The sequence below is a fragment of the Vigna angularis genome, chromosome 11 (genome assembly GCF_016808095.1).
Source record: "Vigna angularis cultivar LongXiaoDou No.4 chromosome 11, ASM1680809v1, whole genome shotgun sequence".
NCBI lineage: Eukaryota > Viridiplantae > Streptophyta > Magnoliopsida > Fabales > Fabaceae > Vigna > Vigna angularis.
The window spans coordinates 8,370,570-8,439,718 of NC_068980.1; the positions used below are offsets into that span (position 1 = coordinate 8,370,570).

At 31.3% G+C, this 69,149-nt stretch overlaps 6 protein-coding genes across 8 annotated transcripts; 4 read left to right on the forward strand and 2 right to left on the reverse strand.

The window, feature by feature from the left end:
* Positions 1-6,876: 6,876 nt before the first annotated feature.
* On the forward strand, positions 6,877-9,068 carry LOC108333352 (ethylene-responsive transcription factor ERF053). The gene has a single exon (XM_017568767.2). It carries the CDS (start codon positions 7,301-7,303, stop codon positions 8,543-8,545), a length of 1,245 nt encoding a protein of 414 aa, XP_017424256.1. The 5' UTR covers positions 6,877-7,300; the 3' UTR covers positions 8,546-9,068.
* A 10,134-nt stretch (positions 9,069-19,202) lies between these two features.
* LOC108333459 (probable polyol transporter 4) lies at positions 19,203-21,458 on the forward strand. Its single transcript, XM_017568911.2, has 2 exons — positions 19,203-19,569; positions 19,868-21,458. The coding sequence occupies exons 1-2, from the start codon at positions 19,365-19,367 to the stop codon at positions 21,250-21,252; spliced, it is 1,590 nt and encodes a 529-aa protein (XP_017424400.1). The 5' UTR covers positions 19,203-19,364; the 3' UTR covers positions 21,253-21,458.
* A 2,174-nt stretch (positions 21,459-23,632) lies between these two features.
* LOC108333945 (protein STABILIZED1) lies at positions 23,633-30,112 on the reverse strand. 3 transcript variants are annotated; one of them, XR_001832633.2, is made up of 3 exons: positions 26,860-30,112; positions 24,072-24,211; positions 23,633-23,972 (listed from the first exon to the last, which is right to left on the reverse strand). XR_001832633.2 is itself a non-coding variant. In XM_052870897.1 (2 exons), the coding sequence occupies exon 1, from the start codon at positions 30,024-30,026 to the stop codon at positions 26,907-26,909; it is 3,120 nt and encodes a 1,039-aa protein (XP_052726857.1). In that variant the 5' UTR covers positions 30,027-30,112; the 3' UTR covers positions 23,633-24,208; positions 26,860-26,906. The 3 variants fall into 3 exon arrangements, 2 of the variants coding, with proteins under 2 accessions (XP_052726857.1, XP_017424961.1); XM_052870897.1 differs by having other exon boundaries at positions 23,633-24,208; XM_017569472.2 differs by having other exon boundaries at positions 23,633-24,211.
* Positions 30,113-39,573: 9,461 nt separating this feature from the next.
* On the forward strand, positions 39,574-41,338 carry LOC108333472 (clathrin light chain 1). The gene is made up of 3 exons (XM_052870898.1): positions 39,574-40,009; positions 40,239-40,392; positions 40,573-41,338. The coding sequence occupies exons 1-3, from the start codon at positions 39,669-39,671 to the stop codon at positions 41,059-41,061; spliced, it is 984 nt and encodes a 327-aa protein (XP_052726858.1). The 5' UTR covers positions 39,574-39,668; the 3' UTR covers positions 41,062-41,338.
* A 1,097-nt stretch (positions 41,339-42,435) lies between these two features.
* Positions 42,436-43,788, forward strand: LOC108333310 (60S acidic ribosomal protein P1-3). Its single transcript, XM_017568716.2, has 4 exons — positions 42,436-42,595; positions 42,708-42,783; positions 43,245-43,460; positions 43,553-43,788. Exons 2-4 carry the CDS (start codon positions 42,715-42,717, stop codon positions 43,604-43,606), a joined length of 339 nt encoding a protein of 112 aa, XP_017424205.1. The 5' UTR covers positions 42,436-42,595; positions 42,708-42,714; the 3' UTR covers positions 43,607-43,788.
* A 6,726-nt stretch (positions 43,789-50,514) lies between these two features.
* Positions 50,515-53,550, reverse strand: LOC108333497 (expansin-B3). The gene is made up of 4 exons (XM_017568962.2): positions 53,256-53,550; positions 52,788-53,088; positions 51,998-52,127; positions 50,515-51,111 (listed from the first exon to the last, which is right to left on the reverse strand). Exons 1-4 carry the CDS (start codon positions 53,404-53,406, stop codon positions 50,917-50,919), a joined length of 777 nt encoding a protein of 258 aa, XP_017424451.1. The 5' UTR covers positions 53,407-53,550; the 3' UTR covers positions 50,515-50,916.
* Positions 53,551-69,149: the final 15,599 nt, after the last annotated feature.

Sequence of the window (69,149 nt, forward strand, 5' to 3'; positions counted from 1 at the left end):
TAGCTTCAATCAAAATCATTTAATGTGAAATGACGTTTTGCATCCTAGAGCAATAATCATTGCGATGTTTTAGATAAACCCATCATTAATGTTCTTCAGTTACCAATAATGTTATCACTAACTCGAAAAGATGATCGAGCATCAGAGTTTGCTCAAGTCAGCAACACAAAACAAACAAGTTGATAACAATAGTGAAGCTTGCCTAAGCTAGTAGCACCAACCCCCCTAAGTCGGCACCAGAACCTATCTAAGTCGGCAGTACAAACAAGGTCTGTCTAAACCAACATATACTCATACAGTAAAACCCATTAAGATAAGGTGACGACAAAGTCCACCTACATGGTCAAAGACGACCACATACGACCTACCCAAACAGTCAGTCAATACAAATGTTAAAGCCAATTATGACTCAGCCAAAAGGCCAATCCCAATTGCAACGAATGTTCCTCAAGCGTTAATTAAACTTCTGAGTTTTGGGGCTTGTGTACATACCCGACCCAATAAATATGCTAAGTAATGTGACCCTACCAAGCCTATTAAATTATGAGTCTATTTATTGGTGCAAATATTCATATATTAACAGTATATGTGACCAAATCTCGATAGTGTGATTACATCATGATATTCTTTAATACCATATATTCGCAAGATATTTATATATCTAGTAAGGTGTCACATTATTGTGATTATTCTTTTAATTATCATATATATACTAAGTTGTTATTTTATTGATATTATCTGTTTTTATCACATGAGTCATATGATCCATAAGTCTTATAAGTACATATGGTATTTCACAGAAAATACACACACTCACTCATACTCATTTTGTCTTACTGAAAAGTTCTAAACTTTCTTACTGACTTGAGCGTCGAAGAATCTTTCATAGGTGGATCTCCTTCTGCATTCCAACCCTTAAGAGTACATATTAGTATTCTTCAATCCACTCAAATCTTGTCACTTATTTGAAGGTTCATGTTCAGATCTCAATAAAAACAATTATATTTTAAGAAATAGACTTTAAACTTAATTTCACGTTTCGATGTGTGATTATTCATAATTATTGTATTATATTTTTTTTTATTTTTTTATTTTTTTAGTGTGTATTCAAAATTTTTAATCTTTCTATTTAAAATCCCTGTAATTATTTAGTGGACCACCATTAGATAGAGGGTGTCTAATTATGATTGTCAATATATATCCTTGAGAGTGGAAATCAATTGGTATTGGAACTATTATACCTAAAATAATGGGGGCAGCAATGATTATTATGTCAATGCTTTTGATATACTCGCACGTATGCTTCATCCAATTATAAGAGCTATTATCTCAACATAGACAAACTTTCAAAATTATAATCGTGTAGTACTAATATTTTACACTTATGTGGTTCTTCGACGATAACTATAAATATCTTACATGCCATTGGCAGATCAACACCTTGCAGTAGCCAAGTTTTGGGTCACTCCCTTGCTTTACTCATTAAGTAATTAATCAGAGCAATTAGTTCATTAATAATATTTTCACTCCCATCAGAAACCTCTACCCATGTTGGAGTTGCATCGGTCAAAATGGGATAATCTTTAATTTGGCAATGACAATGTCTTGATTATAATTTTATACAGTCAATAATGGTGCTCCAAAATGGCCCATTTTCTATGTTTTCTGTCCGACAGTGCCAGCCATTCAGTTTTTATATTACATGATAAACAATATCTTAGCAGAAAGGAAGGGGCCGAAATGTGAAGTAGATGGATAATTTTAAATATTTGTGATAAATTAATGTAGAATATTGTACTTTTTAATTATATAACTTTTGTTCATGTATTCGGGAAGTTTATTTTTTTATATTTTGAATATGCGCAATGTTTGGAGCACTTCCAATCCATAAACGAGTTGACTTTGGTTGAACATTATTTTGCATATTGTATGTATTGCCACTAGTGGCGATGACTTTCTCTAAATTCAAATGCTTCAACAAAGTAGGATGCGACTTCCAACAACACCTCAAACAAAGTCCACTCTATTGTTTTTCCCAGCTACCCTTATAATTATGGAAACTCATCATAACATTGCATGTTTACCCAGATATTTATCAGATCATAAATGATGACTATATTTTATATATTTAAGATACTAATATATTTTGATATCTTAGAGGTCAAGCTTTTTATAACGTATTTAAATAATTAAGTTATATGTTTACCATCTTATTATTATATTTTGATAAGAAATCTTGGTATTGGACATAATAATTCAACCTAATCCGTTGATATAATATAATTAAGATTAATTATTATATCTGCGTTATTGACTATTATAAAATTCGAAGCTCAATTACATGTTTGTATTTAAAAGTTGTTTTAAAAGTTATGAAAGATAAAAATACATTTAAATTGTCTTTTATCTCTATTTTTAAGTCATGTGACTATTTGATATATCTATATATGATATTATATCACAAATCATATATTAAAAGTACGAACTCATATGTATTCCATTTATGAATTTATGTTTGGTAGATTTATGTACTTACATATATGTTAAGATATACATATATGAAAAAATAATATAAATTCAATTTAAATCTGATAAAATCCAATCAAATCATTTTGCAACGACTTAACTTGAATATTCATAAGCATATATGGTAATAATTTATCATAGAAGGAAATATTCAATAATTAAATCATATCTCTTAGTCGTTAAAAATATTTTTTGAGTAATTCAAACATTGATTCGATGGAGAGTACTCACTCTTATACTTGTAGTTTCTTGTACTTCTAGTTTAAGCATTAGATAATATTTTATAAGTGAATATCTCTTTCTGGTTTTCATCAACAATTAGACGAAATGTTGTTTTTTTCACCTCAAGAGATTTACACTCTTTCTGGTAAGATCAATTGACATTATTATTATTATTATTATTATTATTATTATTATTATATATATATATATGGTAAACAAAATATTTATAATAGTGTGTTCGAAAAGGCTAGTATTTCTAAAAATAGTAAAACAAAAAGAGAAAATGAAATAAGTTTTTTCATAAATAAAGTTAGTTTATATATAAAAATAACAAGTTAGAAAATTTATGAGAAACTTTTATAAATTAATTTACAGAAAAAATATGTCATATTTTTCATGTTGTTTTATTAATTTGTGATGGTTTGGGAAACAAACCCTGGGTATATTAGAGTAGTGATCACTTGTATATATTCGCAGGTTCTGAAACTTATACATCCAAAATGAATAAGTTGTAGGGTTGCTTTTGCCATCTAACTAATTCATATTTAGAAGTTCTAAACAACGAAAAAAAAAATCAGTCTTCCGTTTATATATTTCAATTAAAGTTTTAAGTATATCAATAAACAGATTTAATCATTTAATCGCTATATTTTATTTTAATAAGAATGTAAACAATGTTAAAGTTGATTTTTTTTTCAGGTGGGAATCCATATAATTAAAATAAATAAAAAATACTTCAAATATAGAAAATAAAATACAAATTCAAACTTTTGAGTAACTGATGTTTGATAGTATAATTTATGCGAAGGTCGCACATTTTCCATTTGCGAAAAGTGTTGAAACATATGCAAGTAAGTTAAAACACATTCATCGTACATATACATACGTGTCATAGATTCGTGCTGAAACAGAGAAGTAGGTGAATTGTATGGTGTTACCCGGTCAAAGAATAAGACCCCAAAAAATGTTCTTGTGATTCCTTCAGTGGTACCAACATAAAAAAAAGATGGAAAACGCATCTTCCATGTTTCCACATAGATATTTTCTTGAAAATTCACCCCACACACACGAAATGGAGCCACGTGTTAATCCAAAGAAAATTTTCTCATATTGCTGCATGATGTCGATGTTTCCAGCAACATATGTTTCATGTATTGGAACCTCTGTTAACTTACGATGTTGCCTTTTCAAAATTTCCTTAGCTTTCACTGAATCTGGAAAAACTAGCTGTCATGTTTTATTATGAAATTATGAATGTGCGTAGCAAATATAAAGTCAAATCTATTTCAACACTGCAATTGAAATTAATGTAATCATCAAGCTAATACACTGCATTTGCTTCTAAAGTTGGATACCTAAATTACTGTATAACTGTTAATGAAATTTATTAGAAGAAATGTAAGCTTTGAAGAATGTGTTTCAGATCGAGTTCGGTTGGCTAACTACGATAAATCAATAAACTCTCATAAACTGTCATCTCCTAACAAAATAAAAAACTATTATATATTTTTTAAAAATTCTGAAATAATTTAAGAGAAAGTGATTACTTTTACATTGATAAGATAATAATTATAATTGTGAGAAAACAATCTTAATTATAAATGAAAATAAGTTATCAAATATTGATAAGGTTTGGGTTGATATTTTGGTGTGATACGAGTTTGACCGAAAAGAAAATGAATAAAAGTATAATAGAAGGAGAAGAAAATGATGAAAGTTTATAATGGAGCACCGACACGTGCCGATCTAACCGACCTATGAAAAAAAAATGTAATGGTGTTGACTTTGTAACGACAAGCATATCCAAGAGTGGTTTGAAATGTTTGAATCATTTGCATTGTTCCACCGAAAGTGAAAGTGAAAGTGAGGGTAGAATACGTGGATGCTGTACCTCAACCAATTTCCTCTGCTTTTCTTTACCCACATGCAACGCAACGTTACCCTCTTCACTAAATTAATTTAACCAACCTTCTCAAATTTACCCCAACTTATTTAAGTCTCATCAAATTCATTACAGTTGTAAATCTATGCTTTTAATATTTTTAATTACAATTAATATCGTATAAAAATTTGTAAAACATCTCGTTTCTCATAATTTTGTTTGAAAATTCACATCAAAAGTTGTGTAAAAATATGAAAATTTGTTATGATGGATAACAATAAAAACTTTAATATAGTTTTTGTTTGGATATTACTTCTCCTTTTTTTTACCTTCTCTATACACACATTCTTAATTTCCTTCTGAACATTGACATAGGATGAAAAAAAAATGTATATTTTATTTGTTCTTGAATTTTTGGACTAAACTCATACTTTACAATATAATAAATGTTGTGAAAAAGAGGAGTTTTTATGAGAACTCGATGTTTATAATGTTCAATTTGAGGTATAATATATATAATCAGATGCATGCATGGTGGCTTAGTTTTCTTACCGTGCTGATAGTAGTTGTAAAAGTACATTACTGTTTCCACATTTTCAAAGTTTTAAAGAGGCATTAGATTAGATGGTTTACATTGTTGTTTTTGGAAAAAACGTCATTTGTGCTTAACTAAAGTACAAATGTGCATTACTCACCATGTTCTTACGTACTCTCCTTGGAGGATTGTATCTTTGATCAAAGAAAGTTAGAATGTGAAGTCCACCTTATTCCCAATTTAAATTATGATTGTGCAATCCATTTTATGCATTTTTAATATTAACAATTTGGTTAGCATAATGATTAAGATGTTAATATAAATTATTCTAAGATGTAACCTTTTTTACATAAACTAAAATTAATTTATGCACAAATTAAACATAAATTATTTACAAAATATATAAATACAAATTAACAAATTCGTCATGGTGAAAAGAAACCGTATAACAATTTCAATCATCCCACAAATTCCATTAGTGAATTGTAGCTTTTTATATCTACTTATGGTTAAGCTTATATACACGTTAAAGATTATTTAACAAATACAGAAAAAAAAAAAGAATTATTGTATTTGGATTAAAATATTTATTTTAATGCTTGTGATAGGTTACTGCTGTAATAATTGTTAAACATGAGTGGAGGTAAATGTAAATTTGTAAAAAAACATCAATAATTAGAAAAGGGACTAAATTGGAGAGATAATGATAATAAGCATACTTCAAGCAAGCTGTTTCAGTCAGTGAATTAAACTTTCAAAAGGAACTAACACTAGTCAGCTTTTCATATATTTATAGTATTTCTTCTCTTTCATTCTCATCTATATTCTTCTATACTTCTCAGAAAAAGACGTTTACTTTCTCTTCTTTGTATAAAAGATGAATGGAGTAAGTAAACAATATTTTTGTTTTGTTTTACGCTAGAAAACTAACACGATGCTGTCTAATCGACCACATTGTTCAGAGCAACCTCCATGAATGTAACAAAATTTCATAAATCTTTATCTCCAGAAACTATATATATACAAATCACTGGTTATAATTTTTTCTATTCCTGTTTAATGTTTGGACAATGATGGAAAATTTAAAAGAAACTGATAGCATGGTAATGTATATATTATTATATTTTAAAACAAGAGATCAATTAGTTTAATAGAATTTGGTAAGATCAGTTAATTATTCTATATTATTAGAAGAAACCATGATGTCAGAAGAAATTTTTGTCTCGTGTTGTTAGAATCGGCTTGAGCTGAAATGGAAGAATTCTTCGGCAGATACTACTTTACTTGAAAGTATAAATATCTTCAACCCAAAATATCTATTACTTTTTTTTATCTTTTTTTCTCTTTTGTCATGAATCACCCACCTTCACAACATTCACAACATAACAAGTCTTAATAACTTTTTTCAAGTAAAAGAAATTATATAAAAGTAGTGTAAGAATGAAATTTGTGTAGAAAAAATATCTGAGCAATGATGATAACACCAATCCCCTTGGAACACATGAGGTGGAGGGACAATAGCAGAGTTATGTAACTGTTTGGTTCCAACTTGCTTTTGTTGCAACGTGTGGAATCTCAGAGTTCGTGGCTGAAAGGTGATGGAAGGTGGTAGAGAATGAAATTAAAGAAAGAGATTGGTGTTGAAGCAAAGACAGAACCGTGTGGGCTCCACTCTAGCCAACTACATCTACTATCATTTTTCCTTAAAATAAAAGTTCAACTTAAACCTCTTTCTGCCTCTCATATAAACCTCTCTCCCAAGCCTATTTTTTCCCACACAACACAATCTCCCCTGCTTTCACCATCCCGCTTTCTCTTTCTCATCTCACAACTTGCCGCATAAAAATCTCATCACAGCTTTCATCTCTGCTCGCTCTCTCTTCTTTGATTTTGCTTTTTCCACATAAAGATTGAAGATGGATAGCTCTAAAGGCAATAACTTTGGCGTCGAATTCTGTTTTTTATTTTAACAGTGTTAAAACAGAAGAAACCCAGATTCTGAAACTCCATCTTTGTTTTCTTACACTGAGCTTAGATAAATCTTTCTTTCCTGAAAACGTCCATCTCGTGTTAACTTCGTCGAAACAGGTTATACTTTTGAGAGAGCGAGCAGTGCTGTGTATTTATAAACAGTCATGGCTGCAACGAACGGTGGGAAATTCGATGTGGGAGATGAAACTCACAATTTTTCCCAGAAGGGAAGTGAAAGCGTTGATTGGGAGATTGAAAAGGGAAACAGCGTGGGTTCAAGCTCTCAGAGGCGTCAATGGAAGCCAGTTTTTGATGATACTTCCATTTCACACGATAGACCTCTGAAGAAAATCCGCAGCCCCGATCGCCGTAACACAAACCAATCTTCCTCCTCTTCTTCTTCTTCTGTTACTTTTCAACCTTCTCCTCTCTCTATCCCTCCTTCATCCTCTTCAAGAATCGTGTTCCCTTTCGCCTTCAACGGTTCCCAATACCCAATGCAATTCCCGCACCAATTCGGAGCCATAAATTCACCCTTCCCTCACTCCTCTTTCCAAAACCCCCAACAGATGATATCATTCGGGTCCCAGCAACAAAACCTTCCCTTTCCACCAAACATGGCCCGAGATTCTTCTCTTCCACACCACCATCATCATCAACAGCATCCGCAGCAACTTCTTCAGCATTGGAGAGACGCTCTGAATCTAAGTCCCAGAGGAATGTTTACCCACTTGGGGCCAGATGGAAGGCCATTGTTTAGGCCTCCAACGCAGCCCATAAACACCACCAAGCTCTACAGAGGAGTGAGGCAACGCCATTGGGGAAAATGGGTCGCTGAAATTCGTCTTCCTCGAAACAGAACGCGTCTCTGGTTGGGCACATTTGACACGGCGGAGGACGCCGCCATGGCCTACGACCGCGAAGCCTTCAAACTCCGAGGAGAAAATGCCAGACTCAATTTCCCCGAAATGTTCCTCAACAAAGACAAAAACGAACAAGTTGAAGAAGAACCTTCTTCACCTGTTCAAGACCAGCATGAACAAAAACCTGTTCCTGTAGGCCGTGACATGCCAAGAGAAGAGTCTAACGAGAATGACTCAGGAATTGGATCGAGCGACGCTACTGTGAGTGATGAGGTTCATGCTGCTGCTGCTTCTGCAGAAGGAGGTGACGGGGTTTCTCAGGAACTTGTTTGGGGAGAAATGTCTGCATGGTTCAATGCTATTCCTGCAGCTTGGGGACCTGGTAGCCCTATGTGGGATGATTTGGATCCCACCAATAATCTTCTTTACCAATCACACGTTCCTTTTTCAAATTCCAATCAGCAAGAGATGAATGATGCCTCTGATGATGCTCAGAGACATGAACACAACACGGGATCAGGTTACTTATGGAAGGATCAGGATTGATTCAAGTTAATTTTATCTCCAAGTCGCTTCTTTCTCTGGCTGCATACTCATGATTATCCATTATACAGCTTAGGACAGTTTGATGATTTCTCACTTACTTCTTCTCACTGGTTGCTGATATTTTTTACCAGTACCTGTGAACCAACCCTGCCTACTATAGTCCAATATTCATTCTTAGACCATCTCTGCTGTACCAAGGCTCATTGTATTTCAGGGCCTTTCAGCACCCCTTCACTGTGTTCTGTTTTTCAACCTTGTTTTTAAGGTTTTTACTTGACTCTTCTGCACTATAATTATTTAGTATTGAATGTAGCAAAGGTAGTTGGTTTGACGAGAGAAGAAGGAGACAGTTTTTGTGATTTCCTTCTCTGTTGTTCCATCCGTTATGAGCTATGTTTTTCTGCTCCAAGGATGGATTTACATTATTATTATTACTACATTTGTAGTTTGTATGCCATCATGTTATGTATTTTTTTTCTTGGTTTATTAAATATCTATCAGCATTTTGCAGTATTGCAGTTTATATGTATCCAATGAGCATGTTATTTTTTGAATTTGGTAATTTTAGAAGAACTAAAACAGAGAAAATAAGAAGGAAATTATGAAGAAGATACTGTAGTTGCCTTGTGGTATAAGTTGAAGAGACTGGTCCTAACTTAATATTGAAAGCAGATAATGTTGACTAACACCGATCGATCTATATGAAGAAAGGATTCCTAGTTCCTATAACTTTGACCACGTAATGATTTTTTTTCATAAAGGAATTAATGTTTTCGATTTATTTTTCTTTCAAAATTTTGATAACTTTTTTTTCTCAAACTTTAAAATTAAATAAATATAATTTATTTTTATTTACCATATTAAACAACATTTTAAACTACCATTGAAATTAAAATGTCAAATAATATAGATACATTAAATATTAATTTAAAATATTGTTTTACATTTAAAAATAATTTAATCAATTAATTTAAAAAATATATTTATTTATTTTTAAAATTTAAGAATCAAGTTTATTAAAATTTAAAATAAAGTTAAATTTCAATTTTACGTTTAAATTCAAAAAATAAAAATATAATTATTAACCATTTTATAAACTCACTTATTTGATTTTAGGCAATTCATTGAATCAACAAGCTTACTTAATTTTCAAAATAGGAAAGTAAATTTGTGAGAAAGGAAAAACATAATACATCAGAATTATTTGTAAGTATATATTAAAATATTTTGTAACAGTATAGCCAAACTAAAATGAATTGGCACGATTCTAGTCTCTTTGAAATTATACAAATATTTCAAGTTCCATCGTTTTCTTCTTCACACTGTTGTCAACTTGTGTATAACCAAAAGAAAGACCATATATCACTCTCATCTTCTCCAAAACAATTAAGAAGTTTCTTAGAAAATTTAAATAACATTTTTGGGTGAATATAATAATACGAATGATTAAGTACAAAGTCTGAAAATATCAAACTCGTTCATCATTTAGCATGCGAGAAGTAGATATTATAACTGCAATATTTTAAAAGAAATAATTATAATATTTTATCTTTTTAATAAGTCATTTGTTTTACATTTTGTTTGGTTCTCTTGATAATATGAAAAGTCGTTAGTAAAAGGAAAAATGGTGTTTAACTCTGTGGCCTGTGAATGGAATCAAAAATTGTCTCTTGTAGCTTTGAGCAAAGAAGATGCAAATGAGGACAAAAGTAAACGCAGACTTTCCACGTTAATTATTGCAACTAATATTTTATTTTCAAAGGATAATTAAGTATGGTTAGCAGAAGTGGGCCCAATCACCGGCCCATGAGATCATAACATTTCTTACTTGCGACGGCACGATAACGATGAGCTTTAACATGATTAATAATGATTTTAATCCAAATCATGTGGTTGATTACACACCATGATCACGATTATATCCATGTACAAGGTAATGATACAAAACGATAAACAAAATATCTTGGAGCAGGAAGCTAGTTATGCTAGTGACGTAGCTATACTTAATTAAGCTCACTGTTCATCCCATCTAAACCAAACCTAATCTTTTAATGCTCTTCTCATTAGGGGACCTTTCATCAACATTTCCTCATTATAAATAAATTATATAATTAATAAACCTTTCGGAAAGAAAAAGGATTTTTTAACATTTTTTTATGTACACCTGTCTCTGGCCTTTAATTTTTAATACTTTTATAAACATGATTTTTTTAATTTAAGAATATAATTAAAATGTGTATAAAACTAAATGTGATAATATTATGTGGTGTAAATTTTATGTAGGAGTTAATTTTGTTAGGATGTTAGCTTTCCAAATGTTTGATTGGAAATTAATTTTATACTTTTATATAATATTATTTTTTTCTCAAATTTTTTTTTTTTTGTCTTTCTCAAAAAAAAACATTTTCATATTTTAAGGAAGGAAAATTGAAGAAGTTGGCTTCTTTATAATTAAAAAAAAAATTAAAAAGCTAAATATAAAAATGAAATTACTAATTTAGCCATTAGAAAAAAAGTGATACACGTAGTAGGTTGTGACTAGCCTCACCTCATATGTCCTATAGCTAGATCGAAATCCAAGTGACGAAAGAGTTTAAGAAAGACGTAGTAGCCAGAGTTCTTAGGGAGGTAGTCTTGAAAATGATGTTTCCATTATATCCGATAAACTTCCCCTCATATATGATTAAACTATGTTCTGTATCTATCTAGTTACGTATCTTCTTTTTCCGTAGCAATTTGATAAGTTATATCATGTATTGCTTCTGCATAATTTGCCAGGATATCAAAAACGTATGAAGTCTACAAAATTTCATCAATGCTCAAATTAAATTATTAAGTGAGATAAGGTTAGCTATTTGTAGTGTTCCCACTAGCCAATTAAAGCACAGTTGCATACATTATTTGAGAGGACATATTTTGATCACACAAAAATGAACCCAAACTGTTTGATGAAATGTAATGCAAAAGTGAGAAATTAAAAGCAGAGAAAAGAAGTTGAGAGGTAGGTGGGGTTCAAATTTAGTTGGTTTTTCTTCAAGTTGCCTTGCCAACAAGCATATAACAAAAATCATATATTTGAAACTGTATCCATCACCAATTTGTTTGGATTCTATATTAATAATACCTTATCCTCGTCATAACCCAAACTTCAAGTAACAAGCAATGTCATGTTCAACATTAACAAGTAATTGAATCCTTATCAACCAAGAATGAAGCTTACATGACTTAGAACCACACAAAATTAAATACAACCACAAAACAACTTTGCCAGTTTTTTCAAACCTATATTGCTTATTTATATCACAAAAAACGTTAACGATTTCATTAAACCATTGTCACAATCATTCATAAACACCCAAAATAATAAATATGCTATTATAGATATTTTGGAAGAAGATTAGTTAAACGTGAAAATAAGGATAAAGGAATGCGTATTTCCAAATATTTTAATATGATGTTTAGTTTTTTAAACAGAGCATTTAAAGTCGAGTGTTTTCGTGTCAAATGTGCATTACATAACTTTTGACTAATTTTATTCAATTACCTTCAGATTCTTTGTAAAGGGTACTTTATGAGGTTTTTAAGATTCTTTGTAATTTCATATACAATATATCATTTTATTTCAAAAGGGTTGATAATTTATACTTTATAAAGCAACATCAAATTTTTGAAAATGCACTTAATTGATTGGAGAAACATAGTTGCATACTTCGTCGTATATACCGTGCAATAGAAGTTTGCACTTTGGAGTTAAAGCTTACAATAGTCATGTACTGTGATTATGAGCAAAACCAATATATTACAAAGCAAATAAATTAGAGTAATTCTTATTGCACCTCATTCATTTCATATTTTCAAATCCTATACTCCCATTTCATTTCTCCTCTCTGAGTGTTTCTCCTTTCCTCTCTTCTCTTCCTTCATTTGTTTTTCGCAGTCTCGTTTGTCCTTCCTTCTCACATAGCTTTTTTCATTATTCTATAATAGTGTCGTCTTGGTGGTGTCATGGTGGTGAGTGTCTTTCAAAAGTGGTGGTTCTTCTTTTTTTCCATTTGCTTGGACGTCTAGATTGGTTTTTGGTATCCTTAAGTTTTGTATGTGATATTTATATATGCTGAATATGGTTGTTAACTACACTTGGAAGTGTGGTTGAAAGCACACTGGAAGTGTGATACTTAAGAAGTTTGATTCATAGCTCGCCGCAGTTGAAAATGCGGTTACTACACTTAGAAGTGTGGTTCATTATTGTCGCAACTAGAATTACGCTTAAGTAATTTTTATTGTTTTTTTATTTGCTTTATTATAATTAATTGAATTTTGAATTTGATTTGTTTTTTATATTTATTTTCAATAGTTTATTTAAATATTAAATATTTTGCTGTTAATATTTTTTAATTTCTATTTTATTTTTATATTTGATATTTATTTAAATATTATTTTTAATGTAATTATTTTTTTCTTAATTTAGAAGTATAAATTTTTTTTGTTAATTTTTTGAATCTATAATTATTTATTGATATTTTATTTTTCAATATGAATTATCATTTAATTATTTTTTGTAATATTTTTAGTTTTTGATTTATTTATTAATTTAAATTTAATTTGTTATGTTTTTGTGGTTTTTTTAAACCTTTTTTATCGATTTGTTGACATTTTTTTAATTTTTAATTTATAATGTAATTAATTTGAAATTTATATTTGTTGTTAATTTGTAATGTTTTTGAAATTATTTATTTATTTAAATAATAATAATTATTATGCGTAAATTTTTAATTTTTGACTTATTATTTTGTTTCTTAATTTATTTTTTAATTTTTAATTTTTTTGTTATAATTTGTAGTTATTTAAGTATTATTTATTACTAATTATTATAAATATTTAATTTTTTTATTATTTATTATTTGTTTCAATATTTATTATTATGTAACTATTTGTTTATTTTTTGTATTTTTTTTGTTATTATATTTTTAGTATTACAATTAAAAAAACATGCCTCATAAATATTACAATTTAAATAAACAAATATAAAAACTTTAAAATATTAAACAAATGAAAAAACGGTATAATATATATAAAAAATCATAGCACAATTAATTAATGACATCAGAATATGTAAAAGATCATAACAATTATTGAAAAAGAATAACACATAAAAATCATCTAATAAATAAAACAAAAAGAATAAAATACAACTAAAATTATTATAATTTAAATAATGACATAAAACATTAACATATTATAATTTAAATACAGAATATTTTAAACATATTTATTGTAAAAATATATATAACGAAATAAAAAACAGTATAAAACTAAAACACTTAAATAAAAGCATAAAACTAAAACAACATACCACTAAAACAACATAAAATTAAATTTAAAAAACAATATATAACATATTATATATATATATATATATATATATATATATATATATATATATATATATATATATATATATATATATTAGTTTAAAACTAAAACAGATAAAACAAAAGCACCGAAAAGTTGAAATGCGGTGCAAAACATAACAAATAAAAAAGAACATATAAAAACATGTTATGATCGAAATGTGTTTATCTTCAATCCAATTTCGAACTTCGATTGAGGGCTGCCGAAATTTGAATTGCGGCAGAAAATTTGAATGTTGGTGCACTCTTAACCGTAACTCCAACACCAGTTAAGAGTGTTCACGTATTACATGAACTAATCTGGATGTATTTAGACACATCTTCGTCTTTCACCTTCCCTTTTAATAACCACTGTATGGCCACCAAGAATAGCAATCATCACTGTATCACCACTTTACACAACACAAGCTCTCAACTCAGGAAACCATCAAATAATAAAAGTGAAGAAAATACTACCGAGTGAAGAGAGTGAAAAAAACTACAATAAAAGTAAATATTAGTTTTATTTTATAATTTATAATAGCATATATGAAAGTAAAATATGGATATTTTCATAATATTTGAAATAATTTATTACACGTTCTAAAGATCAACAACAGTGAATAATATTTTCATAATATTTAATTTTTTATAAAATGAAGAAAATCACACAACAATATATTTTAATAATGAATATCTTAATATCAAAAGTAATAAAAATATGTACACATATTTCAATCATTAAACAAATTTAAACTTCTAAGAAAACCAAATAAATATTAATTTTAAATTCTAATGTTATTACAATTTTTTTAATAATAATTTTAAATATGCTAATGTGAATTAATATTAATTTAAATTTAAATTTAATTTTAATATTAAATTTACTAATGTTAATTCTAATTATTTAGTTAAAATCAAATTTAAATCATAAATTTAATATTATTCTAACGATATTCTAATCTTAATATATAATTTTGTTCTAGTTTTAATGAAAACTATACCTGCTTCATACATAAACAAGTTAAAAAAATATAAACAGATGAAATTTTACACTAATTTTTATTAATTTTAAATTATAGTAATTTTTATTGTTAATTAATTTATTATGATTATATTATTTGCTTCAGATTATTTTTTCCATTGTATATTTTATTACTAATCTTGTGCAATCTCTTAAATATTTCAAGTAAAATCTAAAATAAAATAATATAGTTAAGTATGTGTCATATATTTTTATGATATTGTTTTTTATAAATACAAAAACAAATCTTTCTTATTTAAGAGAAAAGGTGAAGCATTAATTTAAAAAGTATTATAAAAAATGAAATTTATATAAATAGTTATAATTTTAAGCTTTAAAAATACTAATAAAAGTAATATTTCAAAATACGTTATAAACTGCTAAAAGTAATTATTTACTAAATATTTCTTATAATAACGTAGAAAAATTCCCATTTACATCTTAATTTTTTGGCAAGTATACCAAATCTTTATAAGTAATATAGAGTAAGTTCAGTTCTTCCAAAGGACTTGTCCAACACATGACAATTCTTTCTTTTATAACTCAATTAGACATCAAAATGCACAAAACAAGAAACTATTTTTGGTATTTTATCAAAGATTTGGTGTGCAAGGAATTATATTTAAAAGAATTGGGTTTCATGAATCATATGAAAATAAGACTTTGTACAATATATCATTATTTCATTCAAACATTCACATCAAGGCATACTAATCCTAATCCCTTAGCAACTAGTTCTAAATTTATATATCAAAATGATAATCCCTTAGTCAATTTAACATACAATTTGCATTAAGTCTGATGCTGAAAATGACCAAGTTATTGAGTTTATTCCTAGATCCCAAATCACTTAGGTGCTCTATCTATGTTCATGTTAAAAGTTACTTTTCAGTAATCAAAGACATTCAAATAACATTATACTTTCATACAATGTTACTAAATTCAAGGAAGAGCATATGAACGAAGAACGATATATTAAACAGTAAAATTACATCAGAGTGAGTTCATTACATCCCATTCCAACAAAAGAAAAATTTAACTACGCATAGACATCTAGAACGTACACATTTGAAACAATCCCTTGCAACAATGGTGTCTTGATGCCTTGAAGTAGTCTCCGAAAGTTTTTGAGATGTTTTTGTTTCTTTCCTTTGTCCGGAACTTCTGTCTGGAGTTCTTTCTATCTATTTCCCACTTTAAAAGCCAATTAAAAAAATAACTAATAACTAATTTGCTAAGCCCACAACTCTTTATGCGCTAAGCGAATATTCAACTTCAACATATCTTTAATGGTCCTTTATTCGCTCATTGGTGCACTGAGCGAATAAAACTCTATTTAGCTGAGCGATTTAATGCTGACTTAGCGAGAAATATCTTATAACACTCCACTTATAAATTCTTTGTACAATTTATTACATACTTTCTTATTTCTAATTACAACTTTTCAATGACAAAAACACATTATTTTATGAATAAATACAAATTTTGAGTTAATTAATAAATCTAAAAACATGTATGAAAATACTTATCATTAATTAAGAAACTAAACTCGCAAATTTTATGTTTCTTCACTTTTTTTTCATGTTACCTACTCATCTATACATGTTCGTACATGTATATATATATATATATAAGTGTAATAATGATAAGAATATCAATCTTTTAGCCAAATTAGATCAATGGTTGCCATTTTTGAAGTAACAATTTCTTTTCTTTTTTTTCTAATAAATACTTTTTTTGTTGGATTAGTATTTTACAAAACATTTATGCTTAATAACTCAAATTTTTATATAAAAACAAATTTGAATTGGTAGGAAGTTATTAAAAATTTGTTAATGATATATTTAGGTGAATGATATTTTATGTTTGATTAATCATAAATCTAATTTAAAATACGTCTTTCTCAATTAAAAGTTTTTTATGTTTGATTTTTTAAATAATTTAGTATAATCTAAACCAAAATATTTAAAAAAAATTGTTAATTTGTCATGTGGTGGCTAGTTATAAAAGTAAATAATTGAGTAAATATTTAAATCGATTTTTGGAAGATTGGAAGTTTAATAAATATATATTGAATTATAATTTTATTTTCATGTTAGTTCCTTTTTCTAATCAAATTTTTAATAACAATTAAATAATAGATGATACTTGATAATTTATTCTTACTTAAATAAAAATATATAATATTTTTATCACGTTCAAAAATTATAAAGAAAAAAGTTATTGGAAAGAGAAAATGATTATGATAGAAGAAATTTGTGCTCTGCCGAGGAATGAAGACAGAATTTCATTGTGAAGTTAAGTGTAAGTATGTTTTTTTTTTTTTTTATTGTACTAATTGTGTCTCTGTTTTGGGTGAAACACACATCTGTCTTTGTTTTAGGTATATGTTTAATGGTGAGTTGGTTTGTTGTATATTGTTGTAGATAGTCGATTGTGGGTGACATTATTTATAAATTATTCATTTATTTGTCTATATTTATATATAATGAGAAATTGAAACTTCATAAATTGTTGAGAGTTTGATTAGGAGTATATTAATGTAATTTAATGTGTAGTTTATTCGTATGTTGATTTCATAATGGTTTTCAAACTAAATTTTGTGTTGTATCACAGGAGGAAGGTTTGTAAGCAACAATGCAGGGCGATAAAGCATATAAAACAAACGTAAGTCTAAAAAAAATTGTAATAATATTCTTTTATTAAATTAATTATAAAATTATATTTATAAAAAAGTCTAAAGGAAACTTTTTAGTATTAATATACTTTTATTAAATTAATTATAAAATTCTGTTTTAAAAAAAGGAAGTTGATTTTTTTATAGGTCAAAAGAGAAAGCAAGTCTTCTATTTATAGGTCTCTTGAGTCAAACAGTGGTGAGACTTATTTATCTTCTATAGCATGTTAGAGTTGGTATAATCTTTTAGCCGACAAAATCTCCACTAAACTCAACTTGTTGTTCTTTATAGTATATTTGATGTTAAACATAATTTCCTTAAACATATAATAAAAAATGTATGTTTCTTGCATCAAATCTTTTTTTAGAATGCATGAATCAGCACTTTGTTAGCTTTATTTTATAAGATGATATGATAGATTTGAATGTAATTTCTATAAGAAGAATGTATTCAACTTATAGAAATAAGGCAATCCAATGACATTGCATAGTCTAAACTTTTAAAAGATATAGTGTTATAAACTTTTCTCACAAACATGCTTGAAAAATAGATATATTACTTCACAATAACTAGATATTAAATTTCATTTCAATTTCCTACCAAAAGAACACGAAAAACTCATTAAATTCATTGGAGTTACCTATAATGCTTTCTCACATCCTAAAATTAGACTTTTTACTGTCAGTTCTCATGTTACACAAATTATAATTTCGTTATAGAAATAAAATTAGGGTAGCTAAAAAGAGTAAATATTAGGCAGAAGGTAACATAAAACAAGAAATAATATATATTGGAGTAGTTTTTAGAACAATTACAAACGCTAATTTTGAACCATAAAGAGTTTCATTACTTTGAACAACTTCTTCCATGGTGGAAAAAAAAATTAAACTCTAAAACTGAAAGAAAAACAACTATGGAGAAAAACATTCACTTTAAAATCTTCTTATTTAACCCCTAATACGTCATATAAAAGTGAAAAATATATTTACGAGACAATTAACTGTTGAATTGAACTTCTGTTAAGAGTTTCACCATTTCATTTATGCAAGACGATAAATTTTTCAAAAACCCATCTACATGAAAAAAATAATAATATTGGAAAACCTGTCAGCTCACACTTTAACCTTCCATGGAGCAAATTGGATATTTAATAAAGAAAACAGAGTGATGAACATTGACCCTAATGTGTGACTGATTATGTAAGTATTTTAATAGATTTAGTATGGGTTTTGATACTATGTTTCAATTTTAAAGTAGATCATACGGAATCTTGCAAAATGAGATGACAATTCTCATCCTTTTTTACATCATGGTCTTTGTCTAAATTCACTGCAACTTCCGTTGCTGTTGCTGTTGTTTTTCTTATAATTCAATTACGAATATTATATTTTATTTACATTAATTGAATATAGCATGTCGATGTAGTTTATGGCCAAAATTCAGTAATTGGTCATCTTTATTAATGATTTTAAGATTTTGCATTGAAAGAACCACTTAAACTATGATAAATGTGGAAGGTCTCACGTGGAAGCAAATAAAATATGGAATTAGGCAGAGGGGTTTTTTTTCTTCCATGACATAAAAAGTGCCCCCACTTGGTGCTCGCTCTTGTCCTTTGCATACTTTAAGGTCAATCTTCATTTCCATGCCATGGTTTTGGTAATCTCATAATTCAGATCCAACAGCAATTTCAGATTTCTGCAAGTTGCAAAGAATCAAGAGATAGTATGGGGTTCCAACAACATGGGAATAGTGAACTGGGGTTGTCTGCAATTGCTTTGGGATCAAAGAACGAGTACAAGAGGATGCACTCCGACCTTCCAGAGGGAGACGATGATGTTTTGCAACAGGAAGCAAGGAGGAACAGTACCAGGAAATATGTTATAGCATGTGCCACCTTTGCTTCTCTCAATAATGTCCTTCTCGGCTATGGTATGCTTGATTCGCGTAGTCTCTTACTTTTTCTGCGATTCATGAAAGAACTTCCTACATTTTCAGCTTAGGATTTGAGAGTACTGATTTTTGGTGCTGTTTTAAAACCATACCCAAATGAAAAATGTTAGTTTTTTTGCACTATCCACCGATCAGAATATCATCAGTATTGTTTTCTTAAGATTAAGCATTAACAAAGTTATCGTACATAGCAATTTAAGATTAAATAACAGTAAATTTGCAGTACAGAAAGATTTGTTAAGAAATATTTTTATGAATTACTCTTGTCAACTGTCAGATGTTGGTGTGATGAGTGGAGCAGTTATATTTATAAAAGAAGATCTGAAGATATCAGAGGTGAAGGAGGAGTTTTTAGTTGGTATATTGAGCGTTATTTCTCTACTTGGAAGTTTAGGTGGTGGAAGAACTTCCGATATTATTGGTAGGAAATGGACAATGGCGATAGCTGCAGTGATTTTTCAAATGGGTTCACTGATAATGACTCTTGCTCCTTCATTTTCAATACTAATGGTTGGAAGATTTTTAGCTGGCGTTGGAATAGGATTTGGAGGCTTGATTGCCCCTATATACATTGCAGAGATATCACCAAACACCACCAGAGGCTTTCTCACTACCTTCCCAGAGATTTTCATCAATCTAGGAATTTTGCTTGGCTATGTATCAAATTATGCTTTTTCAGGCTTCTCAGTTCACATAAACTGGAGGATAATGCTTGCTGTGGGGATTTTGCCCTCAGTTTTCATTGGCTTTGCACTTTTCATCATTCCCGAGTCACCAAGGTGGTTGGTAATGCAGAACCGGATTGAAGAAGCAAGATCAGTGCTTCTGAAAACTAATGAAAGTGACAGAGAAGTGGAGGAGAGGCTTGCAGAAATACAGCAGGCAGCTGGTTTGGACAATGGTGAACACTATGAAGAGAAACCTGTGTGGTATGAACTGTTGTTTCCTTCTCCTTCCCTTCGCAGAATGATGATCACAGGAATTGGGATTCAATGTTTTCAACAGATTTCTGGAATTGATGCAACTGTGTATTACAGTCCTGAGATTTTCAAAGCAGCTGGGATTGAGGATAATGCAAAACTCCTAGCTGCCACTGTTGCTGTAGGTGTGACAAAGACAGTTTTTATATTGGTAGCAATTCTTCTTATTGACAAAAAAGGAAGGAGGCCACTACTCTTTGTAAGCACAATTGGGATGACAGTTTGTTTGTTTAGCATAGGGGTTAGTCTTTCTTTGTTTCCAAAAGGATCATTTGTAATTGCATTGGCAATTGTACTTGTTTGTGGGAATGTGGCTTTCTTTTCTGTTGGATTAGGCCCTGTGTGTTGGGTTTTGACATCTGAAATATTCCCTTTAAGGGTGCGTGCTCAAGCATCTTCACTTGGGGCTGTGGGCAATAGGGTCTGTAGTGGTTTTGTGGCTATGTCTTTCCTTTCTGTTTCGCGTGCAATTACAGTGGGTGGAGCATTCTTTCTGTTTGCTGCTATTTCTTCTCTTGCCATTGTGTTTGTCTACGTGCTAGTTCCTGAGACCAAAGGGAAGTCATTGGAGCAGATAGAGCTCATGTTTAAGAATGAACACAAGAGGCAAGGAAGTGAAATAGAGTTAGGAGATGTTGAAGTTCAGAAGCTTGTGCAGGACAAAACAATTTTGACAGATTAATTTATTAGCTCATGTTTCATATGCATCATCTTTCTACAACCACACATTTCGGATCTATCAGTAAGGGACACAAGATAATATGATACGAAATTCCACTCTAACTATCCTTTCTCAGTTGTACCACCGTTAATCTTTTTTCTTGTTAACATGGAAAGAGAATTTTGATCAATGCAGTTCCAAACCATCATTATTTATTATTTGAATGAATCTGATTGAGATGGAAAATCTGGTATTTCAAAATGTAATTCTTCTTCATAATGTGCCCAAGATGGAACATTTTTGTTGTTTTTTGTTTGGAAAACCGTATGCCTTGATGTATGAATTTCTGATGGTGGAATTTACTGGTCGATTGTCGGAATGATCAAAGCCATAACCCGTAGACACAAGATCAGAACAATAAGAAATGGTATAAATTAGTTGTCACACCAATACCATACAATTTGCACATATCCACTTCTGATTTAAAAAATGTAAAAGAAAAAGAATTTTGTATATTCTTTAAATTTTCGCCAAATTTAAGTTTTTAAGTATGGTTAACGAAGAGGTCCATGTGATGTAGGACTTTTTATAAGTCTCTCGATTTAATGGTTAGACAGACTTCTTTGTTGGTCTACAAAAGAAACTTAGGTGAAGATTTAAAGCATGCCTCAATCTTTTTTTTTTCTAAGCAGAAAATACAGTTTTTGTTGTAAAGTTATCCTAGTGCTTGTAGTCTCTCGTTAAGAGAGGGTGTTATTGTACCTTGAAAGGGGTCTTGTAATTCGGACACTGGTAGGTGCTAGTTATTGAGTGGGATGTTAATTTATCAGTTTACATCAATTGTTTCTTCTTGATTCATGATGAGATTTGAGAAACTCGAGTTCATAGAGTATAAAATACTTTTGATCCGATATACTATCAGGTCACCCCTCCGCATTTCCCAGAAACTTGTGTTTGAACGAAGAATTTTAACAATTTCAAAAAATTGAAATACATTGTATTTAAATTTGAATTTTCTTTATTTTTTAAATAGTTTATTTGGATGTACTGATTGAAACATCTTAAATTTTAATTTTTCTTATTTGAATAAAACAATTTAATTTCTATTTTAAGACAACTTCAACTTTATTCTTAAGTTTTAGTTGAGCTAGTTCGACATTCGATCTCAGACGATTCGTCTTGACTTTCAATTTGGGCTGACTCCAGAAAATTTGACCTTTATTGACTAGGCTTAACCTTTAGTCTAGGTTAACTCGTCTCAACTTTCAACTATGGTCGATTGATTTTAACCTTCAGTCCAGGCCGACTTAGCTCGACCTTTAACACGAGCAAACATGACTCGAACTCCAGTTTGGGATTACTAGGCTCGATCTCCAACCTGGGTCAACCTTACTCGACTTTCTGTTTGAGTCGACCATGCTCAAGCTTCAGCCTCGTTGATTCATTCTAACATTCACACCCAACCGACTCGTCTTGACCTTGGGTTTAGTTAACTTAACTCGATTTTCAGTTTACGCCAAATTAGCTTAACCTTCTATTTATGCAAATTAGTTTGACCTTTAGCATGTGGCAAATTAATTTGACTTTTGTTCTGTGTCAATTTAGCTCGACATACAATCCAATCAACCTAACTCAACATTTGACCTGGAGAAACCCGACTTAACTTTTGACTTAGGTTAATTTATCTCAAACTTTATTTCAAGACAAATCAATTCAACTTTTAACCTAAGTCGACTCGATTAACTCTTTAGTTAAGTTAATTAAATTGAACCTTTAACTGAAGTTAACTCGATTGAGCCAACTCGACTTGACATTCATGAACGGGTGATTATAAATTAAAAATGAATAGAATTTCAAATTTCTTATACTTTTGAATATATTTGAAAATTTTCTTTTTTACTCATGTGATTTTTTTCTTTTTAATTACTTTATCTCAAGTCACTTTATTATAAAGAAATTTAAATTCTTTAAATAATTAAATTACCTTATCCGAACACACCTACTAGTTTTGAGGATGTAATGTGTATTCGATCTCACGAAAGAGACACTTTTAAACGAGAGTAATGTGTTATAATAAAAAGTTGAATATGTATAAATGATGGACATTGCAAGAATACTTTAAATACTTAGTTATACTTTTATGATTTTCTATTTAAAATAAAAAATTATACCAGAATGATTGGTATAATACCATAGTAATTACATAAATTGAGAATTTTATTAATTTGTAATAACTCGATTGCAAAAACATGAATTCTTTGTCGTAATTTTAAATTTTAATATTTTTCTTAAATTTATACCAGTTTTATACGTTGAATTCTTAACTTGTGTTTTATATTTACCTCATGAGGCGTTATCACGCTGGCTAGCGAGCGTAAATGAGGCCATAATAACCAGCAAGTTTAATCAATTGCTCTGCAAGCTTATAATAAACATGTATTACATGAACATCAGTTCTAAGTGTGCTTTATCAAATGTCATAGAAGAATATCCATTTGAAAAAACATTGGCACTCAAAAATAGTATCAGAATATTCATTTTCATTTGTTTGTATCTGCGCATACAGACATAGGTAAGGTTCATCTTTTGTCGGACACCATTTTCTCACATAAATCCCTCGCCCTTTTCTCACTCTGCGGTGAAACAGCCTGCTCCTAACACCTGATAAGATGGAGAGCAAACAGCAGTCTCGTAGAAGTGAAGGGACTAAAGCTCCATGTTGTTTAGATTGAAAGTTATTCCTTGAACACATCAGAATATTGTTGAATGATCAGTTTCGTCAAACTTCACTTTTAGTGACAATCCAATTGGTGCAGTTCAAAAGGCAGTGGTTTTCTTACATATGGATTCTCAGAAATACGTACAACAAATGCGGCAAATGCAGGCTACCGGACTATTGCCTTTGATTTCAGAGGCTTTCTGAGCATCCAGCGGAGCAGAAAAGGCAAACTTACTTGACCATGATGATGTCGTGGGTCTTCTATAGATTCATTAAGCAATAGTTAGCAAGGTATGCAACATGTACTACACAATACAGAAACAATATCTCTCAAACAGCATAGTTTTATGATACACAGAATAAAAATAACACAATATACAATTCTGAAACTAAATTTTATCACCAAAATTTCCATTATGATGCTAGGTAAGTTATAAGGAACATCTACACAATCTTTCGGGAAGTGATACCATTAGCGGTTAATTATCAAGGAAATCATGGACTTGTATAACCCATCTACGCCCATATTGGCAACCTATGCATCACTATATGAACAATCTGGTTTCAGATTTGCAGCTTCTCAGTCCCACTACCTCTTTCAAAAATCTGGTAAAAGTGGATATATTTTCCTTGTAATTTGAGTATCTTCATGTTATTCTCAAGGAGTGAAATCTAAATATCTAAATATTTGTATACAACCAATGTTCTTTCACATTTTAGGTTACTTATATAATTTATCAAGTACAGTTAATGATTCACGCATGACTCTTGGAGTGGAAAGTAGCATAAGAGATCCTAAAGTCACGGTTCCAGCAATGCTGATCATGGATGAGAAAGACTATGTCTTAAAAGTCTTCTGGCATGAAGGACTACATCCGAAGTGGGACAGTGAAACATTTTGTGCCAGAATTGGGCATATATATATATATATTCCATAAGGAAGCCATTTTGTGAATGAACAATTCCCACAGGGGAACCTTACACTGTTGAATTCCTTAACAAACAAAGCATATGATGGTCTGATGCACTACTGCACAACAAGGGATTCTCTTGTGCTGGGATCATTTCTAAACCTCCTATTTCTAAGTAACTTGAGCATGTACTTATTTTATCAGAGCTTTAATCTACAGTCAAAAATAAGCTAGATTGCTTTTTGATAAATACTATTTAATTCTTGCACAATTTCTTGCTGCCTTAATAAGCCAAACACTTCGGAATCTAAGTTACTGCAGAATGCTCAATATCTTATATTTTTCTTGTTATTAAGTGTCCAGCAGTAATTAAAATCTGAAAAGAGCACCAAGAAGTTTTATTAAACTTTTCCGAGAACAGTCCTCATTTCATTTTGCTCCAGTTTGACCTATTCGCCCAATGTTTCATTATTACCAACTATGTCCCACTTACACATGATTGGATTTAAATATCATGACTTACCTTCAAGGATGGCATCAATTCTAATGTTGGTATTTTAGATGATGCGATTAGAATTGATAGAAACGGCCCTGAATGACCTGTGATCATAATTGCTACTTGACACAATAATTAGGCATTACTACCTTATGAATTGTGATCATATTTAGTTTCAGATGTTCAAGTCATCCTAATTTCACTATTTTAAACTATCATGGTTGACAGAACCAATCCTAGACACTAACCAGTAATTTTGTTTACAAATAGTATATGTTCCATCCTCAACATTAATAAATCTCAATGATGACCTGCTACAGAGACTAAACAAGTCAAACAGCTAGATTTCGAGCGAATCCCTTTGCCTTAGTGTCCAATCATACATGAATCCATGATTGCTAAAGTTGTTCTTACCCTGCATCATCCTACATCACGTTGACCTTATACCTATCCGCAGAAATTGTTTATCCATCCTAATCTGATAACCTAAGTCAGTTGGTCACTATATACTGACCATTATTTGCTACTATCAACAATCCTGATGAAGCTAGAGATCTATAATAGTACAACTCGTCTTCAAAGTAGGCAGCTTGTTCATTTTCAATGAACAAAAACTTAAACAGCTACACAGTTCGGATCATGAAACTTGTTATAGAGGAGCATGGTTACTATGCAACTCGGTTCTCTGTTGCCACAAAGTTTCAGTAACAGATGTGGCAGCTCAGAAAATAACAGATTGCCTCTACGGAAAAGCTAGAGGGTAAAATGTATAGAAAATACACTAAATTGTGCTCAAAATCATGTTTGGCTAAGAAACCAAATGGAGAGGGTGAGAAAATAGTAATGTTCAAATAAAAAGTCATCTCATGAGAAGACAATATAGTAGCCCAGGGTTACTCAACGTCTGCAGTGCCCCTATACCATTATAGCGCACTGAATCATCAACGTTACATTTGAGAGAGATAAATATAAAGCAAAATACAAGAGGGAAATTAAGAGCATATAGGAACTCGGGCTATCTTTTTTGTCAGAAAAGCTGCACCAGTTTCACTACAGCTTAAATTGTAACAAACAAATAACGAATGTCATGAAATTAGCATCAGAAAACTAAAATGAAAAATGACTTGACATAACTTGCTTGGAGGTTCGTTTTTGTAACCAAATACCCTGATGTTTTCCTTTGTGTATCCAAGTACAGCTAAATTAGTTTGATTGTTATAAGCATGCCAACAGAACACTCAAAACAGAAACTGGACAAAATACAGATTTTCCAGATTGATAGGAGAGGTCAAGTTGAAGATTGTATGATACCAAAGAAATAAACTACAAAATCAGGTAGATGACAAAAGAGTAATACACAAAAATACAGAGTTACGGATGAAGGAAAAAAAGTCAGGAAAAAGAAAATGGATCAAACAAATATAAAAACTCCTTCAATATTCTATGAGACATATTCAAGTATAAATTATTGATGAATATTCAAAATTCTCTTCGAAACTAACCATTTATGCCACAGCTCAAGGGCATGTGATGTTACAACCTCGGCAAATCAATGTTTATTCTCGGCTGCATTCTCTTCCTTCCCAAGTGCAACAACTACTTTCTTCAAGATGGATTCTGTTGGTTGATGAGAGTTCTCAACTGCCTTTGAGATTACTTGCCATTTCTCTCCATGTTTTGGTTCAGCAGCAATACATCTCTTCAATACATCCTTCTGGTTCTCCTCAGTTCCATGCTGTAGTTCAAATTTGTAGCACAATGCCCAGAAATCCCCAATGTCAGGAGCTAGCGTCACAGCCCGATTCAACCAAGTCCTAGCTTTGTCCACCTTCCTATCATGCCAGAATAATTTGGCGACAGCAGCAATAACATGGGCATCATGGTCACATTTCTTGATGGCATCCACACTCTTCGTTTTACGTTGTGGACGTGGAACCATCTCAATTGATGCTGCCCACAGAATACCACTGTTAGGACACTCCTGCAACGCTTTTGCCATCAAAATATCAGCTTCTTTCTTATATCCATGCTTCAATTCCGCTCTAACAGCAGCTAGCCAGAGTTCAGGGTTTTGAGGATTCTTCTTTCTAGCCATTGTGAGAACTGCACGAGCTTTACTCAGTCCATTCATCTCCTCTTCAAGATTAGCAAGAGAAAGCCAAAGAGGTACACAATTAGGACAGTTTTTCAGTCCAGATTCGTAGACCTTCTTTGCTTCCCTCATGTGATCAAGCCGTTTTTCAGTCTGATCAAGTCGCTTTGCATTCTCGGCAAGCTGTTCCTCTAGTTGGCCAAGCATCAGCCACAATTTAAAGAATGAAGGGAATTGCTTCAGACCTTCGTCTAACAATCTCCTTTCTTCTTCAATGTTCCCCAGCTCTCTCTCCACAATAGCTGATTTCATCCAGACTCTTTCTGTACCTCCTCTCTCTCTAGCTTTAGCCAACAACATCCTAGCTCTCTCAGGTTCATGGTTTTCAAATTCTAACTTGAAAGCAGCAAGCCATATTTCCTCAGAATTGGGAATGGCAGCATAAGCTTCTTGGAGGATAGCACGAGCTGCAGGCACATCTCCAGCAAGCCACTTCTCTTTGGCACCCATAAGCCAAAGAACTTCAGCCTGTGGTCTGTATGTAACTGCTTTGCGAAGTAATGCATCCAGAGATTCCCTGGTACCATGACTCTTTTCCAGCTGCGCTGCTTTGAGCCATATGCTCTTTTTAGTTAAGAAGACAGTCAAAGCATGAGCATAAATAGCTCTGGCAGTCTCAATAGAACCCCTTTTCTTGCATTCCTCTGCATCAGCAACCCATGTCCTCTTCCTATCTTCTTCTTCAACTCCAATCCCAATAGTATTATGTACTATTGCTTGGCAAGTTGCAACCGACCCAGCTCGCTCCGCTGCCTCTGCTTCCTTCATCCAAGCTTCCCTATCAATCACTAAACCTTCCCTCTGCAAAGCCCTTATACCCCTTTCAATGATCTTCCCAACCATGGAAGTATTGCCATTAGCTTCTTCCAACTTCGCAGCTGTTATCCATATAGATGGTTCCTTGGATAGCCTCTCCCTCGCCCTATTCAGAACCTTCTTAGCATTGTCATAAGTCTCCAACCTCGCAAGCGCAAGCCAGAGTTCGACATGCAAAGGACAACACTCCACGGCCCTGTGAAGCAAAAGCCTAGCATCCTCCTCATTAGCAAGCTCCACAACGGCCTTCCACAGCCTAACCGAATCAGGAATGTGCTCCAACCCCTTCCTCAAAACCCTACTCCTGTTTGCATCATCATGCTCCAATTTCGCAGCCTGCATCCACAACTTCACCGAATTGGGAATCGACTTAACACCCCTTGCAATCACCGCCTTTGCCTCATCCGGAGTAGCCAGCCTACAAGCCTCCAACCACACATCCTCGTTCTTGGGACACTCCTCACACCCTTTCTGTATCAACTGCCTAGCTGCCTGAAGCTTCCCTGCCAATTCCTCCAGCCTTGCAGCAGCAATCCAGCCTGGAGGGTGCTTCGGATTTGTCTGAGTGACACTTTTTAGTAGCAACCTAGCCTTCTTGAAATCCGAAATTTCAGCATCACTGGTAATCTTCATACTATTAAGCACGGTCAAATACCCCTTGGGGTCAACATTCGTCATCCCAGAAACCGAATCTGACAGCCTATCCAACTTCAAAGATAACACAGTACCTCTACCCTCACCCACGGCAGTCAAATCCGTAACTGGGGTTTGTGCCCATGGAGTCTCCGTTCCATTAGCTGCCCTAGTCTTAGGATCCAACGCTGTGACATGCTCTTGTTCCTGCCTTGCCTTCTCAAGAAGAGTATCAGGCACAGGCACAAAACTCTCGAACCTCTTCTTCTTGTTTCTGGACGAATAACCCCCACTCTCGAACTTCTCAAGACTCTGCCAATCATCAGAAGAAAGAGTATACAATTTCCTCTTCAAATCAGCAAACTGTTCGGTGATCTTAGGGTTTGAGGCACGATATTTCTCAATCTCTTGCTTCAACCTGGCCTCCCTCCTATCCTTCCTCCGTGAATCCATCCTCTTGTCAATGGCTTCCCAAACTGCGTCTGCTTCTTTGTCATCCTCATCGTATTCCGCAGAGGCAAATAACCCAACATCATTCCCTTCAAACTCGTCGAACTTTTGATTCTCGTCATAGCCTTTGTCCTCGCCCTCGTCGTCATCCTCCTCCTCACCGGGCTTCCCTCGCCCCCGCCCGGCGCCGGCGGTTCCGCCAATAGTTGTGGCGGAGCGGTCGGGGAGGTCAGGGGCGGCCCTTGCGGGACCAATATCGGAACGAGTGGTGAAGCCAGTGGCACCACGGCCAAGTCCGGCGACATAGTTCGGAGGGGGCTTGGAGTTGAGGAAATCGAAGCGGGGTTTGGGGACAGCCGGAGGATTGGTGCCGCCTAGGAGGGGAATGTGAAGGGTTAGGGTCGAGTAGGGTCCGACGCCGAGATCGGAGATGAGAACCGAATCATCGCCGTCATTAGCGGCTGATAATCGGTGACTCTGAGAGAGGAAGAGGCGCTGTTGAGAAATTGGGAGGGTTAGGGTTTGTTGGATCGCAAGTTTGAGGTGATGGAGAGTGGTGGTGTTAGGGTTTACGTATATGGCTAGGGTTTTGTGGTTGGGTGATGCGATAAACACCATGGTTATGGCTATGGTGTAGCTCAAGGAGAAATTCGTAACTATCGTTCAAGTAGAACACGAAACAAATAAAGAACTACGGCTGCAGAAACATACATATATGATAACTAACACCGACAATAAAAGTCCATGAAATTAACGGACCGTGTCCTTAACTTCATTTGGGTCATGGTTATTTCTATTTTCATTTGTATTAAATAATTATAATTATATATAAATATATTTAATAAGCTTAAATATTTTTTGTAAAACAAATGTGAAGGCTCAATAAAAAATTATTAAATATGAAATATAATTTAAAATATGTACCTTATTTAAACCTAAGAATACTCACTAATTTTGTATGAATTAATCTCATTCTAATATTTAATATCAGTTTATATTTTAGATTTCACATTGTTTATAAGACTTATTATTTTAATATTAAAAAAATTTAGTATAAATAAAAAGTCTGATAAATAAATTTATTATTTTAAAATTATTATACGTAGAAATGTTTTTTTAGAGTTTTCGTATTCTTTTCTGTTTTTTCACTCTTTATTTATTTGTTGTTAAATCTCTTGCGACAAATTTTTTAAATCAATTAATTGGTTTCTTCTTTTAAGTAATAGATTTTTTTGTCCTTTTGTTCATCTTTAACGTGTGGTATCGATTGCATGTGTCTCTTGAGTTATTAATGAGTTTCTATTTATTAGTGATCACAATGGTATGATATGATCATTTTTATGATGATTTTATATGTAGATAGAATATTTTATAAAGTTAGAGACATTTTGATGTTTAGAATAGTAAAAGCCTTTGTAATAGGTAAGGGGAACTAAATTTGATTATTCTAAGTTTTAAATTACTTAATTAACTAAGTGTGTTTTTGCAACTGTGATGGTATGATAAAATTGTCATGTTTGATGAGTATGGGCTATTGAATGCAAAGGTAGAATCTTCAAGTATTTCTTGTAGTTTCACTGTCCTTAAGGACTTATTTGCAGTGTATTCGCAAGTCCCCCAAGATACAACAAGAACTTCCCAGAATATTTCTGAGGATCTTAGAACTAGGAAGGATCTCTACAGAGAATATTTTTAGAAGAGGAAAAGAATAAAGGAGAATGAGAGAAGACTGATTTGGTCTGTTTTGGGATGGAGGAAGAACTCTCTATTTATAGAGCTAGGGAGAATAAAATCAATAAAAGAAAATAAAACCCATTAAATTTTATACCGTTGGAGCACTTAAGAAAATGAACTGAACGTTGCTCAATAAACCACGTTCTAAACGTTCTAAGGTTTTAACTTTTGCAATATTTCTCTCTCTCTCTCTCTCTCTCTATATATATATATATATATATATATATATATATATATATATATATATATATATATATATTATAATAGTTTGTAGCATGTATGAAGCATTGAATTAATATTGGTAGGGATTGTATTATCAAATTCGCTAGTTTTGGATTTCTACATTATGTAGACTCACTAGGCGATGTCAAAGTCAAAGAACTCACAAATTCGGTAGTCGTTAGGCGAGAATAGGACTCCAAAGTCAAAGAACTCATTAAATTGGTTGTCATGGGATATCGACGAAATTCTTTAAATAAAATCCTGGGAGCTCCAAGGATGCTCTCGTCGGGTGTGTATTGGACTTGCTGTGTGATTTATTATGAAAATAGTTTCAATGCTAAAGTTACTGGACAAGACTTTTAGTCGCTAAGTGAATGTTAACTCTTAAACAAGCATAGTAGTAATCGATAAGACCGAATATCATTTCTCAAGAGACTCGTGAAATATCAAATAATTGCAAATTAATAAATAATATGAACTAACACTAGTACAAAAATCGTGTATAACGTCGAATATTTTGGACTTTTAAGGGCGAAATCGTGAACAATGTTATATCAGGAGACGTTAAATTTTATATAATATATTTTATTATTTAACTATAATTAATACATAAAGATATATTTATCGATGAATTTGTTTTAATTTAATTCTAAAATATAAGTTGGCTATTTAGTTTCTATTATATCATATTTTAACATTTTTCAACCATCAATAATTCTTAAATTCGTCTAATAATTTTTTAAATATTATTAACAAATTATTGTTTTATATTGTAGGTATTTGAAAAAAGAAGTTTATCAAATGGTGAAATAATGAAAAAATACCAAGTGATGAAGACAATGAAAAAGTATGAAATGAGGAAGATAATGAAAAATTACAAAACTATAATTATTATTCGTAACATGTTTATTTTAATTTTTGAGAAACATTAATTGTATTTCTAATGTTTACAATTTATATAATAATATTTTGGTTTATATTTAATGTTTACATTTAATTTTGGTTTCCTATTATCTAATTTTGGTTTATTAATGATAATAAAATAATTTGAATAATAAAAAAAATTAAATTATTTACATTTTCAACGGTTTTAGAAACCCCAACTATGTAAACCAAGAAATTACCGGCGATTTTCACAAACCCCCACAAAATATCGGCGGTTTTGCTTAATCCTGGTTATTTTTGGCGGTTTTAGTAAAACTCCCGCTAATACCGGTGGTCATAGTAAAACCTCTGCTAATACCAGCGATTTTAGTAAAACCTCCAATAATATCGACGGTTTTAGTAAAATCCCTGCTAATATCGGCGGTTTTTCAAAATCCCCGCTAATTGCGGCGATTTTTCAAAAAATCGTCGGTAATTACTTAGTGACGCAACTATTCCCAACGGTTTTCCTAACCGCAGATAACGTATTTTCCGGGGGTTAAAACCGTCGGAAACGGGAAAAATAACCCCCAGTAAAAATCTAATTTTTTGTAGTGATATTGCCACAACAACATAAGTATCGTTCAACACATGTCCTCTGCCACTAAGCATCTTATTGGAGATTTGTTCTCTATAATGTCATCGCTCAATGTTGATTTATTGTCGCTCAATGCTAAACTTCCCGACATGAATGACGCTCAACAATGTCTTCCTACGGCTCAATATTAGCTATCATTGTTCTCTCTAACTACTCAACGTCAACTAAATGTGATGCTTTCTTACTGTGTCGCTCAATGTTGTGTTCTTCATGATTGCATATTTTTGTTTCTCTTATTGCTTCTTTAGATTGCCAACTCCCTTGAGTTGATACAAAAGCTTCTTGTCACTAAAGTAGACACACAAAAAATGGGGATTGATGGTATAATTAGATTAAAATAACCAAAAATATAATTATTTACAAAAACAAGATAAATTTGAGAACATGTCAAAAGCTAGAGAATATTTTTTTTCTTTTTTGTTAATAAAATATGTCAAAATAATGTTAAAAATTAACATTATCAACTACTTCGAGTATATGCTCTTGTTGAGTGAGTGGGACTGGCAAAGTTTTTCAATTATTCCATTTTATGAGACTTGTGATATGGTTTTAGGGATATACAATAAATCTTTTGCACTATAATTATTTGTGTACGTGAATTGTTTGAGAATAGTGTACATTATTCCATTTTGGATTAGGCTTGAGTTTCTATTGTGTATTCATTGATGTATGACTTCAGTGCTAGAGGTTATCTTGATACTCTAATAGTTATGCAAAACAATGAATACCACCACAATGATAAAACTTGTCAAAATTTAATGTCAATGCATGCATCTAAATAATTGAATGTATAATAACTTTTACTTGTAAACTATATGTCTTTATAAATAAATTATACATGATTATAACTTGAGTTTTGTTATATGATATCACTTTTACAAATTAGTTTATCATTTCTTTTTATTGGTTTGGTGTATTTTTTATTATTTTGTCATCATTACATTAATTGTGTGAGCATATTAAAAAAGAGAAGTTGGTATACTTTAGAAGAATGATGTTACAATAATTTACTTCTTAATATTAGAGTTGTTTCAATTTAAAATACCTTTTAAAAAATAGTTGTGATTTATGTTAAAACTCTTTAAATTTCTTAAATTGTATATATATAAAAATAATGTTATTAGTTTTGATACTTTTTGATAACTCTAATAAAATGCTCTTATTTAAAGATTATCTATTTTTGGATTATTGATCATGTGATTTTTATTTTAGTAGTATTATTATAGGGTTAAATATGTTTTTAGTCTCTCAACTATCAAGCGGATTTGTTTTTAGTTCCTCTTTTAAAGTAAGGTACACTTTAGTCATTCTCCTTAAGGAAACCTTAATTTTTTTTCCTTCAAAATTAACACCGTTAAAAACCAGCTAACGTTGCTAACGTCTGTCCACGTGTGTTCACAACTTGGCTTCCTATCTCTTGCCACGTGTGATTAATTGTTTGATGACATGTGTTAATTGAATTTTTTACGCGAATGAAATTAGGGTTGTTGTACTTAGAAAATTAGGGATTTTTATAAGCGAATGAAATTGGGGTTCTTACACTTAAAATTAGTAACAACTGTCTTGAAAATACTTAGGGTTCGTGTTCCTTCTCTGAATTTGCTTTCCCTATTTTTGTGGTTCCAGTGCGTGTGCATTGTGTGTCAAAGAAAGACTAATTTTCTGTGCATTCTCTGTTTGTTGTTGCTTGTTTGCTGTGCATTCGATTTTCTGTGCATTCTCTGTTTGCTGTTTCGAAGAAGAAGGTAATTATCTAGTTTCGATTTACTGTTGCTTGTTTGCTGTGCATTCTCTGTGTAAATTTTTCATTTTACCATGTAGGAAGAAATGGTTTTTGACGTTTTTGTGCATCACATGGGGAAGTTCATGAAGAATAAGGAAGTAGAATATGTGGGAGGAGAAATACATGTTATAAAAGGAATTGATCCCAACATGTGGTCATACTTTGAAGTAGTGGGATTTGTTAGAGAATTCAAGTATGATGGAGACTTCAAGCTATGGTGGAAGGGGTCGAAACAAAAAGGCCATGAACAACCTCAGAATACTCACAGATGACAGTGAAGCAATGTTCAAAACAACTTTGCATCTGTGCAACAGTTAGCTGAAACTGCTTTTCCTGGTTTTTCTAATGTAGTTTAGCATGAAAATCATTCTTGAACATCTTATATCTGTGCTTCTAGTGTCTTTCTCATATTTCAAATGTTTTCCTACACTTAATTTCAGTGTCCAAAGTCTATTTTGAGATAAGAGCTTAAGATTGGGTGGTAGAGTTGGCTATTTTGAAGGAATAAGAGGTTTCACAAGTCAAATTTTGAGATACTGTGATTCTATAAAAAAAAAAGCAGTGCAAACAAGTTTATTTTCATGAATTAAACATGTTAAGATAAAGAGAATTTCATTTGTAATCAACCTCAGCATTTTCACTACCTAGACCACCAATTTTAAGGCTATTATTTTCTGAAAAAGCTGCTGAATCAGTGTTTTTTTGTGTTAATTCTGGTTTGGTGCATTCTTGGTATAGTGTGTTTGAGCTACTGTGACATCTGTTTTGGTGTATCCACAACCACAAAGCTAAACCTACTAAGCTACCCTTATACCAAGTGAAAAGGGGTTGTAGTTGGAACACGAAGAAGCCTCTGTAGCAGTTTCATGTTCTGCTATTCCAGCAGCTTGTACCAGTTTCATTTTCTGCTATTCCAGCAGCTTAAAAATGCTGATTTAGATTTTCATTTCATAGCTTGCATATTTATTTCACTAAGTGGCTTGGGAAAATGCTCTTGAAACAATTCCAAGTTCACATTTCAAAATGATAATAGCTTAATTACGTGCATTAGTCTAGCATAGCCTCCTCTACCATTTACATTTTGCATCTTTATTGCATTGCTTAATTGCATCTTTACTGATACAACACCAATTATATGTTTAAACTCATTTTATTTCAAATCACAGCAATAATCTTCATACAAATGCACATAACACAAACATAATGACATAACTCAACTTCAAAGTTCTGCTACATCACAACACTACGAATCTAATTACAATTTATCTTCAAAACAAACATAATACATAACACCACTGTCAATGCCCATGACAATACAAAGAAGACCAACATCATTTTGAAATTTTTCCTCTCCTGCTCTAATTTCCTCTTCAACTTATCATTCTCCTTCCTTAGATCCAATACAACCTTTTCCATACAAACTTCAACTTCTTCACTCTTCCTTTGTAAGCTTCCTTCAATTTCATTATGTCCTTCATCAACCCATTCAAAATAGTTACAACTTGCATTACTCTGCAAAAGAAATTACAAATCAGTAATACAAACTTCATCATAATAAGTAAAGCATTTTTTTCTCACTTACTACCCAATTTCTACATCTATAAAATAGTCTCCCTCTGTTCTTCAATGTAGTTTCCTTCAACACCAACAATTTTTCCCCACAACCACACATTTTTGAAGCTAAGTGAGAGGATGATCCACATGTTTGGGACATTCCTGAACCAATGCTCCTTCGCGTGCAACCAATTCCTCCACTGTCAACTTTCATTTCCCTTCGAAAGTAAATCAAGAAAGAACCCTTTAGTCCCAACCCAAAACCTAATTCGAAAAGTCCATCCATTTATTCACACGAAAGAGAAATATGAACTTACGTTACCAACTACACCAATGTTCAAGAACATCAAATCTAACCTTTTGCTCTTCAACCTCCTTTCCACCTTAAATGATGACCTCGTCTTCGCTCTTCACCCTTCACAATACACTTTGAAGCAAACTTTACTAATCAACCTAATAAACCAATATTCTCACTTTACATTAAAAAATACCAACGTGGCAAGAGATAGGAAGCAAAACTATGAACACACGTGGACAGACGTTAGCAACATCAGCTGGTTTTTAACGGTGTTAGTTTTGGAGGACCAAAAATTAAGATTTCCTTAAAGAGAAGGACTAAAATGTACCTTACTTTGAAAGATGGATTAAAAACAAATCCGCTTCACAATTGAAGGACTAAAAACATATTTAATCCTATTATTATATCGAATATAATATAAAATTATTCATTATATAAAATAAAATAAATTATAATTTTTTTCCTACTCAGTGACAAAGTTTATTTACATATAATTATAAATATCACCGACAAAATGAAAATAAAAGTAAGTCTTAAATTAAATTCAGTAAACAAAAATGTTTATAAAAAATTACAATTACTGTTATTTAGTTTACTAATTTCTTAAACATCAAAATTTTAAATACATTATGTTAAAAATTTATTTGTTTTATGAATATGAATTGTCTCCGTAATTTCTTGAGTTTGAAAAATCTCTTACACAATATTTTTCAAGTTACAGTGATATATAATATACTTTTCTTTTCTCATAAAAGTTATGAACTCTTTAATAGTAGTTTTATATTTCAATATTTGTATATATTAAAGTAATAATAACAAAAATAATATATAATATATATCAACAACAAGAGATATAATTATTAATCATATCTATTAGAAGATTTATATCAACAACACTAATTATATTAACCATTTAGGTCATTACTTTCCATTACCATCCACATTTTATTTTTTTATTTATATTACATTTCCCTTATTTATTTAAAGTTATCACATTAACATCACAAGTAAAAAAAAATTCACAGTAACACTTGTAAGGATGAATTTGTCTTGAATATTTCTAGTAATATTTTTATTTATTATTTATTTTTTCGTATGAAAATATTTAACTTTCAATGATAAATAACATAAATCTTTTTATTAGATAATATAAAGAGTTATCTCTTTATTATTTTATTTTTAATTTTCATTTTATTTGAATATTTCTTTTTGTTTTGTTAGAATAATTTTTATTATCTTTCAAAAGTCCTATTAGTTTATATATGAAAATAATTTTTAGATTTTTAAGGTATTTTTATCTTATTATACTTTTAATTATATATTTGTTTTTCTTTTATGTAGTTTTATTTAATGATATATTAAATTGTTTTTAACACACATTTAATTATTTTTATTTTTTTAATATTTTTATTTATTGCTTCTTTTTATTACGTATAATACTGTTTTGATATTTTTTATATAATTATTTTTATTATAACTCATCATCGTGTAATTTTATCATTAGAATTGTATAAAAAATTTGTTTATAATAATATAATAATTTAATGTTATGAATATTTTTTATCATCATCTAACCTATATTAAATTCAAAAGATAAAATATTTATATTAAATTTTAATTATTATTAATTTAATTTTTGTTGTGTGTTGGATTTCATTCTAGTAGTATATTATAATTTTTATTAGTGTATAAAAATATAGATCTCATTAGAATCTAAAGAATAAGAACAAAGAAACATTTAAAATATTTTTAAATTTGAATATATGGTTTTTTTTAGTATTTTAAAAATATTTTTAAATTTTATCAACTTCTTTTTATTAACATTTATAAAATAAATTTAATAAAGATTTTGGTTATGATGAAATTTTATTTGATACTCTAATTTAAAATATATATAATTGTATTTATAATTATAAAATTTTTAAAATATTTGACATTGAATAAATAAAAATATATTATTTTAATATTGAATATTTTATAATATTATCTTTCTTTTTTGTAAGAATTTTTATTATTTTATAAAAATTAATTAATTGATATTAAATTCCTAAGAAATCAACTATTGGGAGGAATAAAGATACATAGATATACTCACTATGGAGGGGATGAGAATGAGACATTTTTCATACCCATTGGATTGGGTACGAAGATTTGATGAATTTTTTCATTAAAGATAAGTAGAAGATAATGAAATTTTTTCCCTCTTTGTCACATTGTCATCCTTTCTACCAAAAATATTTTTATTTTGTACACAAGAAATTTATATTTGCTCTATCATTGATAAAATTTTATTCTTGTATTACTATTTTTTTAAAACTATGATTTTATTATGTCTTACAATTTTTCTAATATTTGTTTGTTTGCTAAAATTTAAGACAAATCCATTAGATCAATCCAAATAAAATTCAAGCACAGCAGTAACAATACAGATTTGAAATATAAATACTAAGAAACTAATGTTGTGTAAAAATTTAAAATATGTCAACTCATATATGAAAACAATTGTTCATTCATTTATTAAAATCTGCTAAATAAATCTTTTAAAAGAAATAGGTTGGTTCATTTAAATGTAAAATGTACATTTTTTTTAAATAATCACTTATTAAAAAAATATAGATGATTTACTTATTAAAATAATTATTTTGATTTTTTTTACATATTTTTCAAATAAGTTTTTTTTTTTAAAACAACCACAAACAAACCTGTCCGTAATTTATTAACAAAGAAGCTACAGTATTGAATTATGATATTAAATTAGTATCATAGAAACTAACATGCAAAGAAAAAAAAGGAAATTTCTTACAATAGGTTTACATTATATTAAGAAAGCCATATGCAAAAGGAACTGTTAGATTACAGGAATGAATAAATATACAAAACAATTTATGTAAATAAAAGAAAATTAAGAAAAATAGTGGTAGAAGAAAAAACCTGCACCGAAAAAAAAGATCGAGTAAAAAGTTACAAATATAAAATATTTGAAAACAATGACAATAATAATAATGATAATAAAAAATAAAATAAAATAATTGTGATGAGTGTGAATGGTAGGTATTTTTGTGCCTATGATGAAACATAAACAGAAGTAGAATTAGAAGATTATCGAAGATTGATAGTGATTTGTGATCCGAACGCAACTTTGGAGAGATGGCATCCTTCGACTCTTTTGAAGATCAATCACCAACAAGGGAACGCTACGAAGATGACAACAATTACTCAGGCATGGCCATGGAATACGAGTCTCAGCATTACGATTACGATGATCAACAACCTCAACCCAATGCAGATCCAAATACCAATAATGATTTCAACAATAACCCACAATCTCCTTCTGTTTATGGCTTTGGAGTTTCCACCCCCAATCCCGACTTTGTTTCCCCCTTCGAATCCGCTCCCGCCGATGACACCACCTTCACCTCCGGCGGACCAATGCTCCCCGACCCATCTCAAATGCAGGAGGAAGGACATGCCAGACGTGAATGGCGACGGTGACATTTATTTTCATTTCGAGGCTTTTTATTATTCTGCAACAACACCTGCATGATTTGGTTTTGTTATGCAAGAGAATTTGTGTGAATTGGATTGGGATAAACTACTTCAAAGACTGATTTAAATGTTAATCGGTTATGGAAATTTGTATAGATCTGGTTATCTTAGATAGGGGTGTGTTTTCCTGATAGTGTATTTTTTTTTTCTTCTTGACATTTTGTAATGCAGTTTGAATGCCATTCATCTGGAGGAAAAAGAGACACAAGAGAAGGAGATGCGAAATCAGATTATAAAGGAAGCTGAAGAGTATAAAGAAGCCTTTTACGAGAAAAGAAAACTCAACTGTGAGTCGAACAAAAAAAACAACAGGGAAAGAGAAAAGGTAGAAATAACCATCCAATGCTATAGTTTAGTTCTTGTAATTTTTTGTGAATCATGCATTCATTGTTCATGGTTATGTTATACTATCTTACCTGCAATCGATTTGGGAAAGCACATGCATTCATGTAGCATTGTGATACTTGTTTATTTGTATGCAAATGAAGAGAATGAGTGTGTGCAGATATACTTGTCCAATCAAGAAAAGTTTCACAAAGAAGCTCACCAACATTACTGGAAAGCAATAGCTGAGATCATTCCTCGAGAGGTTCCTAATATTGAGAAGAGAAGAGGAAAGAAAGAAGCTGAGAATAATAAGCCTTCAGTTCATGTTATTCAGGGTCCAAAGCCAGGGAAACCTACTGATCTAGCAAGAATGCGTCAAATGATTTTGAAGCTTAAACAAAATCCTCCTTCTCATATGATGCCTCCTCCACCCAAAGAAGAAAAGGATGCAAAAGATGACAAAGATAAGAAAGATGCAAAAGATGACAAAGATAAGAAAGATGCAAAGGAGGGGAAGGAAAATAAAGGTGGGACAAACTCAACTACAAGTGTTGCCGGAAACAAACCTACTTCTCCTGCAAAAGGTGTTGCTGCTAATGGTGAACCACAAGATTCTGGTATAGTTGAAGGTGAGCAAGTAGCTAGATCTGAATCAACGACTGCTTAATGACACAAAGACAATTTTTCTTATAGCAATTCTTTTTTAATATACTCTGCATTTTTCCTATCTTGCTAAATTTTGTTGCTATATTAATGGAGAATAAATGTTGGCCAGTTGAAGATACTTTAGGCTTTCCAAGAAGCCAACAGAGAGCATTGATCTAAATTATTATCCTACTTTTATAGGTTTTCATAGGAAATCTTTTGGTGCCATCTTACTTTGGTACTTCTTATTTCCCTAATGATAACATTATCTTTTAAGTTAGTCCCATTTTGAAATTTTACGAATTCATGGAATTTACTATATGTTTGTTATGTATACAACTAACCCAGGTTTGATCATAAATTCATGATTCATAAGCAAATATAAAATTGTGTTTACTACAAAAATCACATTTACAACAATAATAACTAGTTGCTTTACTGAGAAGATCAACTACTTGAAATTGAATGATGTCATTTTGTTCATTGAATATCAAATTTATATAAAAGTCGTCATCATATACTTAAAAATTTAAGTAGCCTAAGCTTATAATGTTTATAATTGAGTTTTTTCTGTTAAAAATAATTTCCGTCACATCTTTGTCCAGAATGTTAGTTTGCAAAGGCTATATCCCAACGCACTTTTCATGTATCTCTTTTTTTTATTGGTTCACCAAATGAATGAGTCTTAATTCCCATAACCTCCATGGGTTAGAATAAGTTAAAGTGGTTTTAACATTATGTTATTAAATTATAAAAATTATCATTGTTAAATAATTAAAAATATTATTAGCTTTAAATCATAAATTTTTATTTTACAAGTAGTATTTTATAAAAATACTATATTATTCAAAAAATACATAAATAATTATAATGTATTATTTCATTAACAACATCTCAACTCAATTCAATATATAATTTGATGTTATATAGCTAATTTCATTAAACTATTATAATATTTAACAAGTTTATTAAATTTAATTAAAATGATTTTATTTTAAAAAAATATTAAACGTTAACAAATAGTATTATTTATGTCAATTATGATATAACTAGTGAAAACATATATGTTATTAGTGTACTTTTATATAATAAAAAAATAAAAATTATAACTATAAAAGTAAATATAAGTAATTTAAAATATTATGTAAATATTTTTTTATTATAAATAGTTGTTTTGATTTAAAAAATAAATTACAAAAATGAGAAATAAAAAATATTTAATTTCAAAAACAGTTATTTAAAAGATAAAATTGATAAATTAATTGTTTTAATTTTAAAAAATACTTATTAAATAATAAAATAAAAAATGTATAAAACAATGATGTAATAGTATAAAAGTATGAATTAATAATATGTTATTTGAAAAATTATTGCTTAGGCGTTATTAGTTTAGACTCAGATTGGACCAAGGGTTAAAAAATGGGCTCGAGACGACTAGGCCCATTAACCGGTTTCTCAGTTCTTAAATCTCAAACCCTAGGAAAGCCTTTCATTCCGGTTGGTTGCGCGTCTCCGTTCGTCGTTCGCTGCGCATCTCCGATCTGTTATTGCTGAAGGTAGCCATTTCGCTGTTGCACTTTCTTCGATTTGATATCGTTTCAATGTTTCGCTTTTTTATTTGACTGTCGTTCTTGACTGTGTCATTCTGGTCTGTATGGTGTTCTGCAGTCGGAAAATGTCGATCGCAGAAACTGCTTGTTCATACGCATCACTCATCCTTCATGATGAAGGAATCGCCGTCACTGTATCCTTTTGTGTTCCCATAGGTTCACAGTTGAGGAATTGTAAGTGGATGTTTGAAACAATTTATCTTGTTTCATGTTTAAATGTTGTATTAGATTTTTGAATAATTGAAGTACTGAAAATTGTGATTAAAACAAAGCAGAGGTTGATCTTTCGTAAGAGGAAAGTTCAAATCTTTTGATTCTGTTAATGTTTTTATGTTGATTAATGTGGGTCTAATTTGACCGGTGTTTTATAGTTGACAGATTAGGCCATGTTGCAGTTGTGATGTGAACAGAAGATTTTTGAAGGTAGAGAGTGGTTCCGAGGAAGTTATTTCGTTTTAATTTAATAATGGTTGTTTGGACAAGTGTGTCTAATCAATTACGTATCTGTTGGGACATAAATAGTGGGTTTTAGCGTTCGTTTAATCACAAATGAATTTGCTTGGCTATGTTGTGTTGTTCCTTAAGTAATAAATAGGCGGACAGTATTGCCACCTTGTTGAAAACTGCGAAGGTTCAAGTAGATTCTTTTTGGCCTACCTTGTTTGCTAAACTTGCCGAAAAGAAAAATCTTGGCGATTTGATAGCAAATGCCGCAGGCGGTGGGGCACCAGTTGCTGTTGCAGCTGCCCCAGTTGCTGCTGCTGGGGGAGGTGCTGCCGCAGCCGCCCCTGCTGCTGAGGAGAAAAAGAAGGTAACGCTTTTGAAATTCTTGTTCCTGCAATTTTTTGTTCATCCTTTTGTTTGCTTGTGATCGACTAATTTGTATCTGTTAAAATTTTATAGGAAGAACCTGAAGAAGAGAGTGATGATGACATGGGATTCGGCTTGTTCGATTAGGGACTTTTTCAAATGTCAATTTTGTGGTTACCTTACGGATATTTTAGGTTTTCTTTTTGTGCTGGTTATTTATATCTTTGTAAGACTTGATTTTGTAGTACTATGAACTTTGGAATGTGGGTTTATGTTCATTTGAGAAATCTGATGGTAGAAATGTTTACTTATATTTTTTTTCTTGTCTATTATTTTTGCCTCCACTGTTTTCTTATTTAACCTCTCATTGCCCCCTCCTTTTTTGTCTCTAACCCCAAAATTTCCACATTGGATTTGTTTGTACGTTGTTTTGGTTCACGTTAGAGGTATTAAAACCTAGTTGTGATTTTTGAAACAACACCCAGCATTGTGAATCATTGAGATGATTTGATTTATAATTTCAATATGCTTGGTAAAATATAAATTTGGTCCATACTGTTGATCTAGTTATAGACTATTGAGGGAGTTATATACTATTGAGGAGGTATATTGAGGAGGTATAAGTATTGAATCTTTTCAAGACATGTACTCTACTCCTGTATCCACTATGGTTATCTGAGGGAGAATTGGCAACCTATACACAATTTGGATTCAGATTGTATTGTAGGTTCCCATACACAGATCAGGTTCTCTGTCCCACTACCTCTTTTAGAAAGCTGGTGAAAGTTCACAGTCAACATTATAGAATTGCTAGTTATCTTAATTATCCAAACAGCTTGGGATCCAAGTTGCTGAAGAATATTGAACATCTTTTAATTTTCTTGTGGTTATTATCGAGTTTTCAACAGTAATTAGCTTCTGACAATAAGCACAAGGAAAACTTATATTCATGGTTTAGAATTTTGAAATTCTTTAGCCTTTTCAAAGAACAATCCTCATTTCCTTTGTCTCAAGTTTGGCCCATTTGGCCAATGTTTCTTTATTTCAAGCCTCGTAATTGGATTTTAATGATGATTTAGTTTCAAACATTAGTTTAAACTTGACACACCAGCACTGCTGGGGCTGGCTTATTAGTTAGTTTAAAGTTTTGCACCCTAGCTCGGTTGGCCTAGCAGCTAGTTTAAAGTTTCGACACCCTAGCTCAAAGAACCAGATCCTAGCAGGTTTTAAAGAATGTGCGTTCCATTCGGACAAGTGCTGACTAGAGTTTCATTTAAACATAGAATTATTTTGAAGTACTCAACAAGTTTATCATACCTACTTTGAGTAATTAAATCGTAGCAATTTTAGTAGAATGGACAAGAAAAGAAAACGAACCCGTTCATAAGGATAGGATAACACAAAAAGGCAAAATTGTTAAACAAAGTAGGCAAGATAAAAAGTTCATAAGAAAAAGGTTGCATCAGAAGTGAGGTAAATTTCTAATCTTCCACTAGTGTTCCTCCATCAACAACTGATTTGATGGGATCCGGTAGCAGAAATGTCGGCACCAGACCACAGGACTCACTCACTCTAACGTTGTTTCTAACCCAAGCCCCGAAGGACGAGGAAATTTCGTTCTTCTAGTTTTCTTCCATCTATTTTCAAGTTTTCTCTCCTTCATATCCCAGGAAGAGCGAAGATCTTCAAGTTCTTTCTCGCCTTAAGGTGAAGGTTCTCGTTGTTCCTTTCTTTTAAGTTGTTGTTGAAGACGAGCCACATCAGCTACTTTGGATCGTAGGCGATTGATCTCTTGCTGAGATGCAATCAGTTGCTTTGGATCGCAAGCAATCAATGTCTTGTTCATTTGCCAAAATCAGTTTCTTTGAGGTTCTCATGGAGACAAGTCAGGTCTTGAGTCCTAAACATTTTAACATCACCATCATAAAGGTTATGGGCACGACCATGAGCCCAGTGGGAAAAGTCATAATACCAAAAGCTTGCTTTTGAGCCTTGAAAATTTAAGTTCTCAACAAGGATCTCAACAGAAGGCCCCCGACCATCAGATCTAGAATTAGCAGAACGAGTTGCAGTCTCTTTTCCTTTTGACAGCTTTTTCTTTCTTAAGAGGTTGTCAGTCTCCTTGTCATAGTGTACAATCATGTTTTTAAGGTTTTCCACTTGAGTAGAACAATCACGGAGAGTCCTCTTTCATATCTAGTGAAAATGTCAGCAACTTTGTACCTTGTTCTGTTTGTGCTTAAGAAGTTGTTCAATAAATTTTACCATTTGAAAAATTCATTCTCTTTATGTTTGGTAGTGTTAGAAATAACTCTCTGGTTCTTAAATTTTTCTTTATCCTTTTATGAAGTGGATAAGTTTTTTAGTAGCTTTTGGTGGATAACTTATGTAGTAGCTTCTTTCTTAATTTTTTTTCCTTATCATGCGCCTTTTGAAAACAGAAAAAACACAAATCTAAAATAATCCAAAATAAATTGGTTTGAGAAACACAAATCATGACTTTGATTGTTCGTTGTTTAGAGATGGACAAACAATCAAATTATAAATATGACTTTGATTATTCGTTGTTTAGAAATGGACAAGCAAGCTAACTTACATGCATATATTTTCAAACTCACGTCATTGCTCATAGATTGGTTGAGAATGGACAAACAAACCAATTCTTATGTAACTATTTCTAATTTTGTGTCCAAACTATAAAAAAATAACTTTGACTATTTAAAGTAATTGAAAAACAAACTAAAAGAGTATCAAACACATATTCATTGAATTCCAAGCTTGTGTCTTCTTTTTTTGTCATCCTTTCTTTCTTTCATTGTTGTTGTCATTGGTCTTTGATGAATAAATTTTTCCTAGATAATATGATTATTTATTCTCCCCATTGTTGATGCTTTTTGAAGAACAATTCTTTCCTAGATAACAAAATAAAATGAGATGAATTTGTACTTTCTTTCCATACAAATCAAATGTTCTTTTCGTTTTTTTTTCTTTTTCCTCTTTTTGTTATCCTCTCTTTCTTTTACCTCCCTTTCTTTCTCTTATTTTTCTTATTTTTGTTCATCTTCTCTCTCTTTATTTTCTTTCTCTTTCCTGCTTTTCTCTTTCTCTTGTTCTTTCTCTCTTTTTTCTCTTCTCTTTCTCTTCTCTCTCTCTCTCTTATTTCTTTTTCTTCCTTTTCTTGTGCTATCTTAAGTTTATCTTCTTGTCTTTTTTTTCAACTCATCTAATTTTTGAAATGTTCTTTTTTCCACCTCTTTCAAGTAGAGATTTTAGTTGTTGAGGTCTTCATTGATAATCAGAGTTGTATTTCAATTAGAACATTGATGATTTTTATAGCAATAGACTTCACATTTAGTGCATCTTAGATTACTTGTCCTATTTGTTGACAAATATTTTCTGTCATGCTAATGCCTTCTTCTAAACTGACATATTTTGCCATTTAGATGTATTGTGCATGACACAGTTTCATTGAATTCCTCTTCTAAGACTACACAAACACTAGATGTATATCTTCGTGTAACTCTCTTGGCACTTTCAATTCCTATAACCAAATGATCCCAATGAGGAGTAGGATAAGTCCATATTGCATTGCTTTAAATTGATAGATCTTACAACAAAGGTTAGTAAAACAAAATAACAATAATAATTTTAAGATCTTACCACTTTTCTAAGTGTTTTACTCAAATCCACTCGTGTATCACACTTGTAGGCTTTTTGTCAATATACTCTCCTGTGTTTTTTCACTCAAATTCTCTGTAGTACTTGAAAAATATCTTCAGGACCTTAAACCAAAATTGATAATCAATAAGAAAAATGTTATGAGATCTAAACTTGACTCAGGAGGCAAAAAAATAAAGAGATTTTAGACAAAACTTTAAGGAATTTTAAAAGACACAAAACAATAAAACTAGAATAAATAGGACTATAATAAAGAGATAATGTAAACAATACAGATTCTAAGAAAAGACTAAATGTCAATCAACAGATCAAACAAACCATAAACAATTAGTGCAATAAAATAATTTGTATTGAACTCTACAATTTTCTTTTGTGTTTGGATCATTTCTTTTTCTTTTCTTTTGTATTTGGATCCACCAATTTTTTAAATGAATTTTGTAGTTCAAACAGAGAAACTCATATAAAACAACGCAATTGCACTTATAATAATTAATTGAAACTGTACACACAAAAACATATATAATTTATATGAATCAAATGCAAAAAAATTCAATTTAAAATAAAAAACGCGACAAACAAAAAATATACCAAAAAGTTACTCAAGAATTTCAAAGTAAGAATTTACAACAAAATATTCAAAAAAATTTCTTCATATGATTGAAAAATAAGATATAAGATAAGATAAGATAGAATAAGAAATTCAATCTAGAACCTTGCTCCAGATACCAAAGCGATATTTTTACCTTAAGAAAAAATCCAAAGCAGAACCTTGCTATAAATACCAAAATAATATGATCATATCTAAGAAATATTACGATTATTTCTAACTTTGACTTCTTTTCGAAATATAAACAAGAAAATAAGATAAAGAACATAGAATTAGATTGGAATGGAATGACATCACAATCTAACATATTGATAAGTCAATGAAGATTCGCCTCAAAGATGTTAATCTTTGATAAAAATCGATGTTCTAAAACAAGAACCAAGATAATTATCTCTTTTGATAAAAAATCAAATTCAATATGACTAAAACTGTTTGCATAAGCTTTTGGTATCTTTATATATAAACACATAAGTTTAAGAAAATCTAAAACTCCTAAAAGAAAGCATAAACCCAAAAATATAAAAACATAAACTAATTTCTAAAAGAAAGTCCAAAGCCCAAAAACATAGAAACAAAAACTAATTTAAGAAAGCCCAAAGTCCAAAGTATAGAAACATAAACTAATGTTCCTAAGAACTATACTCCAAGCCAAGAAACATAAACTAATGTTCCTAAGAACTATACTCCAAGCCATGATCTTCATTCTTTCATATCCTTTGAATGTTAAAGGTTCATTCTCAAGTTCTTCTTGTATAGAATCATAGGATAATCCTCGTTGAATGTCATTTAATCACTTAACACTCTAAAAGTGTAGGTCTTTTGTCTAATAAAGAGGAGATATCTCTAGTAGGATTGGATTATAGATAAGTGCTTGAATTTCGAAGAAAACTCTTTTGAAACGTTTGTACAAGGACTAATATAAAGCTACGGTAAGGATAAAACAACTAAGGTTGAAGAAATGAGGAGGAAGAGAGGAATGAGAATAGAGGAGAAGGCAAAGGTACCTAAGCAGTTGATGATGACAATATGTGAAAATTGAAGGTTCAAAAAATTGAAGAGGTTTTAAAAATATTTGAAAGATCATGGGCCATGTATGAAAACATAAGGATATGAAGAATCATGTAAGCAAGTGCGAGTGTGGATGATAAATGTTACATTTAAAAAAAGGAGTCCATTGAGAATGAGACATGTAGAAATTAGATTGATAAAGTGTTGAAGTGACAGTTGGAAGATTGATAGAGAAGTTCCTAGAAGGACTATTTAACCTTTACGTTTTAGAACTGCTCAAGATTAGGGGACTGTATGTTGTCCTAGTTGGTTGAGGGCCAACTTTGAAGCTTTGAAAGATTATTCGTATGCCTTAAAGTTGATCCAAACATGCATGTTGAAGTTATTATCTGAGGCTAGAAAATTGGACCTAAGTCCTTATAAAATTGTAGTGCCCATCCATCCCAAGGTCAATCCGAATGTGATGTCTTTAAGCCGACCTGACTTCAAAGGTTGTGAAATAAATTTGGATTTAGAAGTTGAACATAAGTTTTCAATAAGTGAATTTGATTTATTCCTTGTAATCTTTGTGATATTTTAGAAAAAGATAAGAGAGATTATATCTTAATCTTTAATCTTTAAAGGAAATTTTTTTTAACAACTTTTTAACAATGCATACATGGTGGCTTGTGATTGGTCCGTTTCAAATATTTTTTGAAAATAAATTCAAGCAGACCAATAAAGTGGTGACACATGTCCTATTGTAAAAAAAATTGTTAAAAAAAGTTGTTAAAGGATCCATCTTTAAGGCTCTGTTCACTTGAATAGATTTGGAAGAGAGTGATTGAACGGATTTGAGAGGATTTGAAAATAAATTTTTGTGTTGTTTATTTGAGTATATTTGGAGGTAGGTGAGAGTGGATTTGGAAGTAAATTTTTTTATTTTGTCACATCAATCAAATCCTACACTAATTCTCACAAATGTTGCTTCCAAATTCACTTTCACTTACCTCCAAATTCACTCAAATAAACAACAAAAAAATTTATCTTCAAATATTCTCAAATACACTCAATCACTCTCTCTTAAATTCAAGTGAACAAAGAGTAAAAAAGTTCGAGATATAAGATTTGAAGTCTTTAAGACTACAAATAGGTAGACCAACCATTTGGATTTGAATTTTTTAACTTAAAATACTATTAACTTTAAATCACACTTTATTTGTTTTTTTTTATTTAGAACTCTAACTCTAGACCATAACAATTTTAATAAATAAAAAGTTATAAATTTCTAATATGATTTTTGGTTAAATATTAAATTATCCTTAAAAATGGATGTGTTATCAATGTAATAAATGAAATAGATGTCAAGGTATAAATCTTTACATATACATCAATATAATAATTTTTATTATGTTTTGAAGATTTGTTAGCACATATTTCTATAAATATTTATTCATAAAACATATTTGTTTTGAATTTTGTAATTATTTTTAATGGTTTATTTAAAAATACATGTTATACATAAAATTAGAACTATTATATGTATATATTACATAATTAATAAATCTTATAGTTAAAATATAAGATATCAACTCTATGAAAATATAAGATTTGGGCGGTGGTACATAAATACGCACTTACATTTTCTTTTTCTTAGTTTTTTCAAGTTTCCACAGTGAACACTCTAATCACTATTGAAGATACTTCTAGACAATTAAAAACAGTATAAAAGTAAGAGTCGAAAATTAAAAAAGCTATAAATAAGGACCAGAATGTGTAGTTCATCCCAATATCAACATGAAAATAAAATATAGTAATCTATCATCTCTGGTTCTAAAACTTATACATTCATCATTTAAAGTACATTGGAATAATACACACATTTTACTAAATATATACTACACTACCACTACAAGCTCTCCCTCCAATTTGGAGAGGGCAACCCCATCACTTTGAATACAAAATACAAACAGTTGCACACCACAGAAATGACAAAGTTACAGGTATACAAATGCAAAAAAAGAAGTAAAATTAAGAAACAAAAACACCATTGAATAACCTTGTGCACTCAACTTCTACTTTTGTTTCTTATTTAAAAACATAAAGACACTAAGGCCAAGAACTGTATCTTCCAAGTGGAATTTGAGCAAAGGTAAAAAGTGCTTCCCTGAGGCTTGGAAATGGTTTAAGAAAGGAAATTCAAGCGTGATGTATAAGTTGCTTTGGGAGTCCAATTGCTTGGAATAACATCTTTGGCAGTGAGGCTTTTCCCTGTGGAAGTGCTTACTTTAACAGAAAAAGGTCCTCTCAAAGGCCCTCTTACAATGCACCAATTTGCACCCCAAACATGACTCATCTGCACCCACTCACTTGACCCTCCCTGCCATCATAAAATACTCAACAATCACAAAAATTTAACACCCAGATCAAAAGAAAAAATATTTACTATTCTGCATGTTGCCAAAGTACCATAAGAATAATATGCAGGTTAGGGGTTCATCTGACACATGCACCTGTGACCTACTCAGCAGATATTCTTTATTGTGGGGGAGAAATGGAAAAAAAGGAATTTTTTTAGAGGTCCCCTGTCACATGCTTCTGGTTCAAAAGATACAGATAGAAGGTACACAAGAGAGACATTGTGTGCCAATGGTCCACATTATGTGAAGATAACACTCTGGATATATGGTATTTTTAATTGGGTAGAATTGGATTACAGCAACTTTAGCAGATCATACAATGATTCCAATCTAAAGTACAAAAGGTGGAACTGCATAGCTTCGCCACGTGATCTAAAAGATCGTCCCACAACACTTGGAAGTGGAATTCTCCACTCAATCATGTCCTTGTTGTCTATGCTTTTTGCTATTATTTTCTTTTAGACATACAAATTTTTCCACTCTTTTAAAAAAAAAATTAAACTTGGAAGTCCACGGGTAATTTAACAGCTCATCAGTTTGATGGTATGAAAATTCCTTGGACCCATATGCAATGCATTAGTACTAGATTAATTAAATCGAATATTTGTACTTTCTAGCTATGAATTACTGAAATATATAGAGCATCTCGTTATGTTCTTATTGATATGTAAGATGCTACTATAAAGTGGCTGTATATATGATTTTCTGGACACCAGAATTTCAAGGTTTCTTTTTCTCTCACTCTTATACATGTCTCTCTCTATACATATATATACTCAGAGTTAGATATAATTATTCGTGGATGCTTGTTAAGGAATGCGGGGAAGAAAGATGAAAGAAGTGTACCTCTTGTATATACATGGAGCCGATGTCACCATCTCCATCTTCAAACTCCACAAGAAGTGATAGCCAGAAAGGTGTGGAACCTTCATTGACATGGAAGGCGATGTTTTTCCCAGCATACTTGCATGGTGTTCTGCCGAAAATATAATAACAAATCAGGACAAAGGTCATTATCACTATAAATTTTCCCTTTTTAATCCACAGAACAAAAGGGTAGTTTCAACGTCGTTTTTCAAAACATCTTCTAAAAATATAGGACATGAAAAGAAGTAGCAAGAGAATAGTCAATGCTCACCAGCAAATACCAAAAAGTCTGCAAATTCTTCACTGTGTAAGAGAAATTCTCAATTGAAAAATCTCAACGATTTTCTTTATAATGTCATCACTTTAGTTCTTTATAGATGAATTACTGTGTTAACAAATTTTTACACACTTTAACATTATCCTTTCTTTTTCTTTTTTCTTGTCAAAAAATCTTTTTACATATCACAATTCACTTAACCCGATGTCACTGTCAAAAACTAAAAACAGAACCAAAAGACAAAAGGAGGTAGTCCTTTCTCAACATTATTACGGTTTTATCTTTTTTGTACCAAGTTGAACACTTCCACGGCAAAGATTGACTAAAACTCATGATATTTTCGTTGAAATTCTACTTCACATTTCACACTCAGTTTCACCCAAGAATGTTCATTCAACTGCTCTATCTATCATAGTATTCTAGTCCAACAAGATTAAGAAAAAAAAAACATAAAATGGTATGTGTAAATGTGACTGTAAATGTGATCCATACCTTCGGTAAATGACTGGGATTTCCCCACGGTTGCGGAGCTGACCGTTTTCACCGGCAAACGCCATGCGGCCGAAGGCGGAGCCACTGAGGTCGAAGTGCGTTCGGTCAGACGGGCAGCCCGGGCACTCATCTGTTACTATAACCGTCACTGCCCGCTTGGAACATATGCTATGGTCCAAACACTTCACCTTATAACAAGCCCCGCATCCTTCTCCTTTCTTGAACAACACTGACCCCACTGCACCCACCCTTGCCTTCAACGGCTTCACGTCCACCAATGTACCATACCCACATGCTCCTCCTGATCCAATCAATTCATCAAATTCAGTTCCTCATTCACTATCACCCAACAAAACTCATCTTAAAACGTGTTAGAAAGCCAGTTAATCATGTTAATTATCAAACTTATAAGGTTCATTTCCACTTTGCATTGTTGAGTCAACATCTCGACTCAGTTTTAGTCCTTACCGGTGCTACCGTCGCCCTCGGGTTCGCCGTACCACGTGGCGGTTCCCGGGTACCAATGTTGGTCCAGGACACTGTGAGTAGGAGTCTGTCCTAGCGCAATGTTAAAGCACAGGCTTAGAATAAACACGGCGGAGACACGGTGGCGCTGCATTTTGTTTTGAGAGAATAAGAAAATGGGGTAACGCGCCGCTGCGAATGTCGGCTCCGGCGAGCTCGGAGCACGAAAAAGCAGTTAATGGAAAAGTGGGATTGCTGTGTTGCCGACAGTTATTGATTGGTGGCGGCGGAGTTTTTTTTTTTGCTTTGGTTGTATGAGACCGTTACATGGCTTTCGGGGTTTTATAGTTGAACACAGTGGGGTCTACTCAACGGAATAATTGCCCTGACCTTATTATCCATTTGTTTGGTATTTATTTACAATGGGTGCCACTGTGTTGGGTCCCACCGGCGGTTGAGGCGTTAACTCCGCATGTGCGTGCCCTAAAGTCGACGCAAGTGGGTATATTGGTCCATTACTAATTGTTTTTGCTACCGTTAACCCTGTTTTTTTGTTTAACGATCAGATCAACTGAAAACGAGATTGTAGCGTTTTCAGAAAACGACGTTATTTTAAGGACCAAACTGCCGTTTACACGAGAACGACTCGCACTAGAATGTTTTCCTCACGATGTTTTTATTTAATTATTTATTAATATTATATAACAAAATTGGCATTGTGAATAAATTGAAATATAAAAGACAATGATAGCACGTGTAGAACTAAATTAAAAAAGGGTCAATCAAGCAGTTAAGCTGTGGGATTATTTTTCTTTTCCTTTTGAAAAAAAATGGTCCCGTCTTTGAAAAAAATTCCTAGATATTTATGGTATGACAGAAGTTGGAAATAATTGCTTGGAATTTTCAGATAACGTGACTGTGGAGTCTATTATGCAGTGGATTCATGTCTTCCAGTGGAGAAAACTGCAAGCAGAATAGAGAATGATCATTGGTCTATTGAGGCCCTATAGATTGTATTATTGTGATTATTGTCTAGTTTTTGTTGTTATACATATTGGTGCGGACCAGATATTATATGCAAAAATGTAAAATAAAATTACACATATATTTTGATTAAGAGTATTACACACATTAATATTCATTTCACACGTTTAACAAGGATAAAATGGTTTTAACAGAGTAAGTTTTTGTAATATTTTAAAAAAAAGAAAGTAAAAATTAAAAAATAATAGTGTCAAATGAACATAAAAAAATTACATGTGTCAAAAGTATCATTTCTTATATATTTTTCTTCTGTCAAGCAAGCGTAGGTTTATTAGAACTAGGGTATGATATTTATATTAAGAAACATGATCCATGAAAACGAGTAATTTGTTTAACAAAAACTGATGTCTAATTAAGTTTTTCGAGAGTAAATTGAATTTCTTCGAATTCAATTTTAGTGATTCGTTAAGGTAAAACAATGATAGAAGAGGGAGTTTAGTTAATCAATTAGCACTAATTATATCATAATTATTGTGTTTTTGTTTCCTGTTTAGTGATGGTTATAGTTAAACTTACTATCAGACCTCATTAATTATTGATTATCAAAGACGCTTAGCAGAAAAATCCATGGATGGTTATTTGCTTCACGAATTATAGTTGGTCCAAGGTCAGCAAAATTGGAAGGTGGTGCCGACTCGCAAGGTAGCAGCATAATGACATAGGAAAAGAACGAATAAAAAACCAGCTTTTTTAAATAATCAAAAATAAAAGAATATGAAAAATATATAACTTTTTTATTAAAATGAATCCAAAACTGATATTGATTTATAATATATAGAAAAGGAAAATGTGTGTTTTTTTTATATATCCAATTTATTTCTGTAATTTTCTCTAGAAATCTATATCTTATCTTTATATTGTCTTATTTAACTGCATTATGTAAACTATTCATTTTTGTTGTTTAGTTTTCATTTTTATAAATGCTAATACATAATTCTTCTTCCAAATTTTTAATAATGAGAATCTTTCGAATTTTGAAAGACATGCGACAAGTGCCGGCAGGAGATAAACTTTTGATAATATCTACTTAATAAATATGTACAGATGAATATATATATATATATATATATATATATATATATATATATATATATATATATATATATATATATATATATATATATATATATATATATATATATATATATATATATATATATATATATATATATATATATATATATATATATATATATATATATATACACACACACACACGCACACACAAAATTTTAAAATTAAAGAAAAAAAGAAATAAGAGAGATAGTTAAAAACAAGCAGTAAAGAAAAACAGATATAAAAACCCTATTGCAATTATTGTGTGGATAATAACTTAATTAGTATAGTATAAATGAATATTGACTATAGACTAATTTGATTATTGGTAGAAATGGTTAAATGTTTTGAATCCTTAATTATCGGAAGCATAAAGTTTGAGTGGGATTAGGATTACCAAATCCCACATAAGAATATAAAGCTTTTAGGACCAAATATCTAAACTCCAAAGCATCAAATCAACCGAAGATATTGATTCCAATGCTTTTAAAAAGAGGATTCACACGAAGTGAAATTTAATCCGTGTAAAGCTTTCTTTGGCTGTTGTAAAGACTAAACAATTTAATATACTATTAATTATGAAGAGTTTTTTTTTCCAAAATAAAAAAAAGTTGACCAATATAAAACAAATAAGATAAATATGTTGCAAAATGACAAAAGATTATGAAACAAGAAGATTATTTATAAGGTTTTGCTTACTTTAAATGATGAAAAATATATATATTTATAAAACTATATAATAATATAAGAGCGATTAAGGTAAAGTAAGTAAATTCATAATTCTTTTTTTTTTTTTTGGATAAGCTCACTTCACTCGTAAAATCTGTTAATTCTCAATAAAAAAAATAGAGTGCCCATAAATCACGTTCAGTCTGGAACTTTTCTTTTATTAACGAAATTATATTAATACGAATATAAACAGGTAGTTGAGGCCCCACGTTTAATAAATTAAGTATGATTAAGTGGTAGTTAAAGATTTCCATATGAACACACGAAGATATAAGCACATGGCTGACTTATACGTTATAATGACTTAAATAAGTAATGAGGAAATACTTTGGATAAACTGTTTTAACAAATATTAATATTATAAGTGAAAAAAAAAAAGAAATATGGATAAATTAAAGTGACACGAGGGTTATATGAAAAACGTCAACGAAAACATTTATCGATCTGAATGCATAAAATGCTCGAAATTCTGATAGCGTAGGACAGGGAAGAAGATGTTCCAACTGACTTTACGGCTTCTCCAAACTTCAGACCACATGGTAAGATATGCTGGCTGGTACTCTGCCAGTCAAGTAGCTCGTCACCAACGTGCCACCTACAAATTCGCGAATCATATATAATTTATTCTTCCTATTTTCTAACAAAAACTAAACTTTTCAATTATAAATCTAAGTTTCCCGTTAAATAAAAATAAAAAACATAAATAATATATAAGAAATAAATATTCATAAATTCATTGTTTTATAATTATTTTTTGGTTTAAACTCTCGGTTGATCCTCACTTTTGTATGGTAATCTCAGTTGGGTCCTCATTTTTGAAACCGTCTCAATTGGATAATATTTTTTGTAAAAATGAGCCAATTTTACTCTAACCGTTAAGTGTTCTTAGACAACGTTAAGTTTAGTTGAGATGTATTTTATATTTTGATGGTGTGGCATTGTGCATTAAAATTGAATGTGTGATGTGTTTTAAATCATCAAATCCACGTGGCGTCGATGCTTCTTCTTCCCTCCAACCACTGATCACCTTTCACCTTTTTCGCTCCTCCGCCCAAGCTGCTTCCTTCCCACTCCCACCCTCAAACCTCACACTCCCCAGACACACACCCTTTCTCCCTCTCAAACTAAAAAGCGTCGCCGTCGGGGCGCGTTTGTCGAACTCCTCTTCTCCTCTGCCGACGGAGCGCCTCATCTTCCATTCTCTCACTTCTCCTTTTCCCTCACTCTTTCTTCATGTTTCTCTCTCCAGAAATGGCATCAAAACTCTCATTCATGGTGTGTTTCATGGCTCTATGCGCCATTGATCTAGCACAAAGCCCATCATCCCCTCAAGCGCCAACACCGTCCGTGGACTGCTCAACCCTTGTTCTCACCATGGCCGATTGCTTGTCCTTTGTCACCAATGGCAGCACCGTCACCAAGCCAGAGGGTACCCACTGTTCTGGCCTCAAGTCTGTACTCAAAACTGCCCATGTTTGCCTTTGCGAGGCTTTCAAAAGTAGTGCTCAGTTTGGTGTGATTTTGAATGTCACCAAGGTCACCAGTCTCCCTGCCACATGCAAAGTCTCTGCCCCTTCTGCTGCCAACTGTGGATGTGAGTAAATTTTGCTACTTTTTTTCTTTTCCCATTTGGGGTCTCTGGTTTCTCTTTTCTTTTGTCTTTTCATTTTCTTTATGGTAGATTTCTTCATAAAGATCAGTGCTTTCGACTTCTGGGTTGGTTAAAGGTTTCATTTTTATGCATGCTCGAGATGGATCGGTCCCATGGTGCCTTTCATTGTCACGCCACTTGTGTTACCAGCGAGAAACACATTGAGAAGCACAGCGAGAAACAACAAAGAAGAGGGAGAAGGGCATATCCCCTCCCTACCAGGACGAATATGAACCAGAGCCAACGGAAGAAGGAACCCTCCCTATACATGGACCTTACACGAGACACAGGAAAGAAACAAAATGGTTGTTCGTGAACTCAACGTTTAGGGAAAAGAATGTCAAAAAATAAATTCCTTCCAAATTAGATTAAACATAAATCTTTCATGATATTAAAACATTGCATTTATATGTTTTCCATTTAATTTTGATCATTCAACGCAGACCTCCGAACATCGGTGTTTTTGTTCCAGATTGGGGTTTATGTTCTCACACGACGGCGGCGTTTTTAAGTTTGAGAGGAGAAAGGGTGTGTGTCTGGGGAATGAGGGTTTGAGGGTGGGAGTGGAAGGAAACATCTTGGGCGGAGGAGCGGAAGAGATGGAAGGTGATCAGTGGTTGAAGGAAGAAGAAGCATCATAATCACGACAATTTAATGATTCTAAAACACATCACTCATTCAATTAAATGCACAATGCCACGCCATCAAAATATAAAATACAGCTCAGCTAAACTTAGCGCCGTTTGAGAGCACTTAACGGTTAGGGTAAAATTGACTCATTTTTACAAAAAATATAACCCAATTGAGACATTTACAAAAATGAGGACCCAATTGAGATTACCATACAAAAGTGAGGACCAACCGAGAGTTTAAACCTTATTTTTTAGTTAGAAAAGTGTCAATTTTTTTTATGTAGATTTGGATGTATTATATATGGCGGTGGCTTATTCTTAGATACATGTTAATTTCTCTTGTTTTATCAACCGTAGTTGTGCATATAAAACTTATGATATGATAGCAACATACCAACACTCATCGATCATCTAGTTGGATTTATTTATATATTCGTGAATGTGTTTTCTTTTATTAAAAAGTTACACCTTCAACAATTTCTGCTATATTAAATAAACAAATGAATTACTTATTTCTATTTGTTGAAGTTGAAATTAATATTGATTTTGTAATGTATGTATTATTTGGTAGACACCTATCAAAATATCACAACTTAGGTATGTATTAATTCATTAATTAGGTTTAAAGATAATTGAATCATGATTAGGTTGATTCTAATAAAAAAGTTTATGAACAAAAGTATAATTATAAGTCAATGGTATGATGGAGACTTTTATCATGCATTTATTACAACTTTAATGGTTTAACCGATCAAACTTGAGCTAATTTTGGGGTCAGAATACCTTTAATAGGTACCTTTTATTGGTTGGAGAATAGTGTACTCAAACACACAGATGATAACATTAGAGTAAATGACTAGTAAATTGTTTTAAGTGAACGTTCGATCCTAGACTTAAAACATTTTTGCCCCTATTGTGAGGACAAGCAAAACACTTTTGAAACCCACATGGTAATGGTTGGAAGTCTCACATCGACATGGGTGCAAATCACACCTTACAAGCCGATTTTGTGAGGTTGAGTTAGACTTAAAGTTCACTTTTTAACATAGTATCACAGCTAGGTTAGAGCCTATCCTAATGAGATTTATGTCTTAACATAGTATTAGAGGTAGGTTAGAGCATATCCTAACGAGATTTATGTGGACATATTGAGATGGTTATATGTTTTATAAATGTATTATCGTTTTAAAATCACAATTTTAATTGTTTTGAAATTATATTGATATTTTACTTTTTTTTATTTACTTTTTTATGTGCAATTCAATGATAACATAAAAATGTGTATTATGGTTTACAAATTTAATTTTAGTATTGTTTTGAATAAATAAATCTCAACATTTAAAATGATCAATATAGTTGTTCAAAGAAAATAATTAAGTAACAATTTGTTATATTTTACATTTTTATTTCAAACTAATAAGTTTTAGTACTTAATTTAATTCTAAATACATCAAATATTAAGTAATTTTTATGTAAATAAATTAGTACTTTCTCTTATAGGTTAATAAAGAGACAATAACTTGTATAATTTTATTATTTAGTATTTAATTAAGATATGTATAATGTTGTCGTTGGTTTTAAACCAATGCGTAAGAACGGATTGATACTTTTTATTTTTTGTGTGTTTCTTATGTTAATATATATTTTATTAAAAGAGATTTGAAAAAAAAATAGTAATTATTTCTAACTTTACAATTAAATTTTTTAAATAGAATCAATAGAAAAGATATTTATAAGTTTACAAATTTGATATGTATTTAAAAGTATAAGGAAAAGATTTTTTAAAAAATACAAAATGATAAAGCATGTACAAAATATAGAATAGAGTCTATACAAATATTAAAAATATCCATGTAAAAATTAGGGATTGTAAAAAGGTTTAAGTCTGGCGGGTCAGCTTGTCAGTTCGATCAAAAAAGACAGGTTGGGATAACATTTTCGACTTGGGAATCTGAACCAACTCGACTCGCCAAGCCTGACAACCTAGCAACCTGGCGGTCATCCTTGCAGGTCAGTCGGGCCAACTCACCAGTCTAACCTCATTAAAAAAACTGGAATCCACGTTGCGACGCTTTATATTTGAAGTACCTGAAAAAAACTACAATGAGGGTAGGGTTGAATAATGTTATTGGAAAACCTTTTCATAACAATTATGATATAGCATTTTCGTCGAGGATTAAATATTTTACATAAGTTGTTAAACACTTGACTTTGAAATTAGTTTAAACAATAAATTTATTTCAAGTGTGTTTCAGTTGTTAAGGAGTGTTTGTTGCAATGTTTTAATAAAACTTCCTTTTTAACAAAAAATCGTTTAATGTAACAAGCTTGTAAGAGAAACATTTAAAGAGAATAAAGCAATAAGAACACAATTGTTTTTATACTAGTTCGCTCCACTTGATCTACGTCCAGTCTCCTCTAACACCTTAGAGTGTTCCACTATAATCTTCAACAAGATTACAATGAGTACTCTCACCACTCCTGGTATCCATAGTCACCCCAAGTAATCACTTTTACCCTGTCTAGTTGAGTTTCACTCACTCCTAATTATGTAGTATTCTCCATCGCTCTTGATATCCCTATACGCTCCTGGTATCCTTCATATACACTTTCTAGTTGAGTTTCACCAACTCCTGGTAGACAATCATGGTATCAACCTGATACTCTGCCCAGTAATCCTTCAACTCAATTGAGTTAATCAACAAGTGTTTGAATTCTCTTCAAAATGTGTAATCAATCGGATTGCTTATAAGTCTTTAGACTATTACCCTTGCAGAGAGGATATGTGTTCAATACAATTCAATCTAAAAGACTCACTAAGTATTTTCTCTCTTTTTTCTTCTTACATTAGTAAGCTTGTATATCAATGAAGCTTGAGAGTGTTTCTAATCTTGAGCTTTTTCTCTTCTCTGATATTCCCTTTTGAGTTCGTGTGTTTTTCTCTCGACGATGTTCGCTTATGCTCTTTCTCTCTATATGTTATTCTCTTGATTCTTTCTTCGACTCATCTTCTATTTAAAGACTTCTTAAAAAGATATACGTTAGAAGAAGCTTTGGCATTGATTCTTGAGTCTTCTTAGTCTTGTCGTATGAAGCAACCATTGGTTAAACTCGACTTGTTAGAGTAAACTTGCTTTTTCAGTACTTTGACAAAAGTAGGTAGTACTATTTATATGAAAGGACTTCTGATGAAGAGAACATTCTGTGAATGTCTTCCTTGTTCCTAATGTCCACTTCTGATTTGTATAGGATGGAACAAGTGGATGCGTGTAATAGGCAATCTGCACAAAGTAGAATAGATATGCATGTAACATATATGTCTTATCTCTCATCATTTTTGTTGTTTTTAAACGTTGAACATTTAATGCTCGTTCAGAACAACAAAGTGTTTTTTACGTCTTCTACCATTTAAGTAGGATTTTATCATTTGAGCTTCACACTAAGATACCAATCAATTGATTTAAGGCTTCACCGTTGGATGAAGTGGATCGTTTAGCACATGGTATCGTCCAACCTATATGTAAATGCTTTAAGATTCTACTTTATTTTGCAGAATGTCTTCTATCACAACTTTTTGGAATGTTAATTAAGACTTTCAAAGTGCTTTCCAAAAACATTGTCTTGACACTTTTACCTCTTAACTATATTGAGAATTGATTGATTATCGTTTGGTACGTTATAACTTTTGTGTTTAGCAAGACTCTTATTGATGCTTTAACTTGGGAATCGTTTAGTGGCACATCCAGTTTTTGCCTAGGTGTTTTTCTAAGACTTGACCTAAATTACTTGGTTTTCTGAGTATTTTCATTCATTATCTATATTCCAACTATTATGATATTTTAGTGATAACATTGTCATATGTTCATTTCGTTTAATGTTGTTTGTTAAACCTCAAAACATATGAGAATGTTTAGACAGTTCAGTCTTATAGACGATCTTGTATTAACAATATTAACACAGTCTAACAGTCTGGTCCAGGTCTGATATAGCTCGACCAAGATCTAAAACAGCTTCGATGAGAGCCCATTTAAGCTCTTTCAGCCTAGAATCAACCTAACAACCTTTCATTAGCACATTTTCATGTAAAAAATAAAAAGTTCCAGTCATTTTCCATGTGATATTAGACTTTCGATGACAGAAAGAAGAAAGTTGAGGCAACCTAACAACGAGTTGGGCTGGGTTGTAAAGTTCAATCCATTTTCAATTAACAAGTCAACTCTGTTTGACTCATTTTTGGTGGGCTAATGTTAGGTCGGACAATAGGCCATGTTTGTATGTTTTGCCACCTCTAGTAGAAATATATAATATAAATTCATTAAACATACTAAATGTACTGTATGCTCGTCCGATCAACCCTGAACGACCAACCATCAACCAAACGATCTAAACTCCAAGATTGATGACACCATTGGCCGACTATTCTGGGAAGTGCTCTTCTTGGTCGACTACCCTAGGTTGTGTTGGGAATCCAAGTGTGAGTCCAAGTCCCACATTGGATAAAAATGAGAAAGTAGAGCAATATATAAAGGTGAAAGACCCATTAACACATTGCCTTAAGGTTTTGGGTAGAGAGTGGTATTGATCCCTTATATAGTTGGCTCAGATGTTATTGGTGTTTGTATAACCCACGGGTAACCTCCTCCTCGATAGACCCAACAGTGGTTTCAAAGCCGATGGTTTGTCTTGGTGACCGGCTTAGACGAGTATAATGATCCTTATACCGAAAGTCTTCCTGGCAAAGGGTATTCAGGTAAGCGAGTTCCGTTAAGATGAACGGTGGTTGGAAAGGGTTACTCGTGGTTGTGGTTGGTTGGGAATGCTTCCGCTAGAGGAGGAGTGTACCTATGTGGAAGGGACTCACCATTGAGGGGGAGATGTTGGGAATCCAAGTGTGAGTCCAAGTCCCACATTGGATAAAAATGAAAAAGTAGAGCAATATATAAAGGTGAAAGACCCATTAATCCATTACCTTAAGATTTTGGATAGAGAGTGGTGTCGATCCCTTATATAGTTGGCTCAAATGTCTCCTTTTGGTCGACTACTCTAGGTCGAGCTCCTCTTGGCCGCCACTCTAGACTGAGCTCCTTTGGCCGACTACTATAGGTTGACCTCATGAACATATCATTTGTGATCAACTATCCTGACCGAAGGACATGACTAACTAGTTGCAAAATGGTGAGATTAACAATGGTAATGACAAATCAACTTGTTAATCTCTATTAAAGTATGTTTGGATCGTACAAAAAGATAATATCAAAGTGTCTTCTACCTATACTATTCGACCATACTAGACTCAACTCAACACCTATTCAACTATAAAACGCAGCATAAATACCGAGAACAACATAAACAAACAATTTAAGAATTGAGAATACTCAACATTAGAAACCAACCACATGACATATACATCCCAAAACACTAAGCATAAACCATGTAAAAAACACTTAAAGATTATAATGCCCATACATAAACCTTGCAAATCTGTAAATGATTTTCTTTACTCGTTCCGATCATTAGGTTGAAGCGTCTTGCATTTCTTAGAAGGAATTTTGGGAGGCTATTTTCCTATTGAACATGTTAATCAAATCATTTTAGTCTCTATATTTTTTAATTTTGCTAATTTAATCTATTTGTTACTTAGATACTTTTACAACTAACTCGTCTGGAAGCTTTATTTTATTTATTTCACATTTTTCTCCTGGACGTAAAACTTATCCCAATTTTGAAAGAAAAAATTAAAATTTAATCACAATTTTTTTTATTTACCAAATATGCTTCTATATAAAAAGATAGTTTTAAAAAAATTATAAAGCTAAGACAGATTTGTTTCTAATAGAAAAAATAATTTCCTTACTTTTGCGAATTAATTGGATAATTGAAACCTATAAAAAATAGAAACAATGATAAGAATAATCGGTAAAAGTTTACTTTTTATCATTATATTATTTATATTGCATGAGAAAAATATAAAAGAATCCTTTTACATAACAATCTTTAAAATAACGATAATTTTAAATATAATTTTACCCAAAAATTAATTACAACATCTGAATTCAATTTAAAGTGTCAGTGAATTCCATTGATATATTTCTTCTACTTTCACTTTCTACCCTACCAAAAAAGAAAATAACTATTGTTTCTTTCATTTTCTCTTATAGAAAAGAAGCTTAAAGATCATTCTTTGATTCTTCCCAAAAATGGTGCAAACCCAACCTCATACTCCACCATTTTCTGTGAATGACAGAGCGAGAACAACACATATGGAGTGAAGGCTTATTTTTGCTCTTGTATTTGTATTCAAACTCCAAATGGCAAACATATTTCATTGCTGTTAGTTTCCAAGTTCTCTAAATTATATGCTACATATATATTCACATGCTATCTTATCTTATTTCCTTGCATGTTGGAATACCCTCCACCCATGTGCCTGCTTTTTGCTGAGAATATTATGATTGATAGAATTATTGCTATTATATTATTATTAGTATTATTAATATTACTATTAGACTTATTATTATTATTATATTATTTGGCAGAGGACCATCTCTTTATATATATACATATCCAAGAATAACATTTATAATTCAAATAATTTATAATAGTTCATGAAAAAGAAATTAAAAATACATGAATATTATAAGTATAATTAAATAATAATTTAATAAAATTAAATAATTTGTAATTTTAATTTAATTTTATAGAATGTTAAATTTGTTGGGGGAGTGGATATCGCTAAATAAAAAGTCTACATTTGAAATTTTCTTTTTTTATTATTTTTATTATTTTGGACTTTAGATTTTATTTTAGAATTTTTTAGATTTTGCTGTACTTATATATAGGCACTAAAGATACCAAAACCAAAAATTAATGTAGACACCCTCAAAAAGTAACAATTAATTATTTATTAATAATATATACAGAATAATTAAATAAATATCAATAATATATGCAGAATTATTATTTATATCAATAACTATTTAATTTAACTATACCCAAGTAATTATGTATTTTATTAATTTTATTATTGTTGTTATATATCATACTATTCTATACGTTTATATTTAGGGATTTGACTCAATTTGTATCGATGAATTTAAGAGAAGACGTTTCATAGCATCCTCTCTAAATGAGAAGATTTGTGGAGATTATGATACATTTATGAAAATAATTGTTCGTCATTTTAATAATAATAATAATAATAATAATAATAATAATAATAATAATGATAATAATAATAATAGTAATAATTACATTTATTAACTTTTTGTTCAAAAACTAATTATTTAAAATTTATTTCAAATTAATTTTTACTAATTAGATTTTACTTATGACAAACAATTTTACATTATTCTTTTTTCTGTTCGCTCAAATTCATCTTTAAAAATAAACCTATCCTGAGTTGAAGTTGTGACTTATATTAAAAGATAAATTAAATTTGTTTTCCTAACAATTATGATTATATATAATTAGTCTTCTCCCAATCAACATTCACAATGACACATTTATCAATTATACAGTAACGCATCAATTTTTAGAATGTGTATTTTCTAAATATGATATAACAAAATTGAAAAAAATATAACATCTTAATATGATAAATAAAGTTGAAGTTCATGCATTTTATATACTAAATTTCAACTTTAGATTTGTTACAGTGATTTATATTCAATGTTTCTGAATGTAGGGTCAATTATTCTACAAAACACTTTTTCATAATTTATTTCAAATTTGCTTTAGTACTTTTGAACATTTTTAGTCAGAGTCTTTCTTTACTTGTCTTCCAAATTGTCTGAGTTTACCTGTCAAATGTATTTCGATGATCAAGTTAGTTAGTGATTAATTCGATCGGGGTCATAGTGAAATTTTAAATTCACAATAAATGACATCCCATACTTTCTTACCTTTAACCTTTATTTATAGGTTTTGAGATGTACTTGAAATTAATGAAATCTTAATCATGGTCAATCATGGTCTATTACCTACTAAGTAACGCTTATGAGCAATCTTGATTAGGGATGATTATTGTTGCGATTAGTACGTTACTTATCTTGATTGCATGATACATGGTGACAGACATCAACCTATCCGACCGGAGACCTCATATGGCGACCCCATTGTATGACGGCATTACAGTCAATTTATCTTGTTTTATAGTTTATATTTGTCATAATAATTACACATTTTATTATAATAGTTATACCAATCATTATACTCTACATATATTAAATTTGAAAAACATTTAATTTCTAATCATAATAAACATTCATTTTAATTATTCATTTACCTAAACATGAACTAAAATAACTTTTTAAAACCATAATCATACACACTATTATTATACATTTTGGGTTTAATACATCATTTGGTCCCTACTTTTAGGGGTTTGGTTCAAAGTAATCCTACCTTTTAAAAAAGTTCAGTAAGACCCCACTTACTAATATGGTATCAGAGCCATGGTTAGAGCCTATCCTAGCGAGTTCTAAGTGGGCATTCTATTCTTCTCTTCCACCCGCAATCGGGCCGCTATCGGACCACCCAATTTCTACTATCACGCACGAGATGTCTATACCTCGGCGTGAAGGGGGTGTGTTGGAAGTCCCACATCAACTAGAGATAAGGCCAAATGATAATATATAATTGAGGTGCAAACCTCACCTTACAAGCCGGTTTTGTGGGGATGAGTTAGGCATAAACTCACTTTCTAATACATGCCGTTAAAAACATAACGGTGCAAATGCCACGTCATCATCACCATCTCCAGAAAAACCTTAATTTCTCTCCAAGAAACCCTAACCGTCGCACCATCCAGCGCCGTCACGCCATCCTCGCCGGCAGCCGTCCTCTCCAACACATCACGCGCCACCACCAAAGCGTCTTCTCCCTTCTGTTGCACCTCCATCACCTTTGCATCTCACCTTCGTTCCCACGCCACCACCCAACGCAATCCCTTGCTATGTCGCGACCACCAATCTTCATCATTTTCACCCTCGCACCAGCCAAATTGTCGTCGCGCTAGCAGCACTGTCGTCCAATCTCCACCACAGAATCGTCCACCACTAACCACCAGCCAAATCGCCAGCTGTTGCAGATCGTGAATCGCCACTCTTCTCCACCACTAATCGCGCCGCTGCTTGCCTCCACCTGCAACCACAACCAGACCTGCAAGCAAACCGAGACCTAGGATTTCTCGCGTTCTCGTCGCATAACTTTGGTGGTGGCGTGTGATGCATTGGAGAGGACGGCTGCCGGCGAGGATGGTAGTAACGGTGCTGGATGGTGCGGCGGCTAGGGTTTCTTGGAGAGAAATTAGGGTTTGTCTGGAGATGGTGATGATGACGTGACAAAGACTTTTTTTTTTAAATTAAAAAATCATTTAAGTCCACCTATTAACGTGTGACATGTGCTTATGAGATGCCACTGTGACATTTGCATCGTTATGTTTTTACCGGCGTGAGCGGAAAGAACCAGATTGAACATTTTTAAAAAAAATATGGGGTCTTACTAAACTTTTTTAAAAAGTAGGATTACTTTGAACCAAACCCCTAAAAGTAGGGACGAAATGATGTATTAAACTTACATTTTAATATCAAGATCTACATATAAAAATATTTTAATAATACAATTATTTAATTATTTCTTTAAAATATTAAAATTTTATTTTATTATTAAATTACTCATTATATAAAACTATACTAATCAAATATATATCTAAAATTTATTTATTCAAATGTAATAATAATTATATTATTTTATTGTAAATAATCCCGTCAAACAATACATTTACTATTGGCAATTTTTCTGGCAAATGGTTTATAGTCTCTCTGCTGGCACCATTGTTTTATATTTAGGTCAATGATCAAACGATTTATATTTAGGCCACCAATATGCTCATAACATGCGCATCCTTTACAAATTGAATCAGTATTATAATAAATAATTCTATCAAAGTGTCAGGATTTGAAACATTTTGTGTTATCATACATTTTCAATGACTATTAGTTTTAATTATTCTATCATGAAATGTATCACTAATATTAAAAAAACTAATATTATTCTCAAAAGTATGAAATTAATATTGCACACGTCTTATTATTTCATTTCTGTCAGATTAATCTCTCAACGTATTTTACACTATATACAAATAACTATACTTAATATCATATTACCCCTTCTAATTTGATTTCAAATACATTAACATTAAATAATCATTTCTTATTCTTCTTCTTAGTATTTAATTTTCATAAACAAAAGAAAATATAGAGAACCGTCCGCAAGGGTCTCTTACTAGTGATTAATATTATTCATGAACAACCATCTTTTTTTTATCCAACTTCATTCCTAACTTTAGAAAGGATTATAAGCAAAACTAGAGCCACCTTGGTAAGACTTTTGCTTTCTGTACTCCCATAATTTCTTTTGTGCATCCCCATAATTTTTCAAAACCATTTTACTTTTTGAAAAAGTGATTATTAAACTATATATTTCGGAAAATTTTCAGAACAGATTTTCTAGAGCTTTGAACAAAATTTTCAGAAAAGAATCTACATATTTTTGGAATAAAATTTTCTAGTGTTTTCAGAATAAAAGTTTTTGAACAAATTTTTTAGAAAAGAATTTACATATTTTTGGAATAATTTTTTTTTTGGAATTAGATTTTCGAAATGCATGAAATTTTAAGAATATACTTGGAATACTATAAAATACGTTCTAGAAAGATTTTTTTTAAACATATAAAATATGTTTTGGAAAAACTTTCTAAAATAAGCTTTTTTTCTTTTTCTCTTT

What these genes read in the sequence shown, in the direction of transcription:
- LOC108333352 (XM_017568767.2), top strand. Translation starts at nt 7,301, where the DNA reads ATGGCTGCAACGAACGGTGGGAAATTCGATGTGGGAGATGAAACTCAC.
- LOC108333459 (XM_017568911.2), top strand. Translation starts at nt 19,365, where the DNA reads ATGGGGTTCCAACAACATGGGAATAGTGAACTGGGGTTGTCTGCAATT. An exon ending in TAATGTCCTTCTCGGCTATG is followed by an intron (nt 19,570 to 19,867) that starts GTATGCTTGATT and finishes GTCAACTGTCAG; the next exon opens with ATGTTGGTGTGATGAGTGGA.
- LOC108333945 (XM_052870897.1), bottom strand. Translation starts at nt 30,026, where the DNA reads ATGGTGTTTATCGCATCACCCAACCACAAAACCCTAGCCATATACGTA.
- LOC108333472 (XM_052870898.1), top strand. Translation starts at nt 39,669, where the DNA reads ATGGCATCCTTCGACTCTTTTGAAGATCAATCACCAACAAGGGAACGC. An exon ending in GCCAGACGTGAATGGCGACG is followed by an intron (nt 40,010 to 40,238) that starts GTGACATTTATT and finishes TTTGTAATGCAG; the next exon opens with TTTGAATGCCATTCATCTGG. An exon ending in ACAACAGGGAAAGAGAAAAG is followed by an intron (nt 40,393 to 40,572) that starts GTAGAAATAACC and finishes GAGTGTGTGCAG; the next exon opens with ATATACTTGTCCAATCAAGA.
- LOC108333310 (XM_017568716.2), top strand. Translation starts at nt 42,715, where the DNA reads ATGTCGATCGCAGAAACTGCTTGTTCATACGCATCACTCATCCTTCAT. An exon ending in ATGAAGGAATCGCCGTCACT is followed by an intron (nt 42,784 to 43,244) that starts GTATCCTTTTGT and finishes AGTAATAAATAG; the next exon opens with GCGGACAGTATTGCCACCTT. An exon ending in CTGCTGAGGAGAAAAAGAAG is followed by an intron (nt 43,461 to 43,552) that starts GTAACGCTTTTG and finishes AAAATTTTATAG; the next exon opens with GAAGAACCTGAAGAAGAGAG.
- LOC108333497 (XM_017568962.2), bottom strand. Translation starts at nt 53,406, where the DNA reads ATGCAGCGCCACCGTGTCTCCGCCGTGTTTATTCTAAGCCTGTGCTTT. An exon ending in CGAGGGCGACGGTAGCACCG is followed by an intron (nt 53,089 to 53,255) that starts GTAAGGACTAAA and finishes TGATTGGATCAG; the next exon opens with GAGGAGCATGTGGGTATGGT. An exon ending in ATCCCAGTCATTTACCGAAG is followed by an intron (nt 52,128 to 52,787) that starts GTATGGATCACA and finishes TATTTTCGGCAG; the next exon opens with AACACCATGCAAGTATGCTG.